This window comes from Oncorhynchus mykiss, chromosome 7 (assembly GCF_013265735.2).
Source record: "Oncorhynchus mykiss isolate Arlee chromosome 7, USDA_OmykA_1.1, whole genome shotgun sequence".
In the NCBI taxonomy this organism is placed as follows: domain Eukaryota; kingdom Metazoa; phylum Chordata; class Actinopteri; order Salmoniformes; family Salmonidae; genus Oncorhynchus; species Oncorhynchus mykiss.
In genome coordinates, this window is record NC_048571.1 from 29,943,461 (window position 1) to 30,005,815 (window position 62,355).

Here is a 62,355-nt window from a genome sequence, read left to right on the forward strand (position 1 = left end):
TTAAAAAAATAATACAAGGAATATGATTATTGTGGCAGATGTTTGTGTATATAGTACATTTTATGTTTAGGTTTTCAATTTATTACAAACTGTTTCTGCATGTTGGTTATTGATTTGGACACGTTAGACTGTGTTTTGACATTGGGACACCTGGCAATTGAAAAGAAGACTATGTCCAGCGTCCAATATTAGTTTGGTTGTAGTTGAAAGTGAAAGTTTAAAATCTGTATTTTTCGGGTCGTTTTTTAAATGACTTGAAAACGACTTAATTTCAACGTACTTTCAGGTAGCCTGGTGGTTAGAGCGTTGGGCCAGTAACCGAAAGCTGAGCTGACAAGGTACAAATATGTCGTTCTGGCCCTGAACAAGTCAGTTAACCCACTGTTCCCCGGTAGGCCGTCATAATAATTTGTTCTTAACTGACATGCATAGGTAAACAAATTATATATATATACACATGGACGCAGTATAATCAATTTGTATATAATCAATTGTATTAACAATCTTACATCACTACAGTATTTCTTTACAACATTCAAGTGCTAATTGTCTTTATTCCACTACTGAAGAAGCATGACTCAAATCACCTACTCACATTTCAAACATCCAGCCTGACAAAATATACATGTTTTATTATTCCATGCCTCACCATTAAGTTAATTATTGCCAATACATATTAACAAAGGGGTGACATTGGGGACTGGGCCGAGATCCAACAACATGCCTGTCGAGTGAACCCTGAAAAGAGAGAGAAGCCAAATGTACTTTTGTTTGCCTCTTCTTGGGCAGATTTAGTGGCTCTCATGGTGGGTGTCTTTTAGGTCCCAGTTTTTGTCACTAGTCAACTTTCAGTGGACACCCTCATTAGTGTCTTTCAGAGCCCCTCCTAAAACCCCACGTGTTTTGTTTGTTGTTGTTAGTTACCTCTTCTGTTTGAGGGACCTCCTAAAAAAACAAGCTTATATTTTGGGTTGGATATTGCATTCAATTAATATTTTAATCAATGGCATTTCCTTAGGGTGCTCATTAGTCTTTCAGTTGTTGTTATTCTGTTCGTTGTGTTATAAATATTTCTGTTTATTTTCATTTTATTTTCCTGTGAAGCCATTGTGTTGCATCCATGTCTGAAATGTGCTGTATAAATAAAGCTTGATTTGATTTCAACAAATGAACCCAATGACTGACCAATCAACAGACTCTTGGTCCCTCTTAGTATGTAAATCAGTATCAATCCCACTTTTCCAGCCTGCTGAAGGCGTGGTGGAGTTGTAACCCCCCCCCCCCCCCCCCCCGGCACTACCAGGGGCTTGAGGTGGTCTCCCACAGCTCTGTGGCCTTGTCGTTCCATTTCTTGACTGCCCCTGTAACACAGAAAGAAACATTTAGTCATGTTATATAAAACACTCAAAGTAATGGATATGGAGCATCTATGGCCTCAGTTACACCTGGCACCTAAATGTGACTTCTGTCATCCAATCACTCCAAGCTGCATTAGGTTCAGATCTACCAGGATGAGCCTTTGACATAGTCTGGATGCAGTCAGGCCACCAAATATGCATCAGCAATGTAAAGAGATGGGTGAATGAGTGGGGAAAAATACATTCTACACAAATTACATTCAGACATCAAATGTTGCAGGTGTAGTTAAATGCTTTCTAGTTCCCACAGTGCAGTAATATCTAACTAAATGCTTGTGTTCCTAGCTCCAACAATACAGTAATATCTAACTAAATGCTTGTGTTCCTAACTCCAACAGTACAGTAATATCTAACTAAATGTGTGTGTTCCTAGCTCCAACAATACAGTAATATCTAACTAAATGCTTGTGTTCCTAACTCCAACAGTACAGTAATATCTAACTAAATGTGTGTTTTCCTAGCTCCAACAGTGCAGTAATATCTAACTAAATGCTTGTGTTTCTAGCTCCAACAGTACAGTAATATCCAACAATTTCACAACAAATACCTAATACACACAAATCTAAGTAAAGGAATAAGAATATAAAAATACATGGACGAGCGATGTCAGAGCAAAATAGACAGATATAGTAGAATAGGATAGAATACAGTATATACATATGAGATGAGTAATGCCACATATGTAAACATTATTTAAGTATTCCATTCCTTAAAGTGGCCAATGTTTTCAAGTCTGTGTATGTAGGCAGCAGCCGCTCTGTGTTAGTGATGGCTATTTAACAGTCTGATGGCCTTGAGATTGAAAAACAGCTTCTGTCTCTCGGTTCCAGCCTTGAGGCACCTGTACTGACCTCGCCTTCTGGATGATAGCAGACTGAACAGGCAGTGGCTCGTGTAATAACAAAGAACAAATGTGTGTGCCTGAGGGGAAATTCACTTTCATACAGCCAAAATGGGTGAGAAATTACACCAATATCAGTGGACAATTTGCACTAATGTAAATAAACATAGATGATGGAACATGTTCCCTTTTGCTAACGTGATGAACCGCTAAGGGGACATAAATATTTACCATCTAAACCATGTGTAACCTCTCACCTCTCTGGCTGTAGAAGTGTTCCTCCTAACCAGTCCCTCAACAGCTCTCTGACTGAGCTCCACCCTCACTGGGTCTTCAGAGGAGAGGAAGGCTGAAGAGGGATGGAAGGATGAAAGGATTAGTCAGTCAAAGTGTAGAGCTGCTGGCCTATGCTGTCTAACAAAATCACTATTTTAATAGTTAATTAAAGTAAATAAGGCTTTATGACTGCTGAGTACCAACAATCAATCACTTAGATCATGTATTTTCAGGTAGAGATACATCCTTGGGACATCCCTAGCCCATTGAAGTTGACATTTTAAATGGTTAAGGTAGGGGTTAAGGTTAGGGGTTTACGGTAGGGACGTCCCTAGCCCATTGAAATTAACATTTAAATGGTTAAGTTAGGGGTTAAGGTTAGGGGTTAGGGTAGGGATGTCCCTAGCCCATTGAAGTTGACATTTAAATGGGTAAGGTATGGGTTAAGGTTAGGGTTTAGGGTAGGAGTTAAGGTAGGGGTTAAGATTAGGGTTTAGGGTAGGGATGTCCCTTGCCCATTGAAGTTGACATTTAAATGGCTAAGGTTAGGGGTTAAGGTTAGGGTTTAGGGTAGGGATGTCCCTAGCCCATTGAAGTTGACATTTAAAATGGTTAAGGTAGGGGTTACGGTTAGGGTTTAGGGTAAGGATGTGCCTAGCCCATTGAAGTTGACATTTAAATGGCTAAGGTTAGGGGTTAAGGTAGGGGTTAGGGTTTAGGGTAGGGATGTGCCTAGCCCATTGAAGTTGACATTTAAAATGGTTAAGGTATGGGTTAAGGTTAGGGTTTAGGGTAAGGATGTGCCTAGCCCATTGAAGTTGACATTTAAATGGCTAAGGTTAGGGGTTGAGGTAGGGGTTGAGGTTAGGGGTTTAGGGTAGGGATGTCCCAAGGATTCCAGATAGCATTGACCATCGTGCATTATTCTGTCTCTTTTACATAGCAGGTGTAAAAGAAACACAGACAAGACAAGTAGGTGCGCAGGTCATTATGGTCATTGTAGTTTAAAAAATAGCATCTAATTATGCAAATATGTATGTGGGGCTGTATGTGGGGCTTTGTCAAGAGCAAGTTTGTATGAAGGTCTAGTTATTAAATGGGTTCATAGTGCAATAGTAATATCCTCTAAAACGCTTTGGTGCAAACTTTGCTGCCCTGTTTCCAGTTGTCCACATGGCTGGGAGAACCTATTCAAGTAAGTAAATAGATTTGGAAAATGAAAAAAAAAAAAAAAAGTATTATTAGCTTACTAGCTACAGTGCAGGCTAACTCAAATGAGCTGCTAAATGAGCTAGTTAGTTGGCTATCTAAACAACTTGAAATACTGTATAGATAGATAGCTAAGCAAATTAAATATCACCAGCTACCTAACTTCATATTAGCTATCTTGATGTATTTATCACTGTAAAAAACAAACTCCAAATGTAGGTAGCTAACAGCCATGGAGGAGGGTGAAAGGATAGCAGCCCAAACTGTCAGTGAGAGAGGAGGCTATTCTGGATAGGGCAGGTACTTTTGTGTAGTTCCTGTCCCTAGAAGTGAGGACGGAGATAATAGTAACATAATATTCAGTGTGGTGTAATTTGACTATAATGAAGTGTGTTTCTTGTGAGGTTTTCTGTCCTCAGATAAAAAGCGCTATGAAAGCCAATCTACATATGAAGAGGTCCCAATGAAGAGCAGTCGTTCTCAGTCCTGGGGACTCAAAGAGGGGCACATTTTTGTTTTTGCCTTCACACTGCACAGCTGATTCAAATGATCAACTCATTATCAAGCTTCAAGTGGTATTAATGTATTAATTTGTGATGCCATCCTTGATATGATCCTGTTATTGTCACATGCACATATGTGTGCCCATGCATTTATCAATCCAATGTTATCATGATTTGTTATCAGGGATATTATACTTTAGTAATCCACAATGACCTGGTGATGTAACAGTCTAATAATTACATTGTCTTCCAAATTCCTAGATACCTTGTAACTGGAGATTCCTTCAAAACGATTGTCTACAATTAACGTGTAGGGCACTGCAAGGTTGGGTGACCAGGGTCATCTGGGACTGCCTTCTGGAGGAATTCAGGTGTGTGAAGGCTACCTGTGTCCTGCGTAACTTCATGAGGATGGACACGAGGACCAGGAGGGGATCTGCAGCTACCGCCGTGTGCCAGAGGAGGAGTCTGCTGCTCTGCAGGATGTTTTAAGGATGGGGTCCAACAACGCAGCAAGAGAGGCAATCCATGTGCAGGAGATCTTCACCTCCTACTTCTTCAAAGAGGGTGCTGTTCCCTGGCAACACCATATACTACACTATGCACAACCAAAGGCTCTTTTAAGATCCATTCACATTGCAATAAGAGTATTCTTCCATTTACTTAGCTATGTCAACTGCAGTTATTAAATTCCCAGATTCTCTCCCTTTGATTTCTACTTCTCAGGTGAGGGTGCTGTTTAGGTAAGTCTGTCTGTGCAACAACAAAACATGCTTTTTTAAATCACCCATATTGAAAAAATGTAGAACAATTAGACACCCTATAACCCACACCTACACACTCATGTATCAATCTGATTGATGGATTGTGTTGTGCAGTAAGCAGGCTCAGGTGTATAACTGTGGCTCCTTCCACCTTCAACAAATAGGCAAGAAGGCCAACCGTGGAGAATAGTAAGACACTTCATTGTTTCTATAACTACGCTATATTGTTTGTTCTCGTGGGTCCGTTCATGTTTTTCAGCATAAAGTACTCTGCAGCCAGTTAGTGTGGTGTGGACACCAGGTGAGGCCACACACAGATTCCTGTTGAACACAGGGTCAGTTTTAACTACCTTATTTTCTCAATAACAGTCTCTCTCCATCACTTCATCCCTCTCTCCCCTTCTCCCTAAATCCTCTAGGTTATATCAGCTGTGTCGGTGAAACCCTCCTGCATCTGAACTGGTTACATAGAGGGCGCAGCATGTTCAGAGGTGAGAGGTCACTTGGTCAGGTCAACAGCAAGTATTATTAAAGAGATGCTTTACATTGAAATACAGATAGAGATGCAGTAGTCCCAGAGTTAATGATCCAAGGACAGTTTATATTATACAGGAAGTATTATTAAAGAGATGCTTTACATTGAAATACAGATAGAGATGCAGTAGTACCAGAGTTAATGATCCAAGGACAGTTTATATTATACAGGAAGTATTATTAAAGAGATGCTTTACATTGGAATACAGATAGAGATGCAGTAGTTCCAGAGTTAATGATCCACGGTCAGTTTATAATATACAGGAAGTATTATTAAAGAGATGCTTTACATTGAAATACAGAAAGAGATGCAGTAGTACCAGAGTTAATGATCCAAGGTCAGTTTTGCATTTCACCTCCTGATTGATGACTAACAATGTTAGAATAAAAACTAAAAAGACAAGGCTTAAACATTCTCTCTCTCTCCATCTGTCTCTCATCTGCAGGAATGTTTTGATGTGAGAGGATGCCAACCCCCAGTCCCATCGTCGCCACCTCACCTGCTTTTAAGATAACCTTTGGTCCGACTAGAGACACTATTATGTAATTGAGATGAACTGAGAGAACATTTATGTAGCACTGTGGTTCATGAATCATGTAGTGCCTTCCCTGCTCCTATGTGCTTACCTCTTTCCCTTTCTGTCTTTTACACCTCTCTCGCCGCCTCCTCTTTCTTCCTGTTTTTATAATGCACAACAGATCTGCATTGAAGTACAGATTGAAACTTGTATTTATAACACTTGGAATATGAGCTTTTTAATAAAGCGTTTCACATTCTCTACTGGTTGAAATTAAGTGTAATTGCTTGAAATACTCCACTTATCCTGTGTTTATCAGATCAATGCAGATGAAGGGCATTAGATGTTGAGATGAACTGGTGTTAGAGTATTTACATGATGTATAGGAAGTGTAGTATACTGTTTTTTAACATTCTATTTCTGCATATATGAATTAACTAGTTAAATCCTGTTTCTAGTCTATTAGTTACAATGTGTAACCATTGATGTCCCAGGACCAAGATTGGTAAACACTGTTGAAGTGTATAATTGTAATACATACATGCAGACACAGAGTCATTCAAAGACTGGAATTTGATACTCCTGGTATTGGATATGACTGAAAAATAATCTCAAAGACATTCATACCTGAACTGCACCTTTATTTACCAAGGTAGAGTACATGATCAGTGAATATATTAAATGTACAGGCTACAATGTGGGGATCTCATGCATGGTAATAACTACATGTATGTACGACTTGCATCATTGGTAAAACATGATATTATATTCTACTCAATCCAGAGGCTTCATTATTGTAAATCAGGCTGTTTTGAAGTTGATACAACTGGCTATGATAGCTGAGGTTCATAGCTAGGTTCTGAACTAATATTTATACTAAACAGATCGTCTAGATAGCTAGCTACACATCCATAGGTATACAGGTATTTTAAATCATCCACTGCACAATAAGCAAGAACATAGATTGCTACGTTATCTCATCTATCTGCATGGAAAATATCAGCAAGGTAAGCTTACAAAATTGTACATTCAATGTCCAGTAAATTCTTCAGCTAGCTGGATTCTACACATTCACAAAACGACAGCCCGGTTTGCTGGTTGTTTCAGGAGTCCCTAAAACAACCAGAATTACAATTTCATACTCATGTCATAACACCCATAAAGCTAGTCACCTAGCTGGCTAATGTTAGCTGGGTCTGCTAGCTGGCTAATGTTAGTTAGTCAGCTAGTGTTATATAAATATTCATACACATAGCTCATATAAACAAAGACATTCCATCGTAAGAACACATACACCCAGCCATAAGACTGACCCCCTCTGTTCTCTTCTTTCACGACCCCCTCTGCTCTCCTGTATCAGATTTCCAGACACACAAATATCTCCTTGTATAAACACACATCTCATCCCCCTCTACTGGCCGGTCCCAAGAGCAAAGGACTTTTGCTGTGCACCAATGGGGCCCGCTCTGGCTAGAGCAAGGCCCGCCTCCAACCCTCCGACCAGTCAAGAAGACCGAAACGACAAAACTCCACCTACTTTATTCTATGTATAAAATTGAATGTAACCGTTGTATAAGGCCTCTTTTTCACCTGACTCCTTGCCGAGTTATATGAACTAGATCCGTGCACGTAAAACTGCGGGACAAGATATCTTTGACTCATTAAAACTGTCTTTTGTTACAACTGAAATCCACTCTGTCCAGCGTCCGTGATTTGGTCTCAACTCTCCAGTATTTAAACACTAACACTAGCTTGCTAAATCGCGATTTTCGTAAATTAACTTTATGATTTAAAAAATGCATACTCGTTTGTCTCTACATTAACTAACATTCCTTTCAACTGTACATGTTTTTTGCATGATTCCTTATGACGTTAAAATCCCTTACATTTGCTTCCATCCTAGTATTTCTGTCCACTATTTTTGATCTTGTTCAGATAAGTGTAGGTGTACCCCTCTCTCCTAGTATTTCTGTCCGCCATCTTTGATCCAGTTCAGTTCTGTGTAGGGGTACCCCTCTCTACTTGTATTTCTGTCCGCCATCTTTGATCCAGTTCAGTTCTGTGTAGGGGTACCCCTCTCTACTTGTATTTCTGTCCGCCATCTTTGATCCAATTCAGTTCTGTGTAGGGGTACCCCTCTCTCCTAGTATTTCTGTCCGCCATCTTTGATCCAGTTCAGTTCTGTGTAGGGGTACCCCTCTCTCCTAGTATTTCTGTCCGCCATCTTTGATCCAGTTCAGTTCTGTGTAGGGGTACCCCTCTCTACTTGTATTTCTGTCCGCCATCTTTGATCCAGTTCAGTTCTGTGTAGGGGTACCCCTCTCTCCTAGTATTTCTGTCCGCCATCTTTGATCCAGTTCAGTTCTGTGTAGGGGTACCCCTCTCTCCTAGTATTTCTGTCCGCCATCTTTGATCCAGTTCAGTTCTGTGTAGGGGTACCCCTCTCTACTTGTATTTCTGTCTGCCATCTTTGATCCAGTTCAGTTCTGTGTAGGGGTACCCCTCTCTCCTAGTATTTCTGTCCGCCATCTTTGATCCAGTTCAGTTCTGTGTAGGGGTACCCCTCTCTCCTAGTATTTCTGTCTGCCATCTTTGATCCAGTTCAGTTCTGTGTAGGGGTACCCCTCTCTACTAGTATTTCTGTCTGCCATCTTTGATCCAGTTCAGTTCTGTGTAGGGGTACCCCTCTCTACTAGTATTTCTGTCTGCCATCTTTGATCCAGTTCAGTTCTGTGTAGGGGTACCCCTCTCTACTAGTATTTCTGTCTGCCATCTTTGATCCAGTTCAGTTCTGTGTAGGGGTACCCCTCTCTACTAGTATTTCTGTCTGCCATCTTTGATCCAGTTCAGTTCTGTGTAGGGGTACCCCTCTCTACTAGTATTTCTGTCTGCCATCTTTGATCCAGTTCAGTTCTGTGTAGGGGTACCCCTCTCTCCTAGTATTTCTGTCCACCATCTTTGATCCAGTTCAGTTCTGTGTAGGGGTACCCCTCTCTACTAGTATTTCTGTCCACCATCTTTGATCCAGTTCAGTTCTGTGTAGGGGTACCCCTCTCTCCTACTATTTATGTCCACCATCTTTGATCCAGTTCAGTTCTGTGTAGGGGTACCGCTCTCAGTATTTCTGCTGAAGAAAGCCTAACAGTCACTAGTGCAGCAGCAGCCTTCCCCGGTCCTAGTGCCGACTCGGTAAGAAGTTTAAAAATAAAAAACAGAAAAAATATATTGACTGATATTGATTTATTTAGTGGGGGCTAATGAATATTTTAGGCCTAGCGACGTCTCTTATTCGAACCCTTTAATTTTTTGGTTAAAAATAAAATAAATGTTTTACTCAACTGTGTTACCCACTCCAGTCAGCAGATGGCGGTGTGCGACTTTAAGATAATGATGGTAGTGTGACGTATAATCTAATGGACACTTCTAATCTAACGGAACACTTCTTTAAACAGCAGCAACAGTTAGTCAGCCACCTCGGTAGCTTGCTAGACAAAATAGCCGAACCAATAAAGCTCTTTAGACGCTTTAGTGTATATTAACCATTGTGTTTTAAACCCATTTCTGTCATCTAGTTAGTCATCCAATTTAATTTACTATTTACAGTGTTGTTGTTATTGTTCAGCTAACTTAGCGGGCTGGTTAAGTTAGCATTAGCCAAGCTAACATCCCCGACCATGCGGTCACTCAGCTACTCTCCTCCTGTTAAAGAAGATGAGGATACCACAGTAAAACAAGAAGTAGAGGGTGAGGCCGTTACTGGGAAAGAGGAGGAGGATGTTACAGTAAAAGGAGAGGAGGAAGAGAAAGAGGAAGGTACAGTGTATGAAGTGAAAGAGGAGGAGGTGGAGATGACTGTTACATCGAAAAAGAAGGAAGAAGAGGAGGAACCTGGATATCTGGGCCTGGTTTCCCGAACGCATCTTAAGGCATCCAATGGTTCTAACGATGAATTTAGCCATAAGATGGTTTTGAGAAACCGTTCCCTGATTAACACTAGCAAGTACTGTCTTACAAACAGAGGCACAAACTCAGCAGTTGTTGAACTGATGTTTGGTGTTAAAGCGGAAATCTGCAATTGCTACATCAATATTTTGACTTCTAAATAATTTATTTATAGCCCTTGATTCTTGAAGAATATAACACATTCTTCATGAGCTTAGTTCAACTGTTGTACCCCATCAGAACCCCTAATAAGCTTTTTTTGCTCCAATGTAAACAATGTAAATCAACACTGTATAGCCTCAACATGGTTAAAACTATAATGTTGATATCATGGATGGTCAGTCCTTGCATCCATAGGTCTGTCTGTCTGTAGTTACATTTCTCCAACCCCATGATCATCTTATTACAAAAACAGTGGTGGAATGACAGATTTGTTATTGTTTGAACTGCAGATTGCTGGGTTGTGTGGGTTTTTTAAACAGCACAAAATGGCTGCCCAGAGACTTGGTTTGGTAAACAGCTGAGGGATGGGGGAAGGAGCAGTGTAACCACTCTCAAATTCATAGAGAAAGCTATTGTAGCAACCTTAACCCAACACCTAGCGACCTCATCAATAAGTTCAGACATCTTGGCATAACAGTTATATGGGGTTGGCTTGACAGTCGCTGGACCCAGGTTTGAGTTCAGCTCAGGGCTTCCCCCTGAATTCACTACACTATGAATACAGACTGGCCAACCATGATATCAAAATTATTGTTTTAAACAGATTTTAAGGCTATATAGTATATTCTATAATTGCCAGTGAAGATTTCATGTGTGGGCAAATTATTAGAGCTGTTGATAAGTCATTGTATAATATTAGGTCAATTTGTTTTTCATGCCATTACATTTAAGGCAAGACATACCTAGATTCAATTACATTCATGAATTGGTTTGAAACTTTTGTTTTAAACCCTTCTCAAAGTTGGTGCCTTGACAGATTTGTAAAAAATGGTTTGTCATGATACAATGATTTATTTAAATGTAACCTTTATTTAACGAGGCAAGTCAGTTAAGAACACATTTTTATTTACAATGACTGCCTACCCCGGAAGACACTGGGCCAATTGTGCGCTGCCCTATGGGACTCCCAATCACAGCCGGTTGTGAGACAGCCTGGATTTGAACCAGGGTGTCTGTAGTGACGCCTCAAGCACTGAGATTCAGTGTCCGCTGTGCCACTCGGGAGCCCCAAAATCATGTTCTAGTGCTGTCCCCAACTAAAATACATCTTGGTCAACCAAGAGTCATCTGTTCTGTCTAACAATCGCCCCAAGTGTTTTTATAAAATCTATATGTACTGAACTGGAATGATGCTTTAAGCACCCTGTTTGATTAAATAAATGAGACACACAAATGACTAGAAGGAGCCGGTCGTCAACATAACCTGACCAGAGGACGCCGGTAGTCAACATAACCTGACCAGAGGACGCCGGTAGTCAACATAACCTGACCAGAGGACGCCGGTTGTCAACATAACCTGACCAGAGGGCGCCGGTCGTCAACATAACCTGACCAGAGGGCTCCGGTCGTCAACATAACCTGACCAGAGGGCGCCCCCCTCCCCCTCTGCTGCTGGACTTTGTAAATTCTGCCGTTCTTTGGAGTGTCAATTTATCTGACCATTTCTACCAATCTGTGTGCCAGTTATGATTTTCATATGCACATTTTCGTGCAACAGTTTCATTTAATTTATAATAGTATCTCAAAATCATTGTCTGTGATTCTATCTAAATTAAAATTATACAAATCTAAAAGTAACTTTTATTGCCATTGCTAAACTATGTAAAAAAAAAATTGCCTACATAAAGCCAATAAATAAAAACATTGCATTCTGCAGGTAGAAAATATCCTGATAAAAATAAATATCCTAGAAATTACATTACATAAAATGTTCTAGGCCCTCAGTGTCCTGCTCCAGTGAGTTCTGGACAGACATAGCTGTAGGCTATTTGTGCAAAGGATAAGAAGTAATCAGGTATTTTATGACATTTCCACTGGATCACAGCCTGCATCCGTTATGCGACCACCCCTCATCACTGTCAAACGCTCCCTAAAACACTTCTGCAAGCAGGCCTTTCTATTCAACCTGGCTCGGGTATCTTGGAAGGATTTTGACCTCATGCCTGGTTGTTCTTTAAAAGTAATTTCCTCACCACCTTAAATAAGCATGCCCCTTTCAAAAAAATGTGTAACTAAGAACAGATATCGACCTTGGTTCACTCCAGCCTGACTGCCCTCGACCAGCACAAAACCATTCTGTGGCGTACTGCGCTAGCATTGAATAGTCCCCGCGATATGCAACTTTTCAGATAAGTCAGGAACCAATACATACAGTCAGTTAGGAAAACAAAGGCTCGCTTTTTCAAACAGAAATTTGCATCCTGTTGCTCTAACTCCAAAAAGTTTTGGGACACTGTAAAGTCCATGGAGAATAAGAGCAACTCTGTCTTAACTCAGCTCACTGGTCACCATAGCAACACCCACCAGTAGCATGCGCTCCAGCAGGTATATCTCACAGGTCATCCCTAAAGCCAACACCTAATTTGGCCGCCTTTCCTTCCAGTTCTCTGCTGCCAATGACTGGAACGAATTGCAAAAATCGCTGAAGTTGGAGACTGATATCTCCCTCACTAACTAAGCATCAGCTATCTGAGCAGCTTACAAATCACTGCAGCTGTACACAGCCCATCTGTAAATAGCCAATCCAACGGCCTACCTCATCCCCATGTTTTTATTAACTTTTTTTGCTCTTTTGCAAACCAGTATTTCTACTTGCACATCATCATCTGCACATCTATCACTCCAGTGTTAATTTTCTAAATTGTAATTACTTCGCTACTATGGCCTATTTATTGCCTTTACCTCCTTACTCCATTTGCACACACTGTATATAGATTCTTCTATTTTTTTATTGATTGTAAGTTTGTTTATCCCACGTGTTGTTTTTGTCGCACTGCTTTGCTTTATCTTGGCCAGGTCGCAGTTGTAAATGAGAACATGTTCTCAACTGGCCTACATGGTTAAATAAAGGTGAAAAAAATAAAAATAATAATAAATATTGCAACCTTATTGACAACACCCAAATGGATACTGTCATTAATGCAGTTCTTCAAAAATTACACCTCATTCTTAATACTGTAGCTGTTTTGTTAGTCACATGTTCAACTATCATCAGCTGATCCAGGAAATAATTTTCTGAATGCCAGTCAAATGACAAACATCACGACATGCAACAACAACCAAAGTGCTTCTTCATTCTTTTCTCTGGTAAATACAGTTATGCCGTGCTCCATGTTGGATCCAACATCCCTAACAAATTGATGTTTATAATGTTATTGTCTGCTTGATTTACAGTCGGGTCTCGTTAGTCTGTTTGGAAATGGAGATACTTACTTACTTACTTACATTACTTACATAATGTGTAGAGAACTGTTCCTTGACTATTGAACAACACACACAGCTATTTTCCTATATTTGTTCTTAGGTGAAGTTATGGGTCCTACAGTAGGTCTGTGTTGTTGTTTGGTGAAGTTATGAGTCCTACAGTAGGTCTATGTTATTGTTCTGGGTCCTACAGTAGGTCTATGTTGTGGATAGGTGAAGTTATGGGTCCTACAGTAGGTCTATGTTATTGTTAGGTGAAGTTATGGGTCCTACAGTAGGTCTATGTTGTTAGGTGAAGTTATGGGTCCTGCAGTAGGTCTATGTTGTTGTTAGGTGAAGTTATGGGTCCTACAGTAGGTCTATATTCTTGTTAGGTGAAGTTAGGGGTCCTACAGTAAGTCAATGTTGTTGTTAGGTGAAGTTGGTGGTCCTACAGTAGGTCTATGTTGTTGTTAGTGTGAAGTTATGGGTCCTACAGTAGGTCTATGTTGTTGTTAGGTGAAGTTATGGGTCCTACAGTAGGTCTATGTTGTTAGGTGAAGTTATGGGTCCTGCAATAGGTCTATGTTGTTGTTAGGTGAAGTTATGGGTCCTACAGTAGGTCTATGTTGTTGTTAGGTGAAGTTATGGGTCCTACAGTAAGTCAATGTTGTTCTTAGGTGAAGTTATGAGTCCTACAGTAGGTCTATGTTAGGTGAAGTTATGGGTTCTACAGTAGGTCTATGTTGTTGTTAGGTGAAGTTATGGGTCCAACAGTAGGTCTATGTTGTTGTTATGGGTCCTAGAGTACAGTGCCTTGCGAAAGTATTCGGCCCCCTTGAACTTTGCGACCTTTTGCCACATTTCAGGCTTCAAACATAAAGATATAAAACTGTATTTTTTTGTGAAGAATCAACAACAAGTGGGACACAATCATGAAGTGGAACGACATTTATTGGATATTTAAAACTTTTTTAACAAATCAAAAACTGAAAAATTGGGCGTGCAAAATTATTCAGCCCCCTTAAGTTAATACTTTGTAGCGCCACCTTTTGCTGCGATTACAGCTGTTACCAGATATACTACATCCATAACTAGTGGTTTCCTCATTACCAGATACACTACATCCATAACTAGCAGTTTCCTCATTACCAGATACATTACATCCATAACTAGTGGTTTCCTGCCGCAAGAATTTTGTTCTCGATGTTCACAAACCCAATTCAATTAACTACTCAGCCTGAAACCCAGAATTTGTAGGAAACTGGCTGAAATGAATCAGCCGGAGGCCCAGCTACGATAGCCAAAAAACGTATTTACGAGAGCGCTCCTGTGCATATACATTGATGTTCCCTTTAGAACATTCTCTTCACATACGCACATACATACACACTAACATTAGGAGAGCTTTCGACTTCTCTACAATTCTCACCACAGTTGATCACTACCCAGCTGACAGTTCCAGTCCCCCCCAGATGAGGGAACCCTGGAGGGGCTCTCCCTGTCCTATCTTATCTCCCCAGAGTTACAGCCGGGTCGGTTCAAACATAGGTCAACCTAGTTGGACCTGTGTTTATTATTTTTAATTACTCCTTGTCCATGCTACATAACCTCTAATCCCTAATGGTTAAGTTTCTGGGTAGAATTATTTAATCATTTATCTAAAACCTTTATAAAATCTTTTAACAATCCACCTTGAATGACTAAGTAATTCATACTGACATATCACACACTATATGGAAACAGTAATGTTATACAAGAATAAACCAAACCAATACATGCATTTAATTTAGATTCCTCATCAATGACTGTTCTGCGCCTATATCCAATTATCATTCTTCCATTTTCAGGATTTTCATCATAATCTTCATGAAAGGAACAGCCTTTAACTAAACATTGAAAACAGTCTCATCTAACACTGGCTCCTCGTAATTAAAAGACACTGAGCCTTTTCCTAGGCCTGGAAGTCTGTATTCTTCATCCCACTGGTCGGAGCTTGGTATCGTTTCTGCCAATTTACATATCGAGAGTCAGTCTATTTTACCAGGTCATGAGGGAGGTGGCGGATAATTGTTCAGAGATCCCCTTTGCTGCATCCCCAGTCTCATTCACGCATCTCTGTTGCTTATAATAGATGTCATTAATCCAATCCACATTTGTATTTATTATCAACCACCAAAATAATGCAGTGGTTAAGTCTTCACCTATTTGATTAATAGCTTTGTATTAATCTGTAACTTCCCTGAGGATGCCAATAGCATCCATCTAAACTCCCATCCTGGTCAAAACTCTTCCTGTGCCTACTTTAGCATCATATAACTGGCCTCTGATGACTAACTCGAACTGGTTCGACCAATAACCCCGGGGCGCAATTTTCTGACCACCCTTTTTGGTAGTTTCTGTCGTACGCGTCCATTATTGGTACGAGCCCACCCTACATCAGTTATAGGTGCTATGAGGTTAAGAATTGTCTCCTGTACTTCCAAACGTAAGTCAGTCACATTAACGATTACCTTTCAGCCATTCAAATCATCTAAATTCTCGGTGCCATTATTGTATCTATAACACTGGTACTCATCAGAAGTTAAAGTGAACCGAGGTGGGTTGGCCGAGTACTTCAATCTGGCCAACCCCATCCCTGTAAAGTTATTTGCTTTCCTAGGGAATTGTTTCATGTTTACCTTCTTTGACTCCTTATTCTGTAAGTCATTCATCAGTGAATTATATAGTTTATCTTTTACTTCTTATCAATGACAATGGCGTCATATAATTAGTACCGGCAGGTGGTGGATTTGGATGTATCAGAAAGGTTTCAAAGACTATGATGCACCTCAGAGTCCTTACTCTTCCCAAAAACCGCCAACCTTCTCCTGCCCTTAGTCGGTCTGCTAGGTACCACCCCATACCCACACTTCTAGGATCATCCACAGTGATGAACGGTCGGGATAGGAAATCTTCATTTAAGGAGGTAACCCCCAGACCCTGTTGATACTCGGTTCTTCTCCTAACTCTGTGTGTGATCAGCAGTGTGGGTACCTACCTACCTTCTTGCAGTGGTTAACGTGGACCCAAGTGACTCTCTCAGCTATTCTAATGGCAAAGGCAGTGGTTTAACAGTGGTTTAACAGAACCTGGTATGGGCCTTCCCAACGGGGCTGCTTCCCGTCTATTCTCCTCAGGGACTGGATCCACACCCAGTCTCCTGGTTGGATTGTGTGAATTACCTTCTCCTGTAATTCACCTGTTGGACACAAAATCTTGGAAATAGAAGTTTGGTTAACGGACAGTCTTTTCATGACTTCTGCTATTATATCTTCAACGTCTATGTCTACCTGTTCTGGTCCCTAACTCTGGCATTTTATTTGTTATACCTGATTAGCTAAAATGTCATCCATTATTTAAAGACAGAGATCCTAGTAAACCAGCTCTAGGGATAATATCTCGACCTAATATTTTAACTACCCTAATCGTGTCCGCCAAGTAAGTTGGGAACGCTTCTACCCATTTGCTATATTTATCTATTATAATAAAACTTTAAGTTGTTCGTTATCACCAAGGCTTCAACGTCTTTCCTAACCTGCAGTGTTTCCTTCCTCTAACCTGCTTTCTGTCTACCCTGGTGCTTATTCTGTGCACATACAACACAATGTGAATACATTTTCTTTTTCTTAAAAAAAATATTTAGTTATTCCGTGTGCTACAAAGTGTTGTCTAATTATCTCTGCCATCCGTCCGGTTGATACGTGGCTCCGCCCACGTATCAATATTGCTACCTAGCTAAACAATGACTTATTGTCTCCCTCAAATAGGGAGGTTCCCTTTGTGCCAAAATCCTCTTTTGTCAACGGCCCCCCGTCTTGTAACTTTCTTACCTGGGGCTCGAAGCTGACTTTCCTTCAGTAATTCTGTGTCAATACTAACTTCCTCCTTCAAGTGAGAATCTGTGGGAGAGTTTGGCTTTTCGCCAGCTCTCTTAGCTTCCGTATCTGCCTTTCGGTTGCCAATACAGACTAGAGGTCGTACGATTATGATTTTTCAACGCCGATACCAATACCGATTAATCGGTCAATTTTTTAAATTGATTTGTAATAATGACAATTACAACAATACTGAATAAACTTAATATAATACATCAATAAAATCAATTTAGCCTGACATAAATAATGAAACATGTTCAATTTGGTTTAAATAATGCAAAAACAAAGTGTTGGAGAAGAAAGTAAAAGTGCAATATGTGCCATGTAATAAAGCTAACGTTTCTGTTCCTTGCTCAGAACACGAGAACATATGAAAGCTGGTGGTTCCTTTTAACATGAGTCTTCAATATTCCAAGGTATGAAATTTTAGGTTGTAGTTATTATAGGAATTATAGGACTATTTCCCTCTATACCATTTGTATTTCATTAACCTTTGACTATTGGATGTTCTTATAGGCACTTTAGTATTGCCAGTGTAACAGTATAGCTTCCGTCCCTCTCCTCGCTCCCTTGGCTCGAACCAGGAACACAACAGCCACCCTCGAAGCAGCGTTACCCATGCAGAGCAAAGGGAACAACCACTCCAAGTCTCAGAGCGAGTGACATTTGAAACGCTATTAGTGCACAACACGCTAACTAGCTAGCCATTTCACCTCGGTTACACAAGCCTAATCTCGGGAGTTGATAGGCTTGAAGTCATAAACTGCCCAATGCTTGATGCACAACGAAGAGCTGCTGGCAAAATGCATGAAAGTGCTGTTTGAATGAATGCTTACGAGCCTGCTGCTGCCTACCACCGCTCAGTCAGATACTTGTATGCTCAGTCAGATTATATGCAACGCAGGACACGTGAGATAAACTTGTAATATCATCAACCATGTGTAGTTAACTAGTGATTATGATTGATTGATTGTTTTTTATAAGATCAGTTTAATGCTAGCTAGCAACTTACCTTGGCTTACTGCATTCGCGTAACAGGCAAATTTCCTTGTGGAGTGCAGCGAGAGGCTTGGACTAAGGGCAGACTTTCTTGAGTCTCTCTTCCGATGGTGAATAAAAAAAAATGAAAACTTGAAATCAGCCCTAATTAATCGGCCATTCCGATTAATCGGTCGACCTCTAATACAGACATAGTCAGTGCCTTTTGTATGTGCTTCGCATTTACAAATCGTTGTCTTCTCTGGTAATAAGACTACTTCTAGCAAATTTAAATTAGCTGCGCATGTGTAATGGGTTTACCTGCCGTAATGATCATACCCCTGTTTCTCCACTGAGTTGCAAATACATGGACGGTGTTAAAAGCATAAGCACTATGTATGTATGTTAATTTTTTGGTAATGCTTCAGCTTCCAACACCTCAGTATGAGTCACTGTTGCATAACCAGTGGCATTCGAGCCATCTGGGTTCTTCCTAGATGACCCATCCACAAACATAGTAATTTCCACATCAGACAAAGGCAAATTAGTTAGCTCTGGTCTGGGGAGAACAACTTTCTCCTTATCTGCTACACAGTCCTGGGGGCATCCATCAGTGGCTATGGGGATCAAAGTGGTTATGGTGGCTATGAGGATCAAAGTGGGGGGGTTTAAGGTAGTACACCGTTCAATTGTTAGATTCAGCATGCTCAACAGAATTATCATGCAAGACAAATGTCTTGCTGGTGACATGTAAGCCGTCTTATGTTCCAATAATAAAATCGATACGGCATGCGGTACCCTCAAAGTCAAATCATGGTACAGTACTACAGAGGCTGAATCCTCCACAGCCCGTGCGGCACAGTCTGCAAACATAGTGGCATGGTTTGGGCTACCTCGTCTAAACGGAAGGAGTAATAAGCAATTTCTCCACAAAGAGAAATTATTGTACCCTTATGGCCATCGGAAGAGAGACTCAAGAAAGTCTGCCCTTAGTCCAAGGCTATGCCATTTCATTCTCCTCTGTGGTTCAAATGACAATTATGTCAAAGAGCTATATGTGTCATTTAGAATCTGTACTTTATTTTACTATTTTTATTTTTTTAACTTTTACTTCACTACATTCCTAAAAGAAAAGAATGTACTTTTTACTCCATACATTTTCCCTGACACCCAAAAGTACAGGAAAATGGTCCAATTCAGCACTTATCAAGAGAATATAGCTGGTCGTCCCTACTGCCTCTGACCTGATGGACTCACTAAACAGAGAACATCCCTAGTCATCCCTACTGCCTCTGGTCTGGCGGACTCACTAAACAGAGAACATCCCTGGTCGTCCCTACTGCCTCTGGTCTGGCGGACTCACTAAACAGAGAACATCCCTAGTCGTCCCTACTGCCTCTGGTCTGGCGGACTCACTAAACAGAGAACATCCCTGGTCGTCCCTACTGCCTCTGGTCTGGCGGACTCACTAAACAGAGAACATCCCTGGTCGTCCCTACTGCCTCTGGTCTGGCGGACTCACTAAACAGAGAACATCCCTGGTCGTCCCTACTGCCTCTGGTCTGGCGGACTCACTAAACAGAGAACATCCCTGGTCGTCCCTACTGCCTCTGGTCTGGCGGACTCACTAAACACAAATTCTTTGTTTGTAAATTATGTGTGAGTGTTGGAGTCTGCCTATCCATAAATAAAACAACAAGAAAATGGTTCCGTCTGGTTTGCTAATATAAGGAATTTGAAATTATTCATACTTTTACTTTTGATACTTAAGAATATTTAAAACCAAATACTTTTAGACTTTTACTGAAGTAGTATTTTACAGGGTAACTTTCTATTAAGGTATCAATACTTTTACAAGAGTATGACAATTGAGTACTTTTCCCACCACTAATCATGAGGCTAATCTGGTCTCCTTCAACATGGTCAGCCTCATTATGAGTCTAATCTGGTCTCCTTCAACATGGTCAGCCTCATTATGAGTCTAATCTGGTCTCCTTCAACATGGTCAGCCTCATTATAAGTCTAATCTGGTCTCCTTCAACATGGTCAGCCTCATTATGAGTCTAATCTGGTCTCCTTCAACATGGTCAGCCTCATGAGTCTAATCTGGTCTCCTTCAACATGGTCAGCCTCATTATGAGTCTAATCTGGTCTCCTTCAACATGGTCACCCTCATGAGTCTAATCTGGTCTCCTTCAACATGGTGAGCCCCATTATGAGTCTAATCTGGTCTCCTTCTACATGGTCAGCCTCATGAGTCTAATCTGGTCTCCTTCAACATGGTGAGCCCCATTATGAGTCTAATCTGGTCTCCTTCTACATGGTGAGCCTCATTAATTGTCTGATGAAAAAGAAACATACTGATCAGTATCAATCAGCCTTTTGTTTTCTTTCAAGTTATTAACTAATGATTAGCACACACAAATTCTCAGATGTGTGAGTGTTTTACCTATTTCTAACAGTATCATTTCAAATGGAGAAAACATCTCAGCAAAATGGAAACAATGTGGGAGGATTAGCAAATCCTGGTTCAGTATCGAAATGACAAATCATGTGTACAAGTGCATTGGACACGCCTATGAAGCCAATACTAATCCCATCATGTCTGCATTGCACACGCCTATGAAGCCAATACTAATCCCATCATGTCTGCATAGGACACGCCTATGGGCTGGCAGGTAGCCTAGTGGTTAGGACATTGGGCCAGAAACCAAAAGATTGGTGTGATCGAATCCCGAGCTGACAAGGTAAAAATATGTCGTTCTGCCCCTGAACAAGGCAGTTAACCCACTGTTCCCCAGTAGGCCGTCATTATAAATAAGAATTGGTTCTTAACTGTCTTGCCTAGTTAAATAAAGCTTTAAATAATTTTTAAATGTAGCAGAATTAAATACCCGCAACATTCATTCTGTGGGTACTAGATTGACTCAGTTCACAGACTGTCAGCCAGACATCAATATCATCAGACTAAATTAGAGTAACAACCAAATAAAACAGACAAACAGGGAATGTTCAATGACCCAAAAAGACACAATACTTAATTCAAAGAATCAACACTTTATTTCATATCATAAAGAACACCTGTGGAAATGGGCCGTAGATTTAGACATCCATCTGACTCCAAAACAAGACATGACTGAATTTTTCCACATTTTGTTACAGTACAGCCTTATTCTAAAATGGATTAAATCAATATTCTCCTCATTAATCTACACACAATACCCCATAATGACGAAGCGAAAAACAGAAATACCTTATTTACATAAGTATTCAGACCCTTTGCTATGACACTCAAGATTGAGCTCAGGTGCATCCTGTTTCCATTGATCATCCTTGAGATGTTTCTACAATTTGATTGGAGTCCACCTGCGGTAAATTCAATTGATTGGACATGATTTGGAAAGGCACACACCTGTCTATATAAGGTCCTACAGTTGACAGTGTATGTCAGAGCAAAAACCAAGCCATGAGGTCGAAGGAATTGTCCTTAGATCTCAGAGACAGGATTGTGTCGAGGCACAGGTACCAAAAAGGTGCCAAAACATGTCTGCAGTATTGATGGTCTCCAAGAACACAGTGGCCTCCATCATTCTGAAATGGAAGAGGTTTGGAACCACCAAGACTATTTCTAGAGCTGGCCGCCCGTTCAAACAGCAATCATGGGAGAAGGGCCTTGTTCAAGGATGTGACCAAGAACCCGGTGGTCACTATGACAGAGCTCAAGAGTTCCTCTGTGGAGATGGGAGAACCTTCCAGAAGGACAACAGGGCTGGCTGTCCTCAGAAGGCCCCTTTCAGAACAAGGGTGAAGAAACAGACCACGAAGACAAGGACACTGACATCGTGAGGACAACCAGAGAGTTACACCAGAGAAGTGAAACATCCGAGGAACCAGGTCCACGCGGAGACCCCCCATCGGAGACCTTAAACACGTAATTACATCATTATATTCCGACCCATAAGAGCGGCAGTTCGGGGCAAGGTTAGGGTTAAAATAAGCATAGCTGACAAATGCACCCAAATGTATATTTCTCTTGTGTACTTTTTCTCCCTCTTTTAAAACCCAATTTTGGGTAACACGAGTCATAGTGTGTTGGCCCGTTGTACTAAGTTCTAATCAATAGCCTAGACTGTGTTTTGTGTATCTTATATTATCATTTTAGCTTGCTAGTAAATAAATAATCAACTAAAATTGGTGTGGTACGGACTCATTGGTGGGATTCGGGTTTGTGCAGATTGACGGATTATGCGACGTTCAGAATGAGACTGTAGAAGAAATTGATTAATTAGCGACTGTTGTAAAATCGATATTCTGAAATTCTTTGAGTTAATTTGGGAAATAGAAACTCAATAAAACTAATTTTCCCATGGTGCCCCAGGTTAATGAGTTAATAATTGCCTGATTCATTTAATCACGCAATTATAAATCGCTAATCATTCGATGAGCAGCAGTCGTCACATTAACCGATACAGCGTCACGATATTACGGATGAAGTGTATCTGGTTGCAGAAACTCCTCCCTGCTAAAGAGGAAACCGCTAGTTATGGATGTAGTATATCTGGTAATGAGGAAACCACTAGTTATGGATGTAGTATATCTGGTAACGAGGGAACCACTAGTTATGGATGTAGTATATCTGGTAATTAGGAAACCACTAGTTATGGATGTAGTATATCTGCCTGGAGCAAAAATGTTGAACGAAGATTTTAGTTTTTCACAATGTATTCTGAATATTACAGCGCCATATCAGGAGTGCTACTCAAGGAAACTCACATTAAGCTCTGTGTCTATTCACTAATTCACCACCATGGGGGAAAACTCAGAGGAGTTCTCATAGGCTGACAGCAAAAATAACCTCAATTTCCAGGTTGCTTATGAGTGCATTTCACATTAGTTTTGGATTATAATTGTAAGGTTTGTTTGAATCTCCTGCTTAATATGTTTCTGTTATTTTCGCAAATCGACTGCTTTATACTTTTAAAAAACACTTCAACAAGTGGCTAGCTTTGCCATCAGACTGACAATGAAGGTTTGTACACTAAGTGTTTAACAAATTGGCCCATAACTTTACCTAACAACAACATAGACCTACTGTAGGACCCATAACTTCACCTAACAACAACATAGACCAATTGTAGGACCCATAACTTCACCTGATAACAACATAGACCTACTACAACATAGACCTACTGTAGGACCCATAACTTCACCTAACAACAACATAGACCTAGAGTAGGACCCATAGCTTTTCAATCTTATAACCTTTCGGTTACTGGCCCAACACTCTAACCATTAGGCTACCTGCCGCCCCACTTGCCGCCCCACTTCACCTAACAATAACATAGACCAACTGTAGGAGCCATAATTTTCCCTTACAACAACATAAACCTATCATTTAATATTTCAGGTGAAACATGGAAACTAAAATGACTTTGTCATGACATTTCATAACCTGATCACTAGATAATTTTGTGAATAATCCCACCAGGCTACTCTGTAATGTGTAGTCATTCTAAATGTCCTGAATAAAGGAAAATAGCTCTGTGTATTGTACAATAGCCTATCCATCAAGGAACAGTTCTCTCTCTACACATTATGAGCTAAGTATCTCTGTGTGCAAACAGACTAACGAGATCCTACTGTAAATCAAGCAGACAATAACACATTATAGACAATATTTTTTTTAGGGATGTTGGATCCAACGTGCAGCACGGCATAACTGTCTTTACCGGTGTAATGAATGAAGAAGCACTTTGATTGTTGTTGCATGTCGTGATGTTCGTCATTCAGAAAATTATTTCCTGGATCAGCTGATGATAGTTGAACATGTGACTGTAGCTAAACAGCTACAGTATTAAGTATTGTCTGTAATTATTGAAGAACCGCGATAATGACAGTATCGATTTGGGTGTTAAAGTTAAGGTGACTCGGTTAGAAGCATTGGATTTAGCAAACTCTGAAATGATTTAGGATTTCTGTGCCCATGAAAACTGTTTTTCTAGCGCAACATAAGGAGACATTAAATGTGACGTAGTTAGAGTGCATTTCAGAATACAAAAAACTGTCCCACTTACATAACATAGTCACTCCCCTTCATGTAAATGACTAATATCCTTTAGCCTTGGCCACCCTTATCTTTCTGCTTAGTTTCCATTCTCTGATTGGCTCAGACATTAGGGCATAGATTCTATTGGTGGCGTGACCATTGCAATGACACAAGAAATAAACAGACATGCACACTCCTATTGCAGGTGCCTATAACCTAAGGCCTTCACAAGTCCAAGCCAATGGTGCTTACAAATGATTAACCAATGTTCCTGTCGAAAGGCCTTCACAAGACCCAGAAAAACCAGGTGTGTTGATCCAGCTTTGCACAATCACATATGTCTAATGGTTAACTATATTGATTCTGCTACCTACTTCTAAGAAAACAGTACAGATACTGGACAATTCTAAAGGTACTGGAAAATGTCCAATAAACTCCAGGAATTTAAAATAGGAATGGGGTTGCCCTAATGCTGGGGGAACACCAGTAAGCTTAATTCACTGGAAGTTATGCATGCCAGCCAACGGTAGTCAAAGTTGGCCTCCCATGTGGCTTGGATAGGATATAGTGCTTGAGGTGTCACTACAGACCCTGGTTAAATTGTAATGGTATGAATAAAATTGGCTGAATATTATACAATTACTTATAAACAGCTCTAACAATTTGACCCCAACAGGAAATCTACACGGGCAATTCTAGAATATACTGTACTATATAGCCTAGAAACCTGGTTAAACTATCATTATGACATCATGGATTAATTCTAGAATATACTATATAGCCTAGAAACCTGGTTAAACTATCATTATGACATCAAGGATGAATTCTAGAATATATTATATAGCCTAGAAACCTGGTTAAACTATCATTATGACATCAAGGATGAATTCTAGAATATACTATATAGCCTAGAAACCTGGTTAAACTATCATTATGACATCAAGGATGAATTCTAGAATATATTAGATATCCTAGAAATCTGGTTAAACTATCATTATGACATCATGGATGGCCAGTCCTTGTATTCATAGTGTAGTGAATTTAGGGGATAAACCTGAGCTGAACTCAAACCTGGGTCCAGTGACTGTCAAGCCAACACCTTATAACTGTTACGCCATGATGTCTGAACTTCTTGACGAGGTCGCTAGGTTTTGGGTTACAGTGGCTACAATAGCTTTCTCTATGAATTTGAGAGTGGTTACATTTTTCCAGCCCCCATCCCTCAGCTGTTTACCAAACCAAGTCTCAGGGCAGAAATTTTGTTTCTGTTTAAATCCTAGGTTGTCCCTTTAAAAAAGCCACATCAATCAACTAATCTGCAGTTTAAACAAAAACAAAAATGTCATTCCACCACTGTTTTGGTAATAAGATGATGGATGGGGCTGGAGAAATGTAACTACTCTCAAATTCATAAACAGACCTATGGATGCAATGACTGACTATCCATGACATCAACATTATATATTTAACCATGTTGAGGCTAAATACAGTGTTGATTTACATGTTTATTTCATAAAAGTTTAATATTATATTAAGTCGTTCAAAGAGAAGCATGTGTTGATTGATTCGTGTTTAACGAGGGAGAATTTAAAACAAACTTTGAACCATAAATCTGACATGGATCATTTTGACCCCAGAGGCATATTTTTTATCATAGCCAAAATGTGGTTTATTAAATTTTTCATGACTTTGTCAATCAACTTGTTCTTAATAAATCTAAATCATGGTTTAGTGTTTCTGTATCAAAATTGACTTTTAACAAATTCAAATCATTTGGAGTCATTTTGACCCCAGCCAAAAGCACCTTTCATAAATCAAATCACATTTTATTGGTCACATACACATGTTTAGCAGATGTTATTGCGGGTGTAGCAAAATGCTTGTGTTTCTAGCCCCGACAGTGCAGTAATAGCTAACAAGTAATATTTAACAATTTCACAACATACAGTGCCTTGCGAAAGTATTCGGACCCCTTGAACTTTGCGACCTTTTGCCACATTTCAGGCTTCAAACATAAAGATATAAAACTGTATTTTTTTGTGAAGAATCAACAACAAGTGGGACACAATCATGAAGTGGAACGACATTTATTGGATATTTCAAACTTTTTTAACAAATCAAAAACTGAAAAATTGGGCGTGCAAAATTATTCAGCCCCCTTAAGTTAATACTTTGTAGCGCCACCTTTTGCTGCGATTACAGCTGTAAGTCGCTTGGAGTATGTCTCTATCAGTTTTGCACATCGAGAGACTGACATTTCTTCCCATTCCTCCTTGCAAAACAGCTCGAGCTCAGTGAGGTTGGATGGAGAGCATTTGTGAACAGCAGTTTTCAGTTCTTTCCACAGATTCTCGAATTGGATTCAGGTCTGGACTTTGACTTGGCCATTCTAACACCTGGATATGTTTATTTTTGAACCATTCCATTGTAGATTTTGCTTTATGTTTTGAAACATTGTCTTGTTGGAAGACAAATCTCCATCCCAGTCTCAGGTCTTTTGCAGACTCCATCAGGTTTTCTTCCAGAATGGTCCTGTATTTGGCTCCATCCATCTTCCCATCAATTTTAACCATCTTCCCTGTCCCTGCTGAAGAAAAGCAGGCCCAAACCATGATGCTGCCACCACCATGTTTGACAGTGGGGATGGTGTGTTCAGCTGTGTTGCTTTTACGCCAAACATAACGTTTTGCATTGTTGCCAAAAAGTTCAATTTTGGTTTCATCTGACCAGAGCACCTTCTTCCACATGTTTGGTGTGTCTCCCAGGTGGCTTGTGGCAAACTTTAAACAACACTTTTTATGGATATCTTTAAGAACTGGCTTTCTTCTTGCCACTCTTCCATAAAGGCCAGATTTCCCACCTCAGCTGTAGATCTCTGCAGTTCATCCAGAGTGATCATGGGCCTCTTGGCTGCATCTCTGATCAGTCTTCTCCTTGTATGAGCTGAAAGTTTAGAGGGACGGCCAGGTCTTGGTAGATTTGCAGTGGTCTGATACTCCTTCCATTTCAAAATTATCGCTTGCACAGTGCTCCTTGGGATGTTTAAAGCTTGGGAAATCTTTTTGTATCCAAATCCGGCTTTAAACTTCTTCACAACAGTATCTCGGACCTGCCTGGTGTGTTCCTTGTTCTTCATGATGCTCTCTGCGCTTTTAACGGACCTCTGAGACTATCACAGTGCAGGTGCATTTATACGGAGACTTGATTACACACAGGTGGATTGTATTTATCATCATTAGTCATTTAGGTCAACATTGGATCATTCAGAGATCCTCACTGAACTTCTGGAGAGAGTTTGCTGCACTGAAAGTAAAGGGGCTGAATAATTTTGCACGCCCAATTTTTCTGTTTTTGATTTGTTAAAAAAGTTTGAAATATCCAATAAATGTCGTTCCACTTCATGATTGTGTCCCACTTGTTGTTGATTCTTCACAAAAAAATACAGTTTTATATCTTTATGTTTGAAGCCTGAAATGTGGCAAAAGGTCTCAAAGTTCAAGGGGGCCGAATACTTTCACAAGGCACTGTATATATATATATATATATATATATATACATGTATATATATATGTCTTTAATCCCGTATTTATGTCAGTAAAGTCTTTCCACATTTTGTTACGTTACAGCCTTATTCTACAATAAATAAAAATCCTCATCAATCTACACATCAATCCACTAGGCTGCCCTGGGGCGGCAGGGTAGCCCGTGGTTAGAGCGTTGGACTAGTCACCGGAAGGTTCAAATCCCCGAGCTGACAAGGTACAAATCTGTCGTTCTGCCCCTGAACAAGCAGTTAACCCACTGTTCCTAGGCCGTCATTGAAAATAAGAATTTGTTCTTAACTGACTTGCCTAGTTAAATAAAGGTAAAATAAAATAAAAAATGGCCATTTTGACATGAATTTTAAAATGCCTCAGATACATTACATCCTTTTTCTACAATGGATTAAATAAATAAAAATCCTCATCAATCTACACACAATACCCCGTAATGACAGAGAAAATAGGTTTGGAGAAAAAAAAATCACATTTATAAAAAAAAAAAACAAACAGAAATACCATATTTACATAAGTATTCAGACCCTTTGCTATGAGACTTGAAATTGACCTCAGGTGCATACTGTTTCCATTGGTCATCGTTGAGATGTTTCTACAACTTGATTGGAGTCCACCTGTGGTAAATTCAATTGATTGGACATGATTTGGAAAGGCACACACCTGTCTGGCTACCACAGCATTCTGAAGCGATACACCATCCCATCTGGTTTGCGTTTAGTCGGACTATCATTTGTTTCTCAGCAGGACAATGTCCCAACACACCTTCAGGCTGTGTAAGGGCTATTTGACCAAAAAGGAGAGCGATGGAGTGCTGCATCAGAAGACCTGGTCTACCATAATCACCCAAACTCAACCCAATTGAGATGGTTTGGGATGAGTTGGACCCCAGAGTGATGAAAAAGCAGCCAACAAGTGCTCAGCATATGTAGGAACTCTTTCAAGACTGTTGGAAAAGCATTCCAGGTGAAGTTGGTTGAGAGAATGCCAAGAGTGTGCAAAGCTGTCATCAAGGCAAAGGGTGGCTACTTTGACGAATCTAAAATATATTTAGATTTGTTTACCATTTTTTTGGTGACATGATTCCATATGTGTGGTTTCATGGTATTCATGTCTTCACTATTATTCTACAATGTAAAAAATAGTAAATATAAAGAGAACCCCTGGAATGAGTAGGTGTGTCAACCTTTGACTGGTACTGTAAATCTCATGAATGTTTTTACATTGTTACAAAAAGTCACTTTCTTACCACTTCTTCCATAGTCAAACATGTAAGCAAAGCTTTTTTTAAATCAAAAGAGATGCTGTCAAAAATGTATTGAATTCAAATGGATTTACCCAGTCTACAAAGCACTACAGCCACTCTGTGATGACCAGTTCTGCTCTTTTATTGAGGGATCTAGTCTAGATTAAACCTCATAGAAAGACAGTTTTATCATGTGGAGGTTTCATTCAGGTCTCTGTTTAACGAGATACTCTGTTTGTCTTTGGCAGGAGGGAGACCAGACTCTCACTCTGACAGCAGGAAGAGTCCTTCAGGGGAACCAGACCCAGAGATGACCAAACCAGCGAGACAACACCACTGCCCCCACTGTGAAGAGTTTTTGCTGGTTAAAGAACCTAAAACTGCATGAGAGGACACACACAGGAGAAAAGCCTATCCAATGTTCCCAGTGTGATAAGAATTCTACCATGTTAACTAACCTGAAAATGCATGAGAGAATACACAGAGGAGAAAAGCATTTTCTGCTCCCAGTGTAAAAATAGATTTTCACGAATGGATGGGAGAACTTTCCAGAAGGACAACCATCTCTGCAGCACTCCACCAATCAGGCCTTTGTGGTAGAGTGGCCAGACGGAAGCCAATCCTCAGTAAAAGGCACATTACAGCCCGCGTAGAGTTTGCCAAAAGGCACCTAAAGACTCTCAGACCATGAGAAACAAAATTCTCTGGTCTGATGAAAACAAGATTGAACTCTTTGGCCTGAATGCCTTTTGGCAACCTCCAAGCTGGCTGTCATGTGCCTTTTACTGTGGAGTAGATTCTGTCTGCCCACTCTTCCATAAAGACCTGATCGGTGGGGTGCTGCAGAGATGGTTGTCCTTCCGGAAGGTTCTCCCATCTCCACAGGGGAAATCTGTAGCTCTGTCAGTGACCATCGGGTTCTTGTTCCCTTCCCTGGTGAAGGCCCTTCTCCCCCGATTTCTCAGTTTGGCTCGGTGGCCAGCTCTTGGAAGAGTCTTGGTGCTTCCAAACTTATTCCATTTAAGAATGATGGAGGCCACTGTGTTCTTGGGGACCTTCAATGCTGCAGAGAATGTTTTGGTACCCTTCCCCAGATTTGTGCCTCGACGCAATCCTGTCTCAGAGCTCAAAGGATAATTTCTTTGACCTCGTGGCTTGGTTTTTGCTCTGACATCCACTGTTACCTGTGGGACCTTATATAGAAAGGTGTGTGCCTTTCCAAATCATGTCCAATCAATTGAATTTACCACAGGTGGACTCCAATCAAGTTGTAGAAACATCTCAAGGATGATTTGTGAAATCAGGATGCATCTGCGCTCCATTTCGAGTCTCATTGTAAAGGGTCTGAATACTTAAGTAAATAAATGTGCAAAAATGTCTAAAAACTTGATTTTGGTTTGCCATTATGGGATATTGTGTGTAGATTTTGATGAGGGGGAAAAATCTTCAATTTTAGAATGAGGCTGTAACATAAAAAAAAAGTGTTAAAAGTGTAGGGGTCTGAATACATTATGAATGCACTCTATACCGCTGGCAGGGTGTTGGCAGAGTTTTCTACCGCTGGCAGTTTTGTACACAATCATGTGATACGTTGTATAGAAAAGTCCAATCTTAGGAGAGTACATGGGAGGCACTATACTGTGTGTCTGCAGGTGTCTATCTGGTCAAAACCACTGCTACAGGTGCCCCTCCACCCTCTGGTGGGATGGATCATGTCTACAGAGAAACCTAGATTAAAATACTTAGATTTGTGTGTATTGGGTATATGTTGTGAAATTGTCCTGTCCTGCCCTGTCGGAGGGAGAAACACAGGCATCTTGCTACACCCGCAATTATATCTTCTAAGCACGTGTATGTGACCAATAAAATGTCATTTGATTTTGATTTGAAATAAAATTCCTCCCAAAGGTGCTTTTAGCTGGGGTCAAAATGACTCCAAAGGATTTGAATTTGTTAAAAGTTCATTTTGATCCAGAAACACTAAACCATTATTTAGATTTATTAAGAATAAGTTGATTGAGAATGTCATGAAAAAATTGAAGAATTGAATAAACCACATTTTGGCTATGATGAAAGATATGCCTCTGGGGTCAAAATGATCCATGTCAGAAGTATGGTTCAATGCAAATGTATAGTGGGTGTAAAGTTTGTTTTTTATTTTCTCACTCATTAAAAACGAATCAATCAACACATGCTTCTCTTTGAACGACTTAACATAATATTAAACTTTTATGAAATAAATGAAAAATAAAACGTTTGGTTCCTCAACTGCGTTGCCCACTCCAGTCAGCAGAAGGCGATGTGCGTCTTTTAGGTTCATGCGACGCTGCCAGTGTGACGTATAATCTAGTAGACGGGACGCTCCTTCAACAACAACAGCTAGTCAGACACCTCGGTAGGGTTCTAGCAAACATAGCTACAACATTCACGTTCTTTACACTGTTTTGGTGAATATTAGTCGCTGTGTATTAAACACTTCTGTTGTATGTACTTGTTGGCCCATTTAATTATATATTTACGTTGTTTTGTCAGCTAGCTGGTTTGCTAAGTTAGCTTAGAACTAAGCTAGTCGCTAATGCTAGCTAGCTAACATCCCCGACCATGAGTTCACTAAGCTACTCTCCTCCTGATAAAGAAGAGGCGGTCTCCTGGACGGAGAAAGAAGCTCTTGTCAAAGAGGAGGAGGAAGAGGAGGATGTTACAAAACAAAAACAAGTAGAGGGTGAGGCTGTTACTGTAAAAGAAGAAGAGAAAGACGTTTCAGTGAAAGAAGAGGAAGACGCGTTCAGAGTGAAAGAGGAGGTTGTTACAGTAAAAGAAGAGGAGGATTCAGTTTTTGGAGTGAAGAAGGAAGGGGAGATGACTGTCACATCGAAAAAGGAGGAGGAGGAGGAAACTGGATATCTGAGCCCGGTTTCCCAAACGCATATTAAGACATTCAATGGTTCTTACGATGAACGGGCCCTGATTAACACTAGTAAGTACTGTCTTAAAAACAGAAGCACAAACTCTGCAGTTGTTGAACTGATTTGTGGTGTTAAAATTGCTACAGCAATATTTAAATGTTTTATTATTTATTTTTAGACATTGATTCTTGAAGAATATAACACATGGCCCAGAATAAGCTTTTTTTTACTCCAATGTTTAGAACCAATGTACACCAACACTATGTAGCCTCAACATGGTTAAAACTATAATGTTGATATCATGGATGTTCAGTCCTTGCATCCATAGTCTATGAATTTGAAAATAGTTACATTTCTCCAACACCATCATCTTATTACCAAAACAGTGTTTGAACTGCAGATTGGTTGGTTGATTGATGTGTTTTTTTTAAACCGCAACAAAATGACTGCCTTGGGACTTGGTTTGGTAAACAGCTGAGGGATGGGGCTGGAGAAATGTAACCACTCTCAAATTCATAGAGAAAGCTATTATATCAACCGTAACCCAAAACCTAGCGACCTCGTCCAGAAGTTTAAACATCTTGGCATAACAGTTAAAAGGTGTTGGCTTGACAGTCGCTGGACCCAGGTTTGAGCTGAACGCTCAGGGCTACCCCCTGAATTCACTACACAGTGAATACAAGGACTGGCCATCCATGAGGTCAAAATTATACACTGCTCAAAAAAATAAAGGGAACACTAAAATAACACATCCTAGATCTGAATGAATGAAATATTCATATTAAATACTTTTTTCTTTACATAGTTGAATGTGCTGACAACAAAATCACACACAAATTATCAATGGAAATCAAATTTATCAACCGATGGAGGTCTGGATTTGGAGTTACACTCCAAATGAAAGTGGAAACCACACTACAGGCTGATACAACTTTGATGTAATGTCCTTAAAACAAGTCAAAATGAGGCTCAGTAGTGTGTGTGGCCTCCACGTGCCTGTATGACCTCCCTACAACGCCTGGGCATGCTCCTGATGAGGTTGCGGATGGTCTCCTGAGGGATCTCCTCCCAGACCTGGACTAAAGCATCCGCCAACTCCTGGACAGTCTGTGTTGAAACGTGGCGTTGGTGGAAGGAGCGAGACATGATGTCCCAGATGTGCTCAATTGGATTCAGGTCTGGGGAACGAGCGGGCCAGTCCATAGCAGGAACTGCTGACACACTCCAGCCACATTGTCTTGCATTAGGAGGAACCCAGGGCCAGCCGCACCAGCATATGGTCTCACAAGGGGTCTGAGGATCTCATCTCGGTACCTAATGGCAGTCAGGCTACCTCTGGTGAGCACATGGAGGGCTGTGCGGCCCCCCAAAGAAATGCCACCCCACACCATGACTAACCCACGTCTGTAACGTGCTCAGTGTGAACCTGCTTTCATCTGTGAAGAGCACAGGGCGCCAGTGGCGAATTTGCCAATCTTGGTGTTCTCACAACCCCCACCTGTGGACGTCGGGCCCTCATACCACCCTCATGGAGTCTGTTTCTGACCGTTTGAGCAGACACATGCACATTTGTGGCCTGCTGGAGGTCATTTTGCAGGGCTCTGGCAGTGCTCCTCCTTCTCCTCCTTGCACAAAGGCGGAGGTAGCAGTCCTGCTACTGGGTTGTTGCCCTCCTACGGCCTCCTCCACGTCTCCTGATGTACTGGCTTGTCTCCTTTAAAAAATTTTTTACAAAAATGATACCTTTTTTAACCAGGCAAGTCCGTTAAGAACAAATTCTTATTTTCAATGACGGCCTAGGAATAGTGGGTTAACTGCCTGTTCAGGGGCAGAACGACAGATTTGTACCTTGTCAGCTCGGGGATTTGAACTTGCAACCTTTCGGTTACTAGTCCAATGCTCTAACCACTAGGCTACCTTGCCGCTCTGGTAGCGCCTCCATGCTCTGGACACTACGCTGACAGACACAGCAAACCTTCTTGCCACAGCTCGCATTGATGTGCCATCCTGGATGAGCTGCACCACCTGAGCCACTTGTGTGGGTTGTAGACTCCGTCTCATGCTACCGCTAGAGTAAAAGCACCGCCAGCATTCAAAAGTGACCAAAACATCAGCCAGGAAGCATAGGAACTGAGAAGTGGTCTGTGGTGACCACCTGCAGAACCACTCCTTTATTGGGGGTGTCTTGCTAATTGCCTATAATTTCCACCTGTTGTCTATTCCATTTGCACAACAGCATGTGAAATGTATTGTCAATCAGTGTTGCTTCCTAAGTGGACAGTTTGATTTCACAGAAGTGTGATTGACTTGGAGTTACATTGTGTTGTTTAAGTGTTCCCTTTATTTTTTTGAGCAGTGTAGTTTAACCAGATTGAGGCTATATAGTATATTCTAGAATTCATCCATGATGTCATAATGATAGTTTAACCAGGTTTCTAGGCTATATAGTATATTCTATATTTGCCAGTGTAGATTTCCTGTGGGGGTCAAATTGTTAGAGCTGTTGATAAGTCATTGTATAATATTCATTTTTCATGCCATTACATCAATATAGCCTAACCAGAAGAAGAAACAAACTCTTCCCGATCCACCACCTCCTGCTGTCCTTCATAAATTCTGATGTTGCTGGTAATAGGCTACACAAGCAGCCGGCAACCTGCATTCGGAGTGCAAATTTATCTTACCATTTCTACTGATCTGGTGCCAGATATGATTTTCATATGTTCATTTCACTGGAACAGTTTAATTTAATTTAGAATAGTATCTCAAAATCATTGTCTGAGAATGTAGTTTAATCAATCTAAATGAAAATTGTACAAATCTAAAAGTCACTTTTATTGCCATTGCCAACTATGTAAAAAATAGCCTACATAAAGCCAACAGATAAAAACATTGCAAATACATTTCCTATAAATCACATGGCCTGTCAATAACGAACTTGAAACATTGTGTAAAATATTCTGGGCCCTCAGTTTACCCTGCCTGTGAGTTACCGACCGACACAGCTGTAGGCTATTTGTGAAAGGAATAAGAAGTAATCAGGTATTTTATGACATTTCCACTGGATCAGCGCATTATGTTTTTCCCTTGAGTGGTTATCGAAAGGGCGAGAGCTGGAAATATTTTTCAAATACTTTGAGGAGTTATTCTCATTTGCAATTGATTTTGATTAGACTTTGTTTACTTGCTGTTTGAGGTGAAAAAAATGTGCTTTGAGAAGCTCCACAACTCATTAGTGGTGGTGCGTTAAGACAATCAGAAATACTATCAGACATCCCCAAATGGGCACATTTTATAGGCCTACATTTGTGTGCATGCCAGGTAGATTAGTCCTACTTCAGTCATGTGTCCTTACTCAACCCATTGACAGGAGTGTTTCAAACAAAAGATAATGAATACATTTACAAAACTGACTCATCTTGCGGGGTCAGGTCTGGGTGGTCTGCCATGGGCCGTTTCATTTAGTATCCGTTTGGGTCGGCTGGGGAATGATTTTATTTCCCCATAGTATGTTACCTCAAGTTGACCGACTGAAAGGGAGCGTAACTTTGACTATAATTACTGTTCCCTGAAGGAGGGATACGAGGTACAACACCTGTTTGGCCCGCCCCTTCCTGGGTCGGTGAAGAGCGATTTTAAATTGAATATGACCTAAGGCTCGTATTTCTGTGTTTATTATAATTAAGTCTATGATTTGATATTTGATAGAGCAGTCTGACTGAGTGGTGGTAGGCAGCAGCAGGCTCGTAAGCATTCATTCAAACAGCACTTTCCTGCATTTGTCAGCAGCTCTTCGCAATGCTTGATGCACAGCTCTGTTTATGACTTCAAGACTATCAACTCCCAAGATTAGGCTGGCAATACTATAGTGCCTATAAGAACATCCAATAGTCAAAGGTATATGAAATACAAATAGTATAGAGAGAAATAGTCCTATAATAACTCCAACCTAAAACTTCTTACCTGGGAATATTGAAGACTCATGTTACAAAGAACCACCAGCTTTCATATGTTCTCATGTTCTGAGCAAGGAACTTAAACGTTAGCATTTTTACATGGCTCATATTGCACTTTTACTTTCTTCCCCAACACTGTTTTTGCATGATTTCAAACAAATGGAACATGTTTCATTATTTATTTGAGACTAAATGTATTTTATTGATGTATTCTATTAAGTTAAAATAAAAGTGTTCATTCAGTATTGTTGTAATTGTCATTATTACAAATATATATATAAAATCGTCTGATTTAATTGGTATCGGCTTTTTTTGGTCCTCCAATAATCGGTATTGGCGTTGAAAAATCATAATCGGTCGACCTCTACTATGTTACTGTTTGTTCAACACCTAGTGTACAGACCCTAATTGTCAGGCTGATAGAAAAGCTAGCCAAAGAGCATTTTACTGGTTGAAGTGTTTTAAAAAAAGTTTAAAGCAGTTGATTTGCGACAATAACACAAACATATTAAGCAGTAGATTCAAGCGAGCCTTACAATTATAATCCAAAAGTAATGTGAAGTGCCCTCATAAGCAACCTGTAAATGGAGGCTATTGTTGCTGTCAGCCTATGAAAACACCCCTGACTTTTCCCCCACGGTGGTGAATTAGTGAATAGACACAGAGCTTAATGTGAGTGTCCTTCACTAGCACTCCTGATCTTGCACTGATGGTGTGCTGTAATATTCAGAATACAGTGAAAAATTCAAATCTTCGCTTACCATTTTTTTCCCCAGGCAGATATACTACATCCTCATTAGCAGTGAGGACTTTCTGCAATCAAATTGTGTGCGCATTGACCTCGTGGCGCAATTTTAGCAAACACAGAAATGGGCCTTTATTGGGACCAAAAGTTGTCTGGCAAATTGCTTAGGATTTCAACAACTTTAATCATTTATTTCTAGTTACCACGAATGTGAAAACAAGACGAAATATGACTGCTAACTTGCCTGTCTTAATTGTCAAATTTAACAGATGTCAATTGTTGTACAACTTCATGGGTATGCTCTGGGCATCAGCTTGTACCTCAAATAAACAGTGGATTTCTGCTGTTGTGGGCCTTTAACCATCTCACTTTGTCATTCACACAGGAGAGAGAGGTGACTATCGTGGATCTTCTGGGGATCCTCAACAGCAACATGATGCTGACGAGGCAGAGAAAAGTCTATCCAGATCAGGACTCCTCAAGAAACACCAGCAGAGACCCACAGGGAAGAAATCTTACTGCAAATCGACATCAGAACTTAAAATACACCAGCGTGTACACACTGGAGAGACATCTCACTGCAGCTCTGACTGTGGGAAAAGAGTCACCTCTTCAGTAGACCTTAAAATACACCAGAGAACACACACAGTAGAGAAATCCTATGGCTGTGATCAATGTGGGAAGAGTTTTACTGAGTCACGCATCCTGAAATCACACCAGAGAACACACACAGGAGAGAAATCCTATGGCTGTGATCAATGTGGGAAGAGATTTACTCAACCAGACAGCCTGATAGTGCACCAGAGAATACACACAGGAGAGAAACCTTACAGCTGTTATCAATGTGGGAAGAGTTTTACGACATCTAGCCATCTAATTGTACACCAGAGAACACACACAGGAGAGAAACCTTATGGCTGTGATGAATGTGGGAAGAAATTTACTGCGTCAAACGCCTTGACAGTGCACCAGAGAGTACACACAGGAGAGAAACCTTATAGCTGTAGTCAATGTGGGAAGAGTTTTACACAACCAGACAGCCTGATAGTGCACCAGAGAATACACACAGGAGAGAAACCTTATATCTGTTATCAATGTGGGAAGAGTTGTACTACATCTAGCCATCTAATTGTACACCAGAGAACACACACAGGAGAGAAAGCTTTTAGCTGTGATCAATGTGGGAAGAGTTTTGGTACATCTAGCCATCTAATTGTACACCATAGAACCCACACAGGAGAGAAACCTTATAGCTGTGGTCAATGTGGGAAGAGTTTTGGTCAATCTGGCCATCTGACAGTGCACCAGAGAAGACACACAGGAGAGAAACCTTATAGCTGTAGTCAATGTGGGAAGAGTTTTGGTCAATCTGGCCATCTGACAGTGCACCAGAGAAGACACACAGGAGAGAAACCTTATAGCTGTAGTCAATGTGGGAAGAGTTTTGGTACATCTAGCTATCTGACTATACACCAGAGAACACATACAGGGGAGAAACTTTATAGCTGTGCTCAATGTGACAAGAAATTCTCTGATAAAAGACATCTGATCAAACATCAGAAAATACATACATGAAGGAATTGTTTCATGATATCAATTAAATATCCCACCTAGCAAAATGTAATTGAAAAGAAGACTATGCTCGAAGTCCAATATTCGTTCGATGGTAGTTGGAAATATGTATTTTCGGGTTGATTTTTTTCAATGACTTGAAAACAACTTAATTTCAAAGTACTTGCAGTATAATAAATTGGTTTATAATCAATTTGATTAACAATCTTACATCACTCCAGTATTTATTGACAACATTCAAGTGCTAATTGTCTTTATTCCACTACTGAAGAAGCATGACTCAAATCACCTCATATTTCAAACATCCAGCCTGACAAAAGATACATGTTTTATTATTCCATGCCTCACCATTAAGTGAATTATTGCCCCTACATATTAACAAAGGGGTGTACATTTGGTTTTGATATTTCATATTTACAATTCATGTAACATTTAGTAATAATTATTTATGCAACCAACTGACAATTTTTGGGTACAATTATATTGACATTGTTATCCTGCTTTCGTAATGTCAGGGTTAATTCTCAGATGTGCCAACCCAAATCTACTAGATGAACATTGGGGACTGGACCCCGATCCAACAACATGCCTATTGAGTGAACCCTGAAAAGAGAGATAAGCTACACAGTGAGGTGGAAAGTTACTACGGATATCGCAGGAGTTTCCTCTTGAAATCAGACATGTCTGTGGTAAGGACAACTTGGTTGCTGATTGTCTCAAGGGTTGGCAGTCAAAAATATTTGTGTTGTGCATTTAACCAGTGTGTTACCATGGATCACAATTTATTTTGACACGCTTTTCCGTGTTGGAGATGAGTTTTATTTCTTATTATTTTCTGTATTTTTTGGAAACTGCATTGTTGGTTAGGGGCTCGTAAGTAATAGTTCCAGTGTTGTATCCGGCGCATGTGACTAATACAATTTGATTTGAGTTTAGGCTAGAAGCTAGTGAGTTTTAGGAAGACGAGAGTTCTAGAAGCTAGTGAGTTTTAGGATTCTATGGAAAGAAAAAGGATAAAAATTATATGATTGTATATTATTATTTAGAAATGTGTTTTTTCTTGTTTTTAATTGTTGACAGCCAGTTGACACTGTTTATATTGTAGAAGGTGAAGCTTTGTTGATTATAATGAGAAATGGAAGTTGTTTTTTGTTGGTGGTGAGCAAACTTGTCCAACAAAAATATATTTGTTGTCTTAAAGGGGAAGGTGTTACAGGCTTTGGTTTTTCCGTTTATATTTTGATGTTGGACATTAGAGCATAGGAAAGGGGGATACCGAGTCATTCATTTGAATGCAATCAAATGAAATGTGTCTTCGGTGCACTGATTGGTGTCACCTCGTTAGTCAGTATGTGTTACACCTGTCCTGGCTTGTCTTGATAGATGTGGAGAGTCAACACCTTTAGTTGTGCCACCTTTTTGGTTTGCGTCCTGTCTTTAAATTTGGTGTGTGTTTTTCTTTGTTTGCCTCTTCTTGGGCAGATTTAGTGAGTCTCGTTGTGGGTGTCTTTTAGGTCCCAGTTGTTGTTACTAGTCAACTTTCAGTGGACACTGTGAGTGTCTTTCAGAACCCCTTATATTTGGGGGTTGGATATTGCATCCAATTAATATTTTAATCAATTGCATTTCCTCATTAGTCAGTCATCTATTTTTTATCCTCATGTTTGTGTACTAAATATTTATTTTCTCCATTGTGTTGTATCCTGTCTGAAATGTGCTGTATAAATAAAGCTTGATTTGAACAAATTAACCCAATGAACAATCAAGACTCTTGGTCCATCTTAGTATGAAAAACAGTATCACTTTTCCAGCCTGCTGAAGGCATGGTGGAGTGGTAAACACCACCCCCGGCTGTACCAGGGGCTTGAGGTGGTCTCCCACAGTTCTGCTTATGTCATGTTCTGTGGCCTTGATGTTCTGTTTCTTGACTGCCCCTGCAACACAAGCACATTTAGTCATATTATATAAAACACTCAAAGTAATGGATATGGAGCATCTACAGCCTCAGTTACACCTGGCACCTAAATGTGACTTCTGTCATCTGATCACTCCAAGCTGCATTAGGTCTGGATGCACAAAAGTCACAATGTGCTGCATTAGGTTTAGATCTGCAAGGATGGGCATTGTGTTCGGAATTTGAGTATGGCCACCGAATATGCATCAGCAATGTAAAGAGATGGGGCGAATGAGGGGGGAAAAGTACTTTTGACTCAAATTACCTTCATAACATCAAAGAACAAATGCATGTGCCTGAGGGGAAATTAACTTTCATACAGCCAAAAGGGGTGAGAAATTACATCAATATCAGTGGACAATTTGCACTAATGTAAATGAACATGGATGATGGAACATATTCCCTTTAGCTGATGTGATGAACCACTAAGGGGACATAAATATTTACCATCTAAACCATGTGTGACCTCTCACCTCTCTGGCTATAGAAGTGTTCTTTCTAACCAGTCCCTCAACAGCTCTCTGACTGAGCTCCACCCCCACTGGGTCTTCAGAGGAGATGAAGGATGAATGGATCAGTCAGTCAATAAAGTGCAGAGCTGCTGTCTGACAAAATCACTATTTTAAATCAAATCAAAGTTTATATGTCACGTGCGCCAAATACAACAGGTGTAGACCTGACAGTGAAATGTTTACTTACAGTCTCTAACCAATGGTGGGGGAAAAAAGGTATGTGTAGGTAAGTAAAGAAATAAAACAACAGTAAAAAGACATTTGAAAAAAGAGTAGCGCAATTGAGGATCATATTTTATTTTCAGACAAAGGACGATTATATTGACACATATAAAGACCTGAATGTGTTGATTGATTAGTGCAAATAAAAAATGTTTACTACGGCACATTTAAGGCAGTTTTATTAAGTCATACTAAATATAAATAAGTAGCTAGCTACTGTAGGTCTACACTGCTCCAACATGGTGTAACAATACATCATGTAGATGCATATAATGAACAGACTAGGTCTATACTGCTCCTACATGGTGTAACAATACATCATGTGGGACTTTAAGGCAATACTGTAAACACTCATGCATCCTACAATTGAACTTGTCTGAAAATAAAATATACGTTTACTCAACTGCGTTACCCACTCCAGTCAGCAGATGGCGGTGTGTGACTTTAAGGCAATGCTGCTAGTCGTGAAGTATAATCTAGTGGACGGAAAGCTTCCTTCAACAGCAGCAACAGTTAGTCAGCCACCTCGGAAACTTGCTTGACAAAATAGACGAACCGATAAAGCTCTTTAGATGCTTTAGTGTATATTAGCCACTGTGTTTTAAAACCACTTCTGTCGTCTAGTTAGTTATCCGTTTTAATTTCATATTTACGGTGTTGTTGTTATTCGTCAACTAGCGGGCTGGTTAAGTTAGCATTAGCCTAGCTAAAATCCCCGACCATGAGTTCACTAAGCTCCTCTCCTGCTAAAGAAGAAGAGGTCTGCTGGACGGAGAAAGAGGGTCTCGTCAAAGACGAGGAGGAAGAGGAGGCTGTTTCAATACAAAAACAAGTAGAGGGTGACGCTGTTACAGTGAAAGAAGAAGAGAAAGACGTTTCAGTGAAAGAAGAGAAAGACGGGTTCAGAGTGAAAGAGGAGGAGGAGTGGGATGACGTATAGGCACTTCCTGTCTTGGGGTGCACCCAGGAAATTATGAAAGTAAAAAAAATGGACGATGATTTCAAGACTTGCTGCTATCGAATACAGATCGCCCCGTGATCAATTTGATCGATTATTAACGTTTATTAATACCTAAAGTTGGTTTACAAAAGTCGTTTGAAGTGATTTGTAAAAGTTTATAGGCAACTTTTTTAATTTTAAAAAGTGACGTTGCATCTCGTAAAGGTGACTTTTCCTTGGATCAGACGGCCTTCATAAATGGACATTTTGGACATACTTTGACGGATTTAAATCGGGAAAAATACCCAATTGTGATGTTTATGGGACATATAGTAGTGCAAACAGAGAAGCTCGTCAAAGGTAATGAATGTTTTATATTTTATTTCTGCGTTTTGTGTAGCGCCGGCTACCGCAAAATCTGTTGTTTAGGTGACGTTTTGGTATTTTGGGGGGGGGTGCATGCTATCAGATAATAGCTTCTCATGCTTTCGCCGAAAAGCATTTTACAAATCTGACTTGGTGGCTAGATTCACAACGAGTGAAGCTTTAATTCAGTACCTTGCATGTGTGTTTTAATGAAAGTTTGAGATTTATTGAGTACTATACTATAGGTGGCGCTCTGAAATTTCCGCTGAGGTGTTCCTGTGCAGGAACCACGTCGGTAAGAAGTTAATTAAAACCTGTTTGGGCTGCAATCCAGTTAACGGAATGATATGACAACATCAGGGCGCCAAATTCAAAACAACAGAAATGTCCAAATTAAAATTCCTCAAACATACATGTATCTTATACCATTTCAAAGGTAGTCTTGTTGTTAATCTCACCACAGTGTCCGATTTCAAATATACTTTTCAGCTAAAGCACCATACACGATTATGTTAGGTCACCACCAAACCACAATAAAAACAGCATTTTTTCCAGCCAAAGAGAGAAGTCACAAAAATCACAAATACAGATAAAATTAATCACTAACCTTTGATGATCTTCACCAAATGACACTCAAAGGACTTCATGTTACACAATACATGTATGTTTTGTTCGATAAAGTTCATATTTATGTAAAAAAAATCTGAGTTTACATTGGCGAGTTACATTCACTAGTTCCATAGGCAATGAAAAGAGATGGGGGGGGGGGGGGAGTGGGGAAAAGTACATTTGACACAAATTACCTTCATTTTATCAAAGAACAAATGTGTGTGCCTGAGGGGAAATCCAATTTCATACAGCCAAAAGGGGTGAGAAATTACACCCATATCAGTGGACAATTTGCACTAATGTAAATTAAAATAGATGATGGAACATATTCCCTTTTGCTTACGTGATGAACCCCTGTACCTGTACACTGCCAATCTGTAAATAGCACACCCGACTACCTCATATTATTGCTTACCTTCTTGCTCTTCTTGCTCATATTATTGCTTACCTTCTTGCTCTTATGCACCCCAGTATCTCTACTTGCACGTCATCATCTGCACATCTATCACTCTAGTATTAATGCTAAATTGTAATTATTTTCGCCTCTAGGGCCTATTTATTGCCATACCTCCCTACTCTTCTACATTTGCACACACTACATAGATTTTTTAATTTTTATTTTGTGTTACTGACTGTACGTTTGTTTATGTGTAACTCTGTGTTGTTGTTTGTGTCGCACTGAGAACTAAATGAGAACTTGTTATCAAATGGCCTACCTGGTTAAATAAATAAAAATAATAAGAAGAAAGGGGACATAAATATTTACCATCTAAACCATGTGTGACCTCTCACCTCTCTGGCTGTAGAAGTGTTCTTCATAACCAGTCCCTCAACAGTTCTCTGACTGAGCTCCACCATCACTGGGTCTTCAGAGGAGAGGAAGGCTGAGAAGGGATGGAAGGATGAATGGATCAGTCAGTCAATAAAGTGTAGAGCTGCTGTCAGACAAATTCACTATTTTAGTAGTTGTTCATTAATGTATTTTCAGGTAGAGAAACATTTTTGTGACGTCCCTAGCCCATTGAAGTTAACATTTAAAATGTTTAAGGTAGGGGATAAGGTTAGGATTTAGGGTAGGGATGTCCCAAGGACTCCAGATTGCATTGACCATCATGCATTCTTCTGTCTCTTTTACATAGCAGGTGTAAAATAAACAGAATAAACAGACAAGACAAGTAGACAGGCAGTGCATTATGGTCATTGTAGTTTAAAATATAGCATCTAATTATGTCAATCTGTATGTGGGGTTGTTAGAGAAGAATGTGATTGACTGCACTAACAATCCATTCTAGCACCTCATCAGGCTCTGAAAAAGGCTTCATTGATGACGTGTTCCTTCTATTCCAGTGGACAGCAGAGGAACTTCATCGATTCCACTCCTTCATCAATGCAAGCAGTGAACATCTGAAATTCACCCTCACCTTTGATGCGCATGAAACAAGTTATCTGGACATTTTGATTAAGACGGAGGGGTGTGGCTTTAGCACAGATCTATACAGGAAGCAGACGGACAGGAATTCCCTGTTACGCGGAGACAGCTTCCACCCCTAAAAAAGATCCTCCCCATCAGCCAATAAAGTCGCATACACAGGATTTGTAGTTCACAGAGTGACTATGACAAACAAGCCTACTGTCTGGATGAGTGTTTCAGACAGAGGGGTTACCCAGAGGAACGGTTGGATGAGTGTTTCAGACAGCGGGGTTACCTGTTGGGATTATTATGAATAAACAATATCCCCATTTTAAATAGAATTGTAACTAACTAAACTTATTCTCTGTTTTATTGTATCTGATTAACAATATGAGTTCATAAAAAGGGTTTGTGTGATACGGACAAGGAGTAATTAAAGTTAATGAACACCATTCCAACTAGGAAGAAACGAATGGGTTGGGGACTGTGTAAACAAATAAGGTCGTTAACCTAACGTTGAACCTACAGAAACTTAGCTCTGGGGTTTTTAGATGAGACAGTGAGTGCATTCCTAAGTTTTCTATTACTTAGAACTGTCAGCTCAGTGGTGACTGATAATGTTGAGGGGTCAAAAGTTATCTGGGAGTGTGTTAGTAAGTTAGAATGAACTTTTCACCTCACTTTGTCCCGGTCGAGAGGAGGGGATTCTGTTAAAGCAATGAAATGACGTCATGATCTGTATATAAACTGTTGTTCGTGGTTAAGTGTCAGCGTGCTCAGATAATAAATTCTGTTACCTATTAATGAAAGACTGGTCTGCGTCTATTTTATGCAAACAAGAATCTTAGAAATTCTCATAAAATAGATTAAGGGTTTTCAAATGATGAAAGCACATTGGCATAATTAAATTACACTAACATGGATGAGTGTTTCAGACAGCGTGGTTACCCAGAGGAATGTCTGGATGAGTGTTTCAGACAGTGTGGTTACCCAGAGGAATGTCTGGATGAGTGTTTCAGACAGCGGGGTTACCCAGAGGAATGGCTGGATGACGCAAGGGATCGGAAAAAGTACCCAATTGTCATACTTGAGTAAAGAAAACATTTAAAATATAAATGTGTAATTTTAATTTGGTAAATTTTAACAAAAAAATGTGTTTGTACTTGTGGGTAACCAGATCGTGACTACAGCTCAGTTACTAAGTCTTTAACCACACAGTGTTGTTACACTGGTGAGTAAAAACTCATGCCTCATACCCTATCTGAAAATAAAATGTAAATTTTCCTCAACTGCGTCCAGTCAGCAGATGGACTAGATGCCGCTTAGGCCGCCCGTTGTGACTCCGTCAAGAATTATGCAGAGCAAGTTTGTATGAAGGTCTGGTTATTAAATGGGTTCATAGTGCAATAGTAATATCCTCTAAAACTATCTGGTGACAAACTTTGCTGCACTGTGTCCAATTGTCCACATGGCTGGGAGAACCTATTCAAGTAAGTAAGTAAATAGATTTTGAAAATGTAAAAAAAATAAAAAGTATTAGCAAACTATCTACAGTGCAGGCTAACACAAATGAGCTGCTAAATGAGCTATCTAGACAACTTCACATTCTGTATAGATAGATAGCTCAGTGAATTAAATATCACCAGCTACCTAACTTCATATTAGCTAGCTATCTATTTAGCACTGTTACAAACAAACTCCAAATGCATTTGTAGGTAGCTAGCTAACAGTCATGGAGGGATAGCAGCCCCAACTGTCAGTGAGAGAGGAGGCTATTCTGGATAGGGCAGGTACTTTTGTGTTGTTCCTGTTCCTAGAAGTGAGGACGGAGATAATAGTAACATAATATTCAGTGTGGTGTAATTTGACAATGATGAAGTGTGTTTCTTGTGAGGTTTTCTGTCCTCAGATAAAGAGCGCTATGAAAGCCAGTCTACATATGAAGAGGTCCCAATGAAGAGCCGTGGTTCTCAGTCCTGGGGACTCAAAGAGGCACATTTTTGTTCAGGTGTGTGAAGGTTATCTGTGTCCTGCGTAACTTCATGAGGATGGACTCGAGGACCAGGAGGGGATCTGCAGCTCGCCACCGTGTGCCAGAGGAGAAGTCTGCTGCTCTGCAGGATGTTTGAAGGATGGGGTCCAACAATGCAGCAAGAGAGGCAATCCGTGTGCAGGAGATCTTCACCTCCTACTTCTTCAAAGAGGGTGCTGTTCCCTGGCAACACCATAGACTACACTATGCACAACCAAAGGCTCGTTTAAGAGCCATTCACATCGCAATAAGAGTATTCCTCCATTTGCATAGTTATGTCAACTGCAGTTGTTCAATTCAAAGTTTCTCTCCCTTTGATTTCTAATTCTCATGTGAAGGTGCTGTTTAAGTAAGGGTGTGATGTCTGTGCAAAAACAATTAGACACCCTATAACCCACACACTCATGTATCAATCTGATTGATGGATTGTGTTGTGCAGTAAGCAGGTTCAGGTGTTTAACTGTGGCTCCTTCCACCTTCAAAGAATTGGCAAGAGGGCCAACCGTGGAGAAAAGTAAGACACTTCATTATTTCTATAACTACGCTATATTGTTTGTCTTTGTGTGTCCGTTCATGTTTTTCAGCATAAAGTACTCTGCAGCCACTTAGTGTGGTGTGGACACCAGGTGAGGCCACACACAGATTCCTGTTGAACACTGTCGCTTTAACTACCTTATTTTCTCTATAACAGTCTCTCTCCTTCAATTCATCCCTCTCTCCCCTTCTCCCTAAATCCTCTAGGTTATATCAGCTGTGTCGGTGAACCCCTCCTGCATCTGAACTGGCTACATAGAGGGCACAGCATGATCAGAGGTGAGAAGTGACTTGGTCAAGTCAAAAGGAAGTAATATTAAAGAGATGCTTTACATTGAAATGCAGATAGAGATCAAATCAAATCAAATTTTATTTGTCACATACACATGGTTAGCAGATGTTAATGCGAGTGTAGCGAAATGCTTGTGCTTCTAGTTCCGACAATGCAGTAATAACACGTAATCTAACTAACAATTCCAAAACTACTGTCTTGTACACAGTGTAAGGGGATAAAGAATATGTACATAAGGATATATGAATGAGTGATGGTACAGAGCAGCATAGGCAAGATACAGTAGATGGTATCGAGTACAGTATGTACAAATGAGATGAGTATGTAAACAAAGTGGCATAGTTTAAAGTGGCTAGTGATACATGTATTACATAAGGATACAGTCGATGATATAGAGTACAGTATATACGCATGCATATGAGATGAATAATGTAGGGTAAGTAACATTATATAAGGTAGCATTGTTTAAAGTGGCTAGTGATATATTTACATCATTTCCCATCAATTCCCATTATTAAAGTGGCTGGAGTTGAGTCAGTGTCAGGGTGTTGGCAGCAGCCACTCAGTGTTAGTGGTGGCTGTTTAACAGTCTGATGGCCTTGAGATAGAAGCTGTTTTTCAGTCTCTCGGTCCCAGCTTTGATGCACCTGTACTGACCTCGCCTTCTGGATGATAGCGGGGTGAACAGGCAGTGGCTCGGGTGGTTGATGTCCTTGATGATCTTTATGGCCTTCCTGTGACATCGGGTGGTGTAGGTGTCCTGGAGGGCAGGTAGTTTGCCCCCGGTGATGCGTTGTGCAGACCTCACTACCCTCTGGAGAGCCTTACGGTTGAGGGCGGTGCAGTTGCCATACCAGGCGGTGATACAGCCCGCCAGGATGCTCTCGATTGTGCATCTGTAGAAGTTTGTGAGTGCTTTTGGTGACAAGCCAAATTTCTTCAGCCTCCTGAGGTTGAAGAGGCGCTGCTGCGCCTTCTTCACGATGCTGTCTGTGTGAGTGGACCAATTCAGTTTGTCTGTGATGTGTATGCCGAGGAACTTAAAACTTGCTACCCTCTCCACTACTGTTCCATCGATGTGGATAGGAGGGTGTTCCCTCTGCTGTTTCCTGAAGTCCACAATCATCTCCTTAGTTTTGTTGACGTTGAGTGTGAGGTTATTTTCCTGACACCACACTCCGAGGGCCCTCACCTCCTCCCTGTACGCCGTCTCGTCGTTGTTGGTAATCAAGCCTACCACTGTTGTGTCGTCCGCAAACTTGATGATTGAGTTGGAGGCGTGCGTGGCCACGCAGTCGTGGGTGAACAGGGAGTACAGGAGAGGGCTCAGAACGCACCCTTGTGGGGCCCCAGTGTTGAGGATCAGCGGGGAGGAGATGTTGTTGCCTACCCTCACCACCTGGGGGCGGCCCGTCAGGAAGTCCAGTACCCAGTTGCACAGGGCGGGGTCGAGACCCAGGGTCTCGAGCTTGATGACGAGCTTGGAGGGTACTATGGTGTTGAATGCCGAGCTGTAGTCGATGAACAGCATTCTCACATAGGTATTCCTCTTATCCATATGGGTTAGGGCAGTGTGCAGTGTGGTTGAGATTGCATCGTCTGTGGACCTATTTGGGCGGTAAGCAAATTGGAGTGGGTCTAGGGTGTCAGGTAGGGTGGAGGTGATATGGTCCTTGACTAGTCTCTCAAAGCACTTCATGATGACGGATGTGAGTGCTACGGGGCGGTAGTCGTTTAGCTCAGTTACCTTAGCTTTCTTGGGAACAGGAACAATGGTGGCCCTCTTGAAGCATGTGGGAACAGCAGACTGGTATAGGGATTGATTGAATATGTCCGTAAACACACCGGCCAGCTGGTCTGCGCATGCTCTAAGGGCGCAGCTGGGGATGCCGTCTGGGCCTGCAGCCTTGCGAGGGTTAACACGTTTAAATGTCTTACTCACCTCGGCTGCAGTGAAGGAGAGACCGCATGTTTTCGTTGCAGGCCGTGTCAGTGGCACCGCACCTCAAAGTGGGCAAAAAAGTTATTTAGTCTGCCTGGGAGCAAGACATCCTGGTCCGTGACTGGGCTGGATTTCTTCCTGTAGTCCGTGATTGACTGTAGACCCTGCCACATGCCTCTTGTGTCTGAGCCGTTGAATTGAGATTCTACTTTGTCTCTGTACTGGCGCTTAGCTTGTTTGATTAGCCTTGCGGAGGGAATAGCTGCACTGTTTGTATTCGGTCATGTTACCAGACACCTTGCCCTGATTAAAAGCAGTGTTTCGCGCTTTCAGTTTCACACGAATGCTGCCATCAATCCACGGTTTCTGGTTAGGGAATGTTTTAATCGTTGCTATGGGAATGACATCTTCAACGCACGTTCTAATGAACTCGCACACCGAATCAGCGTATTCGTCAATGTTGTTATCTGACGCAATACGAAACATCTCCCAGTCCACGTGATGGAAGCAGTCTTGGAGTGTGGAGTCAGCTTGGTCGGACCAGCGTTGGACAGACCTGCGTGGGAGCCTCTTGTTTTAGTTTCTGTCTGTAGGCAGGGATCAACAAAATTGAGTCATGGTCAGCTTTTCCGAAAGGGGGGCGGGGCAGGGCCTTATATGCGTCGCGGAAGTTAGAGTAACAATGATCCAAGGTCTTTCCACCCCTGGTTGCGCAATCGATATGCTGATAAAATTTAGGGAGTCTTGTTTTCAGATTAGCCTTGTTAAAATCCCCAGCTACAATGAATGCAGCCTCCGGATTAATCGTTTCCAGTTTGCAGAGAGTTAAATAAAGTTTGTTCAGAGCCATCGATGTGTCTGCTTGGGGGGGGGATATATACGGCTGTGATTATAATCGAAGATAATTCTCTTGGTAGATAATGCGGTCTACATTTGATTGTGAGGAATTCTAAATCAGGTGAACAGAAGGATTTGAGTTCCTGTATGTTTCTTTCATCACACCATGTCACGTTGGCCATGAGGCATACGCCTCCGCCCCTCTTCTTACCAGAAAGATGTTTGTTTCTGTCAGCGCGATGCGTGGAGAAACCCATTGGCTGCACCGCTTCGGATAGAGTCTCTCCAGTGAGCCATGTTTCAGTGAAGCAAAGGACGTTACAGTCTCTGATGTCCCTCTGGAATGCTACCCTTGCTCGGATTTCATCAACCTTGTTGTCAAGAGACTGGACATTGGCAAGAAGAATGCTAGGGAGTGGTGCACGGTGTGCCCGTCTCCGGAGTCTGACCAGAAGACCGCCTCGTTTCCCTCTCTTTCGGAGTCGTTTTTTTGGGTCGCTGCATAGGGAGATGCAGTAGTCCCAGAGTTAATGATCCAAGGTCAATTTATATTAGACAGGAAGTGTTATTAAAGAGATGCTTTACATTGAAATACAGATAGATGCAGTAGTCCCAGAGTTAATGATCCAATGTCAGTTTTGCATTTCACCTCCTGATTGATGAAAAAAAAAAAAAACACAAGGCTTAAACATGCTATCCCTCTCCATCTGTCTCTCGTCTGCAGATATGTTTTGATGTTAGAGGATGCCAACAAACACCCAGTCTCATCATCGCCACCTCATTATATAAGTTGAACTGAGAGAATATTTAGTTAGCAATGTGATTCATTAATCATGTGGTGCCTTTTCTGCTCCTATGTGCTTACCTCTTTCCCTTTCTGTCTTTTACACCTCTCTCACACTCCTGGTTTTGGATATGACTGAAAAATTATCTCTAAGACATTCATACCTAAACTGCACCTTTATTTGCCAAAGTAGAGTACATGATCAGTGAATATATTAAATGTACAGGCTACAATGTGGGGATCTCATGCATGGTAATAACTACATCTATATATGACTTGCATCCTTGGCACTACATGATATTATATTCTACTCAATCCATAGGCTTCATTAATGTCATTCAGGCTGTTTTGAAATTGATACGACTGGCTATGATAGCTGAGGTTCATAGCTAGGTTCTGAACTAATATGTATACCAAACGTTTGGGTCCATACACAGATCGGCTAGATAGCTAGCTACACATCCATAGGCATACAGGTATTTTAAATCATCCACTGCACAATATCTTCTTAGGGCTGAAATCCCAGTAAAAGTGCAGTGCGCCAAATTCAAAACAACAGAAATCTCATAATTAAAATTCCTCAAACAATCAAGTATCTTATACCATTTTAAAGGTAATCTTGTTGTTAATCCCAACACAGTGTCCGATTTCAAATAGGCTTTACAGCGAAAGCACCACAAATGATTATGTTAGGTCAGAGCCAAGCCACAGAAAAACACAGCCATTTTTCCAGCCAAAGAGAGGAGTCACAAAAAGCACAAATAGAGATAAAATTAATCACAATTCATCACGTTCCAAAAAACGTCCGGTTATTTTGCAGAGAGCCACATCAATTTACAGAAATACTCATTATAAATGTTGATGAAAATACAAGTGTTATGCATGGAATTTTAGATCCACTTCTCCTTAATGCAACCGCTGTGTCAGATTTCAAAAAAGCTTTATGGAAAAAGCAAACCATGCAATAATCTGAGTACAGCACTCAGACAAACAACTACATATATCCGCCATGTTGGAGTCAACAGAAGTCAGAAATAACATCATAAATATTCACTGACCTTTGATGATCTTCATCAGAATGCACTCCCAGGAATCCCAGTTCCACAATAAATGTTTGATTTGTTCGATACTGTCCATAATTTATGTCCAAATTGCTACTTTTGTTGGCGCGTTTGGTAACCAAATGAAAATTCACGAAGCGCGTTCACAAGTTGCAGACTAAATGTCAAAGAGTTCCGTTTTAGTCCATAGAAACATGTCAAACGATGTATGGAATCAATCTTTAGGATGTTTTTAACATAAAATTCAATAAGGTTCCAACCATAGAATTCCGTTGTCTGCAGAAAAGCAAAGGAGAGCGAGCTACCGCTAATGTGAAATGCGCATGACCAGCCCATGGCTGCTGACAGACCTCTGACTCATTCCCCTCTCATTCAGCCCCCCTTCACAGTAGAAGCCTCAAACAAGTTTTGAAAGACAGCTGACATCTATTGGAAGCCGTAGGAAGTGCAACATAACCAATATCCCACTGTATCTTCAATAGGGGCTGAGTTGTATTTTCAGGTATTTTCTGGTACACAGAAAATACCCGAGCTTTGAAGCAAACTTCCAGAAAATTGGAACGGAAATGGCGCCACACCAAACTGGAAGTCTTCCGACTAGCTTGGAAAGACAGTACCGTGCAGTACCGAAGAGCCCTTACTGCTGCTCGATCATCCTATTTTTCTAACTTAATTGAGGAAAATAAGAACAATCCGAAATTCCTTTTTGATACTGTCGCAAAGCTAACTAAAAAGCATCATTCCCCAAGAGAGGATGGCTTTCACTTCAGCAGAGATAAATTCATGAACTTCTTTGAGGAAAAGATCATGATTATTAGAAAGCAAATTACGGCCTCCCCTTTAAATCTGCGTATTCCTTCAAAGCCCAGTTGTCCAAACTCTGCCAGGACCTAAGATCAAGAGAGACGCTCAAGTGTTTAGTACTATATCTCTTGACACAATGATGAAAATAATCATGGCCTCTAAACCTCCAAGCTGCATACTGGACCCCATTCCAACTAAACTACTGAAAGAGCTACTTCCTGTGCTTGGCCCTCCTATGTTGAACATAATAAACAGCTCTCTATCCACCGGATGTGTACCAAACTCACTAAAAGTGGCAGTAATAAAGCCTCTCTTGAAAAAGCCAAACCTTGACCCAGAAAATATAAAAAACTATCGGCCTATATCGAATCTTCCATTCCTCTCAAAAATTTTAGAAAAGGCTGTTGCGCAGCAACTCACTGCCTTCCTGAAGACAAACAATATATACGAAATGCTTCAGTCTGGTTTTAGACCCCATCATAGCACTGAGACTGCACTTGTGAAGGTGGTAAATTACCTTTTAATGGCATCAGACCGAGGTTCTGCATCTGTCCTCGTGCTCCTAGACCTTAATGCTGCTTTTGATACCATCGATCACCACATTCTTTTGGAGAGATTGGAAACCCAAATTGGTCTACACGGACAAGTTCTGGCCTGGTTTAGATCTTATCTGTCGGAAAGATATCAGTTTGTCTCTGTGAATGGTTTGTCCTCTGACAAATCAACTGTACATTTCGGTGTTCCTCAAGGTTCCGTTTTAGGACCACTATTGTTTTCACTATATATTTTACCTCTTGGGGATGTCATTCAAAAACATAATGTTAATTTTCACTGCTATGCGGATGACACACAGCTGTACATTTCAATGAAACATGGTGAAGCCCCAAAATTGCCCTCGCTAGAAGCATGTGGTTCAGACATAAGGAAGTGGATGGCTGCAAACTTTATACTTTTAAACTCGGACAAAACAGAGATGCTTGTTCTAGGTCCCAAGAAACAAAGAGATCTTCTGTTGAATCTGACAATTAATCTTAATGGTTGTACAGTCGTCTCCAATAAAACTGTGAAGGACCTCGGCGTTACTCTGGACCCTGACTTCTCTTTTGAAGAACATATCAAGACCATTTCAAGGACAGCTTTTTTCCATCTACGTAACATTGCAAAAATCTGAAACTTTCTGTCCAAAAATGATGCATAAAATTAATCCATGCTTTTGTCACTTCTAGGTTAGACTACTGCAATGCTCTACTTTCCGGCTACCCGGATAAAGCACTAAATAAACTTCAGTTAGTGGTAAATTCGGCTGCTAGAATCGTGACTAGAACCCAAAAATTTGATAATATTACTCCAGTGCTAGCTTCCCTACACTGGCTTCCTGTCAAGGCAAGGGCTGATTTCAAGGTTTTACCTACAAAGCATTACATGGGCTTGCTCCTACCAATCTCTCTGATTTGGTCCTGCCGTACATACCTACACGTACGCTACGGTCACAAGACGCAGGCCTCCTAATTGTCCCTAGAATTTCTAAGCAAACAGCTGGAGGCAGGGCTTTCTCCTATAGAGCTCCATTTTTATGGAATGGTCTGCCTACACATGTAAGAGACGCAAACTCGGTCTCTACCTTTAAGTCTTTACTGAAGACTCATCTCTTCAGTGGGTCATATGATTGAGTGTAGTCTGGCCCAGGAGTGGGAAGGTGAACGGAAAGGCTCTGGAGCAACGAACCGCCCTTGCTGTCTCTGCCTGGCCGGTTCCCCTCTTTCCACTGGGATTCTCTGCCTCTAACCCTATTACAGGGGCTGAGTCACTGGCTTACTGGGGCTCTTTCATACCGTCCCTAGGAGGGGTGCGTCACTTGAGTGGGTTGAGTCACTGATGTGATCTTCCTGTCTGGGTTGGCGCCCCCCCTTGGGTTGTGCCGTGGCAGAGATCTTTGTGGGCTATACTCGGCCTTGTCTCAGGATGGTAAGTTGGTGGTTGAAGATATCCCTCTAGTGGTGTGGGGGCTGTGCTTTGGCAAAGTGGGTGGGGTTATATCCTTCCTGTTTGGCCCTGTCCGGGGGTGTCCTCGGATGGGGCCACAGTGTCTCCTGACCCCTCCTGTCTCAGCCTCCAGTATTTATGCTGCAGTAGTTTATGTGTCGGGGGGCTAGGGTCAGTTTGTTATATCTGGAGTACTTCTCCTGTCCTATTGGGTGTATTGTGTGAATTCAAGTGTGCTCTCTCTAATTCTCCCTTTCTCTCTTTCTTTCTCTCTCTCGGAGGACCTTGCCTCAGGACAACCTGACATGATGACTCCTTGCTGTCCCCAGTCCACCTGGCCGTGCTGCTGCTCCAGTTTCAACTGTTCTGCCTTATTATTATTTGACCATGCTGGTCATTTATGAACATTTGAACATCTTGGCCATGTTCTGTTATAATCTCCACCCGGCACAGCCAGAAGAGGACTGGCCACCCCACATAGCCTGGTTCCTCTCTAGGTTTCTTCCTAGGTTTTGGCCTTTCTAGGGAGTTTTTCTTTTTTTTTTGCTTCTACACCTGCATTGCTTGCTGTTTGGGGTTTTAGGCTGGGTTTATGTACAGCACTTTGAGATATCAGCTGATGTACGAAGGGCTATATAAATACATTTGATTTGATTTGACCAACCTCAGATTTCCCACTTCCTGGTTGGATTTTTTCTCAGGTTTTTGCCTGCCATATGAGTTCTGTTATACTCACAGACATCATTCAAACAGTTTTAGAAACTTCAGAGTGTTTTCTATCCAAATGTACTAATAATATGCATATATTAGCAACTGGGACTGAGGAGCAGGCAATTTACTTTGGGCACCTCTGGGCACCTTATTCATCCAAGCTACTCAATACTGCCCCCAGCCATAAGAAGATTAACAAGAACATAGCTAGCTACGTTATTTAATCTATCTGCATGGCAAATATCAGCAAGGCAAGCTTACACAATTGTACATTAAATTTGCATTAAATTCTTTAGCTAGCTAGATTCTATACATCCACTGTTTCATAAAACACCAGCCTGGTTTTCTGGTTGTTTCAGGAGTCCCTAAAACAACCAGAATTACAATTTCATACTTATGTCACAACACCCATAATGCTATCTGGCTATCTGGCTAAATCGCGATTTTCGTAACTTTATGAGCTTGATGATAAAAAAAAAGCAAAATCGTTTGTCTCTATATTAACTAACATTCCTGTCAACGGTACATGTTTCTGCATGATTCGTTATTAAGTTATAATCCCTTACATTTGCTTCCATCCTAGTATTTCTGTCCGCCATCTTTGATCCAGTTCAGTTCTGTGTAGGGGTACCCCTCTCTTCTAGTATTGTTGTCTGCCATCTTTGTTCCAGTTCAGATCTGTGTAGGGGTACCCCTCTCTCCTAGTATTTCTGTCCGCCATCTTTGATCCAGTTCAGTTCTGTGTAGGGGTACCCCTCTCTCCTAGTATTTATGTCCGCCATCTTTGATCCAAATCAAATCAAATCAAATGTATTTATATAGCCCTTCGTACATCAGCTGATATCTCAAAGTGCTGTACAGAAACCCAGCCTAAAACCCCAAACAGCAAGCAATGCAGGTGTAGAAGCACGGTGGCTAGGAAAAACTCCCTAGAAAGGCCAAAACCTAGGAAGAAACCTAGAGAGGAACCAGGCTATGTGGGGTGGCCAGTCCTCTTCTGGCTGTGCCGGATGGAGATTATAACAAAACATGGTCAAGATGTTCAAATGTTCATAAATGACCAGCATGGTCGAATAATAATAAGGCAGAACAGTTGAAACTGGAGCAGCAGCACAGCCAGGTGGACTGGGGACAGCAAGGAGTCATCATGTCAGGTATTCCTGGGGCATGGTCCTAGGGCTCAGGTCCTCCGAGAGAGAGAAAGAAAGAGAGAATTAGAGAGAGCATATGTGGGATGGCCAGTCCTCTTCTGGCTGTGCCGGGTGGAGATTATAACAGAACATGGCCAAGATGTTCAAATGTTCATAAATGACCAGCATGGTCGAATAATAATAAGGCAGAACAGTTGAAACTGGAGCAGCAGCACAGCCAGGTGGACTGGGGACAGCAAGGAGTCATCATGTCAGGTAGTCCTGGGGCATGGTCCTAGGGCTCAGGTCCTCCGAGAGAGAGAAAGAGAGGAGAGAATTAGAGAACGCACACTTAGATTCACACAGGACACCAAATAGGACAGGAGAAGTACTCCAGATATAACAAACTGACCCTAGCCCCCCGACACATAAACTACTGGAGCATAAATACTGGAGGCTGAGTTCTGTGTAGGGGTACCCCTCTCTCCTAGTATTTCTGTCCGCTATCTTTGATCCAGTTCAGTTCTGTGTAGGCGTACCCCTCTCTCCTAGTATTTATGTCCACCATCTTTGATCCAGTTCAGTTCTGTGTAGGGGTACCCCTCTCTCCTACTATTTATGTCCGCCATCTTTCATCCAGTTCAGTTCTGTGAAGGGGTACCCGTCTCTCCTAGTATTTCTGTCCACCATCTTTGCTGAAGAAAGTCTAACAGTCACTAGTGCAGCAGCAGCCTCCCCTGGTCCTAGTGCCGGCCAGGAAAGAAGTTTAAGATGCGATGGAACGGTTGACGAAAAAATAAAAACCAGAAAAAATATATTGACGGATATTGTTTTATTTAGGGGTGGGCTAATTAATATTTTAGGCCTAGAGACGTCTCTGATTCCTACCCTTTAACTTTTTGTCTGAAAATTAAATATTTTACTCAACTGCGTTACCCACTCCAGTTAGCAGATGGCGGTCTGGGGCTTTAAGGAAGTGCTGCTAGTGTGACGTATAATCTAGTGGACGGAACGCTTCTTTCAACAGCAGCAACAGTTAGTCAGCCACCTCGGTAGCTTGCTAGACAAAATAGCCGAACCAATAAAGCTCTTTAGACGCTTTCGTGTTTAGTAGCCACTGTGTTTTAAACCCTCTTCTGTCGTCTAGTTAGTTATCCGATTTAATTTCATATTTATGGTATTGTTGTTATTATTCAGCTAGCTGGTTATGTTAGCATTAGCCGACCATGCTGTCACTAAGCTACTCTCCTCCTTCTGAAGAAGAAGAGGAGGATGATATCACAGTAAAACAAGTAGAGGGTGAGGCCGTTACTGTGAAGGAAGAGGAGGATGTTACAGTAAAAGGAGGAGGAAGAGAAAGATGAGGATGCAGTTTATGGAGTGAAAGAGGAGGAGGGAGAGATGACTGTTACATCGAAAAAGGAGGAGGAAACTGGATATCTGGGCTCGGTTTCCCAAACGCATCTTAAGGCATCCAATGGTTCTAACGATGAATTTAGCCATAAGATGGTTTTGAGAAACCGTTCCCTGATTAACAATAGTAAGTACTGTCAGAAGAATCAATGGCTAGAAATAAAGTCACAATATGGATGTAGCAATTGCAGATTTCCGCTTTAACACCAAACATCAGTTCATCAACTGCAGAATTTGTGCCTCTGTTTTTTTTTACTATAATGTTTAGAAACACTGTAAATCAACACTGTATCGCCTCAACATGGTTAAACTATAATGTTGATATCATGGATGGTCAGTCCTTGCATCTATAGGTCTGTCTGTCTGTAGGTAATTACCAAAACAGTGGTGGAATGACAGATTTGTATTGTTTGAACTGCAGATTGCTGGGTTGTGTGGGTTTTTTAACAGCAACAAAATGGCTGCCCAGAGACATGGTTTGGTTAACAGCTGAGGGATGTGGGAAGGAGAAGTGTAACCACTCTCAAATTCATAGAGAACGATATTGTAGGAACTGTAACCCAACACCTAGCGACCTCGTCAAGAAGTTCAGACATCTTGGTGTAACAGTTATAAGGTGTTGGCTTGACAGTCGCCAACACTACACTATTAATACAAAGACTGGCCATCCATGATGTCATAATGATAGTTTAACCAGGGTTCTAAGGCTATATGGTATATTCTAGAATTCATCCATGATGTCATAATGATAGTTTAACCAGGTTTCTAGGATATATAGTATATTCTAGAATTCATCCATAATGTCATAACGATAGTTTAACCAGGTTTCTAGGCTATATAGTATATTCTATAATCCATCCATGATGTCATATTGTCACTGGAATTTCATAATTCCTATTGATTGTACATTAATTAAATCACTCCGTCTATTTTATAAGAATTTGTAAGATTCCTATTTGCATGCACCGGTCTTATCAAAATTAGATAATAGTATTTATTCTCGGAGCGCGCTGCCATGTAACCACGAACAACAGTTTATATACAAAATATGACGTCATAGGTTATAAAATGTCCTTTCTCCTATCAACAAGGATTCCAACAAGTTGAAAAGTTCATTCCAACCCACTAGCTCGCTCACTCCAGATACACACTTATCTATTAACTTCTGGAATCTTCACCTTCATCCATCACTATTTAGAAGACAGTTTCAGATAATGGAAAACCCAGGAAAACACTCTCTGCCTATCTAAACATCCCAGAGCTAAGTTGAGTCGGTTCAACCATAGGTTAACGACCCTTTTTGCTTACTTAAAAACCCACAATTCCAGTCTTCTCCAACCTGGCTGGAATGGTATTTATTTCATTTAATTACCCCCTGTCTCTTGCTCCACAATCCCTTCCTTATTAATTAATATTATTAATCAGATATAATAAAACAGAGTATACGTTTCATTAGTTATAGTTATATTTAAAATTTAGATATTGTTTAGTCTTTATTCATAAAATTCCTAACAAATAATGATAGTTTAACCAGGTTTCTAGGATATATAGTATAATCTATAATTCATCCATGATGTCATAGTGATAGTTTAACCAGGATTCTAGGCTATATAGTATATTCTAGAACTGCCAGTGTAGATTTCCTGTGGGGGTCAAATTGTTAGAGCTGTTGATAAGTCATTGTATAATATTCAGCCAATTTCTTTTCATGCCATTACATTAATGGTAAGACATACCTAGATTAAAGTACATTCATGAATTGGTTTGAAACCTTTGTTTTTAATCCTTTTCAAAGTTGATGCCTTGGCGGATTTGTAAAAAATGGTTTGTCATTAAACACTTTTAAAATTGTATTTAAATGTAACCTTTATTTAACTATGCAAGTCAGTTAAGAACAAATTCTTGCCTACCCCGGACGACGCTGGGCCAATTGTGCGCAGCCCTACGGCCCAATCACGGCCGGTTGGGATACAGCCTGGTTTTGAACCCGGGTGTCTGTAGTGACGCCTCAAGCGGGGGCCCCAAAATCATGTTCTAGTGCTGTCCCCAACTAAAATACATCTTGGTCAACCAAGAGTCATCTGTTCTTTCTACCAATCGCCCCATGTGTTTTTATAAAATCTATATGTACTGAACTTGTCTGATGCTTTAAGCATGCTGTTTGGTTAAATAAATAAGACACACACATGACTAGAGGGAGCCAGTCATAAACAACCTTTTTAAAATGTTTTATTCTACCTTTATTTTACTAGGCAAGTCAGTTTAGAACGAATTCTTATTTTCAATGACGACCTAGGAATAGTGGATTAACTGCCTTGTTCGGTTACCAGTCCAACGCTCTAACCACTAGGCTACGCTGCTGCCCCAACCTAACCAGAAGAACCCCCCCCCCCCGTTGCTGAAATTAGTAAATTCTGCAGTTCAGTAATAGACTAACAGACTACTGATAGATAGACTAATAGACTAGTAATAGACTACAGTCGGCAACCTTTTCCAGTTTTTTCCAATTTATCTGACCATTTCTACCAATTTGCGTGCCAGTTATGATTTTCATATGCACATTTTTGTGAAACAGTAAATCTAAATTAAAATTATGCAAATCTAAAATTAACGTTTATTGCCATTGCTAACTATGTAAAAAAATTACCTACATAAAGCCAACAAATAAAAACATTGCATTCTGCAGGTAGAAAATATCCGTATTAATATTAAATATCCTAGAACTCACTTTGGCTGCACATGGCCTGTCTACAACAAACTTTAAACTTTGTATCAACTATCAACTCGGACTTGCAACATTGTATAAAACATTCTGGGCCCTCAGTTTCCCGGCACCAGTGAGTTCGGGACAGACACAGCTGTCGGCTATTTGTGCAAAGGAAAATAAGTAATCAGGTATGTTATGACATTTCCACTGGATCAGAGCATTACATTTTTCCCTTTCATGCCGAGTGGTTATCGAAAGTGTGAGAACTGGAAATATTTCATGAAAATACTTTGAGGAACTATTGTCATACGCAATTGATTTTGATTAGTTACTTGCTGTTTGAGGTGAAGAACATTTTTATTTGAGAAGCTCCGCAACTCATTAGTGGTGGTGCGTTAACGCGGTTCTTCAATAATTACACATCATTCTTAATACTGTAGCTATTTAGTTACAGTCACATGTTCAACTATCATCAGCTGATCCAGGAAATCATTTTCTGAAAGACAGTCACATGACAAACATCACGACATGCAACAACAAGCAAAGTGCTTCTTCATTCATTACTCTGGTAAAGACAGTTGCTGTGCTCCACGTTAGATCCAACATCACTAACAAATTGATATTTATAATGTTATTGTCTGGTTGATTTACAGTAGGGTCTCTTTAGTCTGTTTGGACACAGATATACTTAGCTCATAATGTGTAGAGAACTGTTCCTTGATGGATAGGCTATTGTACAACACACAGAGCTATTTTCCTTTATTCAGGACATTTAGAATGACAACACATTACTGAGTAGCCTAGTGGGAATATTCACAAAAGTATCTATTGATCAGGATATGAAATGTCATGACAAAGTCATTTTAGTTTCCATGTTTCACCTGAAATATTAAATGATATATAGTCCTAGGTCTATATTGTTAGGTGAAGTTATGGGTCCTACAGTAGGTCTGTTATTGTTAGGAGAAGTTATGATAAACACTCAGTGGAAAAACGCTCATTGTCAGGCTGATGGCAAAGCTAGCCAAATAGCGTTTTAAGTGTTTAAAAAAAAAGTATAAAGCAGTTGATTTGCAACAATAACACAAAGATTATATTAAGCAGGACATTCAAACAAGGTTTACAATTATAATCCAAAAGTAGTGTGAAATTCACTCATTAGCAACCTGCAAATGGAGGCTATATTTGCTGTCAGCTTATGAGAACTCCCCTGAGATTTCCCCCACAGTGGTGAATTAGTGAATAGACAGAGCTTAATGAGTTTCCTTGAGTAGCACTCCTGATCTTGCGCTGATAGTGAGCTGTAATATTCAGAAAACGTGGAAATCTTAAATCTTCGCTCAGCATTTTTACTCCAGGCAGATATACTACATCCATAACTAGTGGTTTCCTCATTAGCATGGAGGAGTTTCTGCAACATAATTGCGTGTGCATCGCCCTCGTGCTGCAATTTTAGCAAACACAGAAAGGGGCCTACAGTGCCTTGCGAAAGTATTCGGCCCCCTTGAACTTTGTGACCTTTTGCCACATTTCAGGCTTCAAACATAAAGATATAAAACTGTATTTTTTTGTGAAGAATCAACAACAAGTGGGACACAATCATGAAGTGGAACGACATTTATTGGATATTTCAAACTTTTTTAACAAATCAAAAACTGAAATATTGGGCGTGCAAAATTATTCAGCCCCCTTAAGTTACCGCTCTTTGCTCCTCCTCCTTCCGTGAGGCCATCCCCTCTGGGACTGGGCCTCCTCAACTTCCCCCATCCCCCGCTCCTACT

At 40.7% G+C, this 62,355-nt stretch overlaps 2 protein-coding genes across 2 annotated transcripts in view; both read left to right on the forward strand.

Moving 5' to 3' along the window:
- Positions 1-1,219, forward strand: part of LOC110528937 (gastrula zinc finger protein XlCGF17.1-like) — a 12,855-nt gene extending 11,636 nt beyond the window's left edge. The window contains exon 3 of the mRNA XM_036984420.1: positions 1-1,219. This exon is cut by the window's left edge and continues 1,524 nt beyond it. The gene's annotated coding sequence lies outside the window, so the exon portion shown is untranslated.
- A 30,286-nt stretch (positions 1,220-31,505) lies between these two features.
- On the forward strand, positions 31,506-40,080 carry LOC110527618 (zinc finger protein OZF-like). Its single transcript, XM_021609016.2, has 2 exons — positions 31,506-32,128; positions 37,144-40,080. Exons 1-2 carry the CDS (start codon positions 31,753-31,755, stop codon positions 38,331-38,333), a joined length of 1,566 nt encoding a protein of 521 aa, XP_021464691.2. The 5' UTR covers positions 31,506-31,752; the 3' UTR covers positions 38,334-40,080.
- Positions 40,081-62,355: the final 22,275 nt, after the last annotated feature.

What these genes read in the sequence shown, in the direction of transcription:
- LOC110527618 (XM_021609016.2), top strand. Translation starts at nt 31,753, where the DNA reads ATGAGTTCACTAAGCTACTCTCCTCCTGATAAAGAAGAGGCGGTCTCC. An exon ending in ACGGGCCCTGATTAACACTA is followed by an intron (nt 32,129 to 37,143) that starts GTAAGTACTGTC and finishes TCATTCACACAG; the next exon opens with GAGAGAGAGGTGACTATCGT.